This window comes from Ambystoma mexicanum, chromosome 10 (assembly GCF_040938575.1).
Source record: "Ambystoma mexicanum isolate Mex_15411 chromosome 10, UKY_AmexF1_1, whole genome shotgun sequence".
Lineage (NCBI taxonomy): Eukaryota > Metazoa > Chordata > Amphibia > Caudata > Ambystomatidae > Ambystoma > Ambystoma mexicanum.
In genome coordinates this window covers 1,660,793,647-1,660,865,735 of record NC_090932.1, presented here as the reverse complement: position 1 = coordinate 1,660,865,735, position 72,089 = coordinate 1,660,793,647, and positions in this window count along the sequence as shown.

Sequence of the window (72,089 nt, the reverse complement as noted above, 5' to 3'; positions counted from 1 at the left end):
CTACAGTGACAGGGAGTAAGATTGTAATTGCTCTATAGTGACAGGGAGTAAGATTGTAATTGTTCTACAGTGACAGGGAGTAAGATTGTAATTGTTCTACAGTGACAGGGAGTACAAGTATAATTGTTCTACAGTGACAGGGAGTAAGATTGTAATTGTTCTATAGTGGCAGGGAGTAAAAGTGTAATTGCTCTATAGTGGCAAATATAACACGCCTATACACAAGTGTTTCAAGGCGTGAAAAAGGGGCTTGCGGGTAGAGAGCTGCTCACAAAGCCGTAGGGAGAAAAGTACACAAGAAACAGGAGTGTAAGGAGTCCTGCCGACAAGAAAATATAGGCAACAAAGGCAGTGAGCAGAAAAAGGCAGGGAGTACAAGTACAAGTAAAACATACATGTTAAGATGCCTCTTGGGGTGTAGGCACAATGAGAGAAGAGTTTCCCACAGAACCAGGGAATCTCCAGCCTTCTGAGCAGGTTACTATAACTTGGCCCCACTCTTAAGGTTTATGGAAAGGAGCAGCAGCAGTAGGTGTCTGTATCTGGACCCTAATGCACGAACATGAAACAGTACTCATGAGACTGTTGCCTGTTTTGGTCCAGCAGGAACTGAACAATGACTAACTCCTGAAACAGGAACCAGCACAACGTTCACAATGACACAAGGCACAATACTGAAGCGCGACAGAGGAAAGGGACAGAGAATGCCTGCTGGAAAACCAGCAACCAAACTCTGACCAAAGGAATTACACAAGCACAAGTGAAGAGAAGAAATGTAACAGAAATATCCAGGGAAAAAACGAAGCCAACGTGAGCAAGGTTTAGGACAGAGAACTGGAAGAAAGAGCAAAAACAAGGAAACTAGAGTCCAGTGGTAAGGAGACTGGCAAGTGCAGACTGATAACAAGGAACAGTAACTCTGGAGTGGGATAACAAGGGCATGACTGAAGACAGATAACAAGGAATCTGTAGCTCCGACGTGGGATAACATTGGCTGCACTGAAGACTGATAACAAGGAAACTGTACCTCTGAAGTAGGATAACAAGGGCAGTTCTGAAGACAGATAACATGGGCAATGGGCTCAGAACAAGGAACTGCAGGTACGGAACATGACAATTAGTGTTAGAAAGCAATGGGCTGTAAACAGAGAACAGAGGACTGCACACAGGCGAGGAGGGCTGCAGTGTAAGAAGCACATAGATGCAGGGCACAAGGCAAGGGAGTGACGGCAGAGTAGCAGGGCTGCAAGGCAGGGAGCACAGGGCGCTGGAACAGGAGCAGGTTCTGGAAATAAGAGGAAATGGAAGAAATCCATGGATCAAAGCAACAAAGGGTGGGAATCAAGCTCAATGCAAGGGACTTGTGCTTGTGCAGGCAGCTGCTTAAATAAGCAGGCTAATTAGCATCACCTGGAGCAGCATACCCGAAGGTAATTGGCCTCCTCCTTCTCTGGTCCAGGGAAAGTGAAAGCAGCACTGATCTCTAAGGTTACTGGAGATCGTAGTTCTAAGACTGCTGCATAGGAATAGCCAGGGAATGGGAACTGCCACAAGGGGCATAATGGGACATGTAGTTTGTGAAATTAAAAAAGGAAGTTCCAATGTCTTGCAAACGGAAAGTAAAGACAAACATATGAATAGGTATTTTCCGGGAAGCATTATGGTGATGATTGAGTACCATATAGTCCACAATGGATGCCAATGTATGCTCCAGTGGCACAATCTTGACAACCACCTTGGAGGTGGCAATAGCCTCCTTGCAGTTGCCTCAACCACAATCGTGGTCCCTCTGAAAGCTGTTCAACCTGCTTCAGCACATGTCTTCATAGGACTGAAGAGATTCAACCGCATCACAACCCCAATCAAGGGTCTTCTCTGGATACCTCTCCAGGCATGCATCTCCTGAAAACAGCCAAAGTCCCCTGCAAAGGGTCAATCTCCAGACAGTGCCACACCTGACCATGAAACGTACTAATTTATGAGGCCAGCGCAACAGCAGGAGTCTAGATATATCCAGACTGGGGTCCGAGATGTGCAAGTAGGAAGGGGACTAAAAGGACTGCCACACTTTAGAACAACATATCCACCGATGTCAGGATGTCTCCTGGAAGGAACTGAAGACCCTGCTATAGACCAATGAAGACAAGATTCTGACAGAAAATTGATTAGAATGTATTCTTCCTTACCCCATCACTCTCACTGATATACCCCTTTGTCTACTAAAAAAAGCATTCCTCCACTTTTTATCTATTTGCATGTATCAATCGCCCATGTACACACATACATTGAGCTATGGTCCCCAACTCTCAAATGTATTTGAAGTGTCCTTTGTTCTGCATCCTGTTGAGCCGCGTACGCTGCCTCTCTCAGCGGGCTGGAGCCATACAAAACCTTTAACAAATACATTTTAACTAGCTGTACCGAGAGTGAATAGCGCTCTATCAGTGCTCTTTCTCTCTCTCTCTCTCTCGAACCCCTTTCTCTCTCTCCTCACTGTCTCTGTCACTTTCTCTCAATCTCAGACCCTGCCAGTTTCAATCTCTGCCTCTGTTATTGTCAGTCTCTCTCTGTCAGTCTCTCTCTGTCAGTGTTAGTCATTCTGCCTCTTTTATTATTAGCCTATCAAAGTCTGTCAGTGTCAGACTGTCAGTATTAGCATCTCCTTGCAGTGCCATATTATCCATTAAGCCAAGCAGGCACTAGCCTATGGGCCCCACTCCTTTTAGGGGCCCTGGGAAGAAAGAGGCCTTGATGCGCTGCTGCGCTGCTCAATGGCCTGTGTTGCGTTAGCATTCTAATAATTTGCGAGAGGGGCCCCACAATTTCGAGTCCCTAGGGCCCTTCAAAGGGTTATTCCGGCACAGTCTCCTTGTCAATCTGAGACTTTGTCAGTGTCATTACGGCAATGCTACTCTCTTTGTCAGTTCCTTTCAGTGTTAGTCCCTCTCGGCGTCATTGACAGTCTCTGACAGTGTGTCAGTGGCAGCCTCTGTCAGTGAGAGCAACCGTCATTGTCAAGGGAAGTCTCTCTGTGTCAGTCTCTGCCAATGTCAGTGTCTCTCAGTCTCACTGTCACTCAGTTTCACTGTCAGTCAGTGTTATTCTTTCTCTGTCCATGTCAGTCACCTCCGATTGCAGTCTCTGGCAGCGTGCATCAATGTGTGAGTCTCTGGCAGTCTTTCTATTACGCTCAATCAGGGTTTCGGTCTCTTCTGTTTGGGCTCTGTGTGCAGGACAGGCGGGAAGTAGCCTCAAGGTTCTGTTCCTGATGTGCAAGCTGTCGTTGCTTCCTGTACTGTTGTCATTGCCTTGTGAGGAAGGCTTGCGAGTTGCGCGACGGGGGCTGCGTGCGCCCGCATGCGCAGTCTGAACTGCACCAACCCTCTTTGTGTTATTATATATATATATATATATATATATATATATATATATATATATATATATATATATATATATATATATATATATATATATATAGAGTAACAATAATAAAGCCAGTTTGACAGAACATTGAGACCTACTGTTGGAAACAGTGCAACTTGTCACAAGCCTACCAGAAAAAGACTTCGACTCCTAAAAGAGCAGGGCAGAAGCGCGTGTCACAGCAAAACAAGATAACTATTTTGTATATTTCAGTGTATATTAAACTATCCAGATTTTCTTTACAACATCCTACTAAAATGGAATGAACACATCAGGTTCTCAGATAAAATGACAGCAGAACACATAAAAGCTAAACAGTGTTCCCATTAAGATTACAAAAGGGCTTTGTGCTGTAAAGCAAATATAGTGCGCTAATAACAAGGAGCAGCGTATAAAGAAGAGACTCATGGCAGCCCTGTTTCCATTAACTGGTTACACAAGATGCATTTCCACATACTGGCAACTGCTAAAATGTCTCCACCCGGACAGTAGCGGAGGAGGCAGCTTTTTCTGCTTGGGGCAGATAATAGGGCGCCAGCAGGAGGCTGGGGGTGCACTGGGCACCAGGGAGGAGACAGGGGGGTAGCTACCCCCCTTCCCTCCCTGTCTCTGTCATTGAACCCAGAGTCTTGAAACCTGTGGCGCCGCCCGATGACGGGCGCACGCGGCGGTGTGACGTATCACGCCGCCGCAGTTTGTATAAATAAAGGGGGCGTTCCCGGCCGCGGCAGAGCGACCGGGAAGCCCGAACTGGAAGGACTGGTGCCCGTGTGAGTCCTTGGGTGAAGGGGCTTACGGGACCGCGTGGGGGCTCTGACCCGCCCCCAACAGTGGCGACGAGTGATGAGGGAGACCCGGGCCCGGCGGTGAAATTGTTTATTCTGAATTTTTGAATGGAAGCGGAACGAAGCATCGCTTCGCTTCATGCCGGGTCGCGGGACGCACACGCGGCCGGCGGCTATTTTGTCTTGTAGGCCGTGAAACTTCGCAAGGCTCCGGTTTGGAGCGTGAGTACATCACGGGCCTAATTTTTGGAAAAATTGGAAGTGGGAGTTATGACCTGCATGCCCATGCTGGTTTTGTGCATTTTTACACAATTTTGGGACTCTTACGTCGTGTGAAAGCCAGGAGAAGGACCAACATCACAGGGCCTGTATAGGCCCATCCAGTGCCTAGGCTCAATTTTTGGAACCCCCAGGCCTATATGGACTTTGACAAGGGGAATTCACTGCTTTCTCTTTGTCTCCTTCATCATCAAAGCGCTGTGGTTTCTTCGCTGGCTCCTTCATCATCAGGTTTGGCTGCATGTTGTGCCTCCATTGGTGCCCTGCCTAGAAACCTCCCTCAAGTTGGGTGCCTGGAGAGGAAGAAGTTTGAGTTGCGGCCCTCAGGACAGTAGGTAGGGGGTGCATGTGCGCTCAAACCCATGGGTGACTCTGATGATTCGGACAGTGGTGGTGCAGCTGCGTCACATCCCCGCGATAGTGGCCAGGCTGCTGCTCAACAACAGGCTGTCCTTCCACCGGTGATCCAGGCCTCTGCAGGACTGCTGCCTGGACAACCGGGGCTTCCCATTATGGCCCAAGCACGCGCACCTGCGGCCCATGCCGCCCTGCAGCCCATTCCTGAGTTCGATGCATCGGGCCCACCCTCGAGCATGGGGCCCCGATGGAGAAGATGGGTGAGTCGCCTCGACATGTATTTCAGGGCTGCTCAGGTGACGGATGACGACAGCCGGATTGCCACCATGCTATACTCGGCCGGACCCGCAGTCCAGGAAATATTTGAATCACTTACTCCCATCAATAACTCCTACGATGCGGCCAAGGCGGCGCTCCTCGCGCATTTCCTCCCCCTTGCGAACGTGGACTATGAGAGGTTCGTTATGCTTTCGGCTAAGCAGAAGGAAGAGGAAACACTGGACACTTTCTACGGTCGCTTACGCCGCCTCTCCCTCGGATGTGCATGGGGAGACGCAGACGACATGATGCGCACGATGCTGATCCAGGCATGCTCCTCTGGCAAGCTCAGGAGGCAGGTCCTGAGAGAGCCAGGCATCACGCTGCCCCGCATACTGGAGCTGGGCAGATGCCATGAGGTAGCGGAGGCCCGAGCCAGCAAGATGGAAGCAGGGTCTCGGTCAGGCAGGCCTGAGGAAGTGTGTGTGGTGTGGCGAGGTGGCCGAGGTGTGAGACGCCCAGGTGGAGGACCCCGAGACAGGGCAGGAAGGAGTGGGGAGTCATGCCAGAAGTGCGGGTATGACCTCCCCCACATGACAGAGTGCCCTGCGGTCGGAAAAACCTGCGGGAGGTGTGGGCTGGCCGATCACTTCTCGCGGGTATGTCGTGCGGCCATGCCAGTGATGGTGCCGAGGGGTCAGGCACGGTTGTGGACTCCGCGCCAGAACCAACCGCCCAGTGTAGCCCAGGTGGAGCAGGGTGAGGTCGAGCCCCAGGCGGAAGGAGCTGAGGAGGAAGACGAAGAGAACGTTTTTTTTGTCTCCAGCGTAGAAACGCTCAAAAGGAAAAGCAGGAGACAGCCAAGATGTGTAGTGGAGATTAACCACTCCCCAGTCCCGGTGCTCGTGGACACTGGTGCTTCCGTCAATGTGATGGCCAGAGGACATTTTGACTCTCTCAAACCCCTCCCGGGTCTGGCCACACCGAGAGCCCGCATATTTGCATTTGGGGGCCAGGAACCGATACCGCTGGACGGTGCCTTCGTGGCTGACGTGGAACATGATGGCTCACACATTAAGGCTCGATTCGACGTGACCCCGGTGAGCAGTAATACCTTGCTCAGCTGTGCAGCTGCAGAGGCATTAGGGATCGTGAGCTTCGCCTACTCCGTCCACCTTGAGGATATACATGACCTCCTGGACAAGTACGCTCCCCTCTTCAGCGGCATCGGAAAGATGACGGGGGAACCCATTCGACTACACATCGATGAGTCGGTGCAACCCATCGCACTGAAACACCGGCGAGTACCCTTTCACTTAAGGGGGCTGGTGGATAAGGAGCTGGACAATCTGGTGAGCCTGGATATCATCGAGAAAGTGGAAGGCCCAACCCCTTGGGTGTCCCCGATCGTGGTGGCCAGAAAGCCCAAGCAACCTGACTCAGTGCGCATATGCGTGGACATGAGGCTCCCGAACAAAGCGATCAGAAGGGAGCGGCATCTTACACCGACGATTGATGACATCATTGCGGATGTTCAAGGGGCTCGATTTTTCTCCAAGCTGGACCTCCGAGCTGGCTATCACCAGGTCGTCCTTCATCCTGACTCCCGGTACATAACGACTTTCACCACCCACCGGGGTCTGTACCGATACAAGCGGTTGAGCTTCGGGGTGTCGTCTGCCGCTGAAGTGTTCCAAAATATCATCAGGGGCGCCCTAGCAGATCTGGAGGGCGTCCTTAACATTAGCGACAACATCCTGGTGTTCGCCAAAACTGAAGTGGATCACATGAGGAGGCTGGGAAAGACCTTAGAACGACTCCAATCTCTGGGCCTCACCCTTCACCGGGAAAAATGTGAATTCATGCGCTCCTCCATCGAGTTTTTCGGATTCATCTTCAAGGAGGGGGGGTGTCGCCAGACCCGAAAAAGGTCCAGGACATCAAGGCGGCGAAAGCCCCCGAGTCGGTGACCGACGTGAGGAGTTTCCTGGGGTTGGTAACTTACTGTGGGCGGTTCATCCAGAACTTGGCGTCGAGATCTGAGCCACTCCGGGCGCTGACCAAGAAAGAATCACCATGGCAGTGGGGCCCCCTTGAACAAGCCGCTTTCGAGGACATTAAGGGTGCCCTCACAGCGGAGGACACGATGGCATTCTTCGACCCTGCACTAGAATCTGAAATCGTGGTCGATGCAAGTCCCTTTGGGTTGGGAGCAGTGCTGACGCAGGTGGACCGCAACGGGAGTGTTCGACCTATAGCATATGCTAGCAAGGCCCTCACTGAGACTGAACAGAGGTACTCCCAGATCGAGCGGGAGGCCTTGGCGGTGCTGTGGGGCTGCAGGCACTTCCGGCTCTACGTCCTGGGACGCCCGGTGACGGTGGTTACTGACCACAAACCACTGCTTCCGATCCTGGTGGGCTCCTCTTCGAAACCACCGGCGAGAATCGAGAGGTGGATGCTCGCCCTCCTGGAATATTCTGTTACCCTGGTGTACAGGCCCGGGGCCAATAATGCCGCGGACTATCTGTCTCGTCACCCGGGAGTGTGCGGGGGAGAGGGATATGACACCTGCGGAGAGGAAGCGGACAGTCATGTTCGCATGGTGGTGGAAGCGGCAACACCAAACGCGATGTCCCTAGAGGAGTTGGAGGCTGCGGCAGCTGAGGACGAGTGCTTTCGAATTCTAAAAGACTCAATGCACAGTGGGTCGTGGAAGTCCATCCTCGAAGCAGGGGCCGGACGCACGCAAGAAGCCAAAACAGTATTGGAGCAGCTGTGGAAGGTAAAGGAGGAGCTGTCGTTCTCGGACTCTGGGCTGCTGCTCCGGGGTGACAGGATTGTTGTCCCACAGGCAAAGGTGGCGGAGGTGATCCATCTCGCCCACCATGGACATCAGGCCGCCGCCAAGACCAAGGCGCGGCTCCGCTCAAAGGTCTGGTTTCCAGAGTTAGAGAAAAGGGTGGATGACTTTGTGGCGGCCTGCGTATGGTGTCAGGCGGCCTCCCCTCTGCAACGTGAACCCGCCATTGAGGCCATGCCCCGAGGCACGAGGCCGTGGGAGATCATCCACGCCGACTTTGGCTCAACATCAGTGGGTACCCATTTCCTGGTGCTAGTCGATGAATACTCAAGATAACCCGAAGTGGAGTTTGTTGACTCAGTGGCCTTTGAGCATGTGGTGGTAGCGATGGAGAAAATGTTTGCGGCCCATGGTTTTCCCCACACCCTATGCTCCGACAATGGATCGCCCTTCCAAAGTGAGCGATTCTCCGAGCTGCTGGAGAGCTGCGGAATACAACACCGGAAGATATCCCCCTGGTGGCCTCGAGCGAACGGGGATGCAGAGAGACTGATGCGGACCCTAAACAAAGCCTTCCGGATTGCTCAAGGGCAGGGCCAATCTTTACAACGGGCCCTCTATCAGTTCCTTCGGGTGTACCGCACCACCCCACATGCAGCCACGGGAGTGGCTCCGGCAGAGGTGTTATTCAAGAGATGCCCCCGGGGGCTGCTGCCGGAAGTTGGGGAGAAAGAACCGGGGGTCATCGATAATGAGCGGGTAGAGGCTCAAAGGCGAGTCCGAATTGAACAAGAAAACCTGCGCCGGGGTCTCCGCCCTCAGAGACTTGAACTAGGGGATGAGGTCCTCATCCGTAATCGACACCCCCACGGGAAGCTATCACTCCCCTATGAACCGGAGCCCCTGGATGTAGTGGCGGTGAAGGGGTCCATGGTGACGGCCTCGGATGGACGATCAGCTGTCACCCGAAACGTGAGCTTCTTCAAGAAGCTGGGTGATCCACGAACTGACACCCAACCTGAACCGGATCCACCAGACACGCCGGCGGATGGAGGCTTCTATGAAGCGGCGCCCGAATCCCCCGTCCGGGGAGAGGCGGCGGAAGGACGTCACGTGCCGGAGGTAGGCAGGAGGTACCCCCAGAGGGCTGGGCGAGGGAAACCTGCCTACCTCAGCGAATATGTCGTGGGACAAATGGCTAGTGAACTGGGGTGAGCAGATCGGGGTGGATGACATTAAAGGGGTTTTTTTCTTTGGGTGTGCAGTAGCGTTTAAAGTAGATGTGTGATTTTCTGGTTAATAAAGTTAATGTTATTGCGTTCTGTTGTTCCTCCCGGAAAAGGAGGAGTGTGGCGCCGCCCGATGACGGGCGCACGCGGCGGCGTGACGTATCACGCTGCCGCAGTTTGTATAAATAAAGGGGGCGTTCCCGGCCGCGGCAGAGCGACCGGGAAGCCCGAACTGGAAGGACTGGTGCCCGTGTGAGTCCTTGGGTGAAGGGGCTTACGGGACCGCGTGGGGGCTCTGACCCGCCCCCAACAGAACCCATCATCACTGAAGTTACAGTTTCATCTCAGCTAGCAATTTTGCCCTTTTCAGGGTGTAAGTAAAATAGCAGGTACTTGTGTCTGCCGCCGTATAAATAGGTTGACCATATTAAAAAATAAAAAGAAAAGAAAAACGGGACATGCAATAGACATAGAATTAGGACCACAATAAAAACAAACTGGCCTCAAATAAAACAGTAGTCCTACTTCTATGCCAGTGACCTGTTACGGGGGTGTGTTCACAGGCACAAAACTCTCATTGGAGAAGAGAGGCCAGAGAGGGAAAGGGGGAGGAAATGTGGGTGGGAAGAGCATTCACGGGAGCAGGAAGAGTGGCGGTGGGCCTGATTTCATGATTTTCAAATCCGTTCTCGGCAAAAAATGGTACCGTAGTCACCGGTCCCTCTCATCCCGGGATGGGGTTTTAAAACTCCAAAATCTCGCTGTGACACCAGGACCAAGAGGTAAATACCGGGACAGTGGTGGCAAACCCGGGATGTCTGATCACCCTACGTTTAAATGTTCATAGGCTAACACATATTATCACATGCAATGCAGGCATTTTTTTTTAGTTTTTCTCTGGTAAACGGAGAAGTATTTGTCCAGCTTCCAAGTATGGCACAACTGAGACATATCCTGGAGGCCCCTGGCAATCTGTACACATTTGCCAAGTATGCCAAGTCTTCCAGCCTGCCCTCAATGTGCAATATTTGTTTCACTTGATGCACCCCAATAAAGGCTTTGGACGGGATTTGCAAGATGGCTCTTCTAAACTCTGACATGTGAGTCATAGCTTGAAAGTCATGAGGGTGCCTTGGATGAATATGTGGCCCTTGGTCAATATTCCTAATAATGACATTAACTGTGTAACTTTTGTCTTCTCTAACCATAACACACAACACAAACCAATTAATATAGAAGTAAAGGGGACTGCTCCCACAGTTGCTATGCGTCAATCCCTGTAGCTGCTTACCCTGCTCCTACAGAGTGATACGCATCAATCCGCGTAGCTGCTTACCCTGCTCTGACAGGTTGCTACGTGTCAATCCCTGTAGCTGCTTACCCTGCTCCCAAGGGTTGCTACGCATCAATCTGCGTAGCTGCATACCCTCCTCCCACAGGTTGCTACGCGTCAATCCCTGTAGCTGCTTACCCTGCTCCCACAGGTTGCTACACGTCAATCCCTGTAGCTGATTACCCTGCTCCCAAGGGTTGGTACGCATCAATCTGCGTAGCTGCTTACTCTGCTCCCACAGGTTGCTACGTGCAATCCCTGTAGTTGCTTACCCTGCTCCCACAGTTTGCTACACGTCAATGCCTGTAGCTGCTTACTCTGCTCCCACAGGTTGATACGCGCAATCCCTGTAGTTGCTTACCCTGCTCCCACAGTTTGCTACGTGTCAATCCCTGTAGCTGCTTACCCTGCTCCCACAGGTTGCTACACGCCAATCCCTGTAGCTGATTACCCTGCTCCCAAGGGTTGCTACGCATCAATCTGCGTAGCTGCTTACTCTGCTCCCACAGGTTGCTACGCACAATCCCTGTTGTTGCTTACCCTGCTCCCACAGTTTGCTACGTGTCAATGCCTGGAGCTGCTTACCCTGCTCCTACAGGTTGCTACACGTCAATCCCTGTAGCTGATTACCCTGCTCCCAAGGGTTGCTACGCATCAATCTGCGTAGCTGCTTACTCTGCTCCCACAGGTTGCTACGTGTCAATGCCTGTAGCTGCTTACCCTGCTCCAACAGGTTGCTACACGTCAATCCCTGTAGCTGATTACCCTGCTCCCAAGGGTTGCTACGCATCAATCTGCGTAGCTGCATACCCTGCTCCCACAGGTTGCTACGCGCAATCCCTGTAGTTGCTTACCCTGCTCCCACAGTTTGCTACGTGTCAATGCCTGGAGCTGCTTACCCTGCTCCCACAGGTTGCTACACGTCAATCCCTGTAGCTGATTACCCTGCTCCTAAGGGTTGCTACGCATCATCTGCGTAGCTGCTTACTCTGCTCCCACAGGTTGCTACGTGTCAATGCCTGTAGCTGCTTACCCTGCTCCCACAGGTTGCTACACGTCAATCCCTGTAGCTGATTACCCTGCTCCCACGGGTTGCTAAGCATCAATCTGCGTAGCTGCTTACTCTGCTCCCACAGGTTGCTACACGCAATCCCTGTTGTTGCTTACCCTGCTCCCACAGTTTGCTACGTGTCAATGCCTGGAGCTGCTTACCCCGCTCCCACAGTTTGCTACGTGTCAATGCCTGGAGCTGCTTACCCCGCTCCCACAGTTTGCTACGTGTCAATGCCTGGAGCTGCTTACCCTGCTCCCACAGGTTGCTATTGCTTCCCATTGAACATATGCATCATGGTTTTCATCTGGATTCTGGGAGGACTCAGGGAAAACCTGTGCTAAAGTGTTGGGCTGCTCCAGCTTAACCTTCCTGCACAACACTGGCAGGCTTGAAACAGCTTACACTTCAACACCTACTCTGCTGTTTCAAAATGTTTCTGCTGTTGCAGTCACCATTGTATGTCGCATTACAAGTGCGGCCAAGCGATTAAAACATGGTGATAATTCCAATAGTGCTACTTATTTGGCGGTCACAAATTAGTGACATGTTTCTCACAGCACTGAATTATAGGTTTGGCTTTGAAGTGGAGGATATACGTCCAGCAAAATGAATTCAACCTGAGTGAAGCCATACCTCAGGCCCAAGTATTACTATTAGGTGACCTGAATCTGGGCTTTAATGACCTCTTGGATCAGCCCTTCCCTTGCAACAGCGAATATTCTATTAGGCCTAGGCTTCACCCAGAGAAGCACAGCTCCCACCAACAACAAAGGTAGAATACTAGATTGGGTGGCAGACCACAATTGCCATGCCAACATCCTTTCCATTTCACCACTAGCCTGGACAGACCAGTACCTACTCTCATTTACGCTCTCCACCAATAGACCTTGCCTACACCTGCCCCCATGGCTCCACCTACACTAACCAGAAATAAAAAGAGTATCACAGTGGATAGGCTTATCCCAGCCTTACTTCCTACCCTTAACTCATTTCCTGACAGCACTGACCCAGAGAGCTTGGTTGAGGAGTATAACAAAATTATGGCCTTCTCCTTGGACCAGATCGCCCCCCCTTAAACTTAGACCGAGTAAGCCAAAAAAGCATCTGAACAAATGGTTGACACCTTTCCTAAAAAACCTAAAACAACACAAAAGAAATTGCGTGGCTACCTGGAAAATACTACCCTCGGAAGCCAACAAATGAAAGCTCACCAAACTCTCATCCCTCTATAAAAAAGAAATCTGTCTAGCTAAACGGGCATCCTATGACACTTGTATCTCCCAAGCTAATTCCAATATAAAAGAATGTATTTACTATTCTCAAAGAATTAGAGACTCCCATCGCTATACCAGACACTTGTAATAAAGATAAAAAATGGTGCTCAGGCATCCAACATGCACTTGCTAATAAAATATCTACCTTCCAAAATGAAACAACCCAAAAAAAAGATTCTTTAAAGAACCCACCATCACCCAAATTAACTAGGAACACAGCCGAAGCCCAACCTACCTGATTCAACTTCTTCAAAGTATCTATCCTTGAGGTGGAAAGAATGATTCTGTCCCTCAAACCATCCACTTGTCAGGGTGATATCTGCCCTGCACAAATCATTAAGGATGCATCTCGAGACCTATCACCCTTCATATCAAATCTTATCAATGCTTCTTTTGCCACCGGCACCATTCCAACTAACCTCAAACAATCATGGGTACTCCCACTCTTAAAAATACTGACTTTAGATCCCTCAACACCTACCAACTATAGGCCAATCACAACAGTCCCTTTTCTTCTTAAAATATGAGACAAGGTTGCCTACACACAAATGCAAAAATATTTGGAATTACACCACCTGCTAGGAGCTAGACAATCAGGCTTCCACCCACAACATGGAACAGAGACTGTGCTCATTGATCTCAAGACCCAAGTCGATGAGCTTAGAGACAGTGGCAAACCAGCTTTGCTCCTCCTACTGGACCTCTGAGCTGCATTCGATTTGGTGGATCATACAATTTTATATAACCATCTCGACACAGCAGCACACTTCTCTAAGGACGCCATAACTTTGATTAGATCCTTCTTAAGTGGCAGCGCTATGAGGGTCTTCTCACCCTCTGCAGCGGCAGACCCCATACCCATCATGTGTGGCGTACCACAGGGGTCCTGCGTTTCACCCACACTGTACAATATCTTCACCACGCCCCTTTTCGATGATCTGGATTATGTTGGTATCACCTACTCTAATTATGCAGATGATACCCAGATCCTCCTCGCACCTTCAGGGGATTATGACAAGGATTTAGCCTTGGTGAACAGAATGTACATCATTATCCAGGCATGGATGGCCATGCACGGTCTATGCCTGAATGATGATGAAACAGAACTCATCATCCTGGGTACCCTTACTAACTTAAAAAAACTGGGACCTGGCTACTCCTCATTTATGATAAATGGCAACCTCATCAAGGTAGCACAGGAGGTAAAAACATTAGGTTTTTATCTCAACTCTACACTCTCATTCTCCAAACTGGTCAACACTTTAGCATCCTCCATGGCCTATATGTGCAAACTTTTCAGAACAGGTAAGCCATTTCTCTCTAATAACAACTTTACCATCCTGGCCAGAGCCCTCATCCTGTCCTGCTTAGATTATTGCCACAACCTGTACATAGTCTCCAATAAATACATCATTAGAAGAATCCAAACCTTACAAAACAATACCCTTAGAGCGGCATTATGTATCACCAAAAGAAACCACATCTCTGAGAGCTGACAACAGAATAACTGGCTCCGAACCAATGACAAAATCCTCCTAAAAACGTTGTCACTTACCCATGCATCTCTTAATAACGCCGCCCCTATCTACCTCTCTGAGAGATTCCACAAACAGACATCCCTAAGACCCACCAGATCAGCAAACAGGGATCGCTTATCCATCCCTAGATTTAAACTATCCACGATTGGAGGTAACAGTTTCCTCATTAAAGCGGCTAAACTATGGAACTCCTTGCCTCCTACACTGAGAATAGACCAGTCCTATCTTAATTTTAGAACCAACACTATCCTGAGGCTGAAATCCAATGACCTTTAATTCGTATGATGTATAACCCTCTGCCTGCGCAACCGAATTGTAATTAATAACGCCCACCGGCTAGCCCATGTTTGCAACCTCTACTTGGTGTACTTTGTCCATAACATCTGTAAATATGTTTATATTCTGCAATTCTAAGACTTGTATTTCACTCATTATTCACCATATGTTTCCCTGTGGAGGCAACTATAACTTTGTACATAATGCCTTGTAATATTTGTAAATAGTGGTATACCCTTTGTAACTAAGCTTCGCACTGTCTTGTAACTGCTGCGCCCTGATACCCTTGGGCCTAGCGCGCATTATAAATAATAAAAAACAAACAAACAAACTGGCAGACATAGTGTTCCACATTAGACCTACGGAACCAACACACACCCTGCCCCACATCCATCTACATTCTTGTTTCCTGTGTAGTTGACGGACTGTTCATCCTCATTACACATCTACTCTAAGGTGTGTAGCCCTTTGCAGACCAAAAGGGACTTGTGGAACAACCACTGGGTGTTTCCCTCTCGTTAGTACTTTAACCGATGTTCTAGCATGCATTACGCGCGACGCACGCCAGATGTGAGAATAAGAAATAACATCAGGGATTAGTCCCTTTTGATCAATTGCTGCACAATGTGCTGTCACTTTTGCTATGCAATTTTGTGTGCAGATAAGGGGCTTCAAAGTGTGCATGGTCTGCATAGGGAAAGCTGGAAACAGAAAAAGGCTCCCAATGACCATCCCATGTGTTAAGGCACAACACATGACAATCTCTGAAAGTATTGTGAACAAAAAGCACACATGTATATTTATCGTTGAACATGGTTTCCAGAGACTGACACAAGTTTTGTGCCTAAAAACACAGAAAGGCTTGTGTAAGTTGTGAAGAGGAAGAAGGTTTGAGGACGACATCTGAGGTCAGAGGAGGCAGAATAATAACTAAAGAAGAGCAGCATTGACTGATGCATGAGTAGTGAAGAGGCACATTCAGTTATAAGGTGTGAGGCCAACAACTAATGATTGAGGAGAGGGCATGAGGACTAAATGATGATGTGTGAGAAGGACACATCAGAAGGTCTGAAACGATACGGCATGGGATGAGTGAGGAGGAGGAATGGGGAGGATGGATGATGATGAAGAATGTCTTAGGGTCTATTTGAACTAAACATTTGATTGAATTTATTTGACCAATTTATTCTGTCTAAAATGCTGGGGGAGAACCCCTGCAAACCCCCCATTTCCCCTCATCCTCATCTATACCCGTGCCCACCCCTATATATATATATATATATATATATATATATATATATATATATATATATATATTACATGGATGCGGTAGCATCCATGTAGTTATGGTTAAGTTGGTGTTTGCATAGGAAGAGCATTTTTTGGGTGGATTATAACTTCGCTCGATCTGGACGAATCCTCACCAAACTTTGCAAAACAAAGTATATGGCCCACTCTGAATTGTTTTGCAAAGTCTGGAGAGGTTTGGTCCAGGGGGGGCAAAGTTATAGGGGGGTCCCAAAACTTTTGTTTTTTCCCATAGACATAATGGGAATAAACTTTGCGCACACCTACAGCCCAAACCGCTAGACGGATTTACACCAAATTTGCGGCAGGAGTGGGGGCTTGGTCCCGAAAGCGTGCTTTTGCAAATTTGGTGTAAATCCATCCAGTAGTGTTTTTTAAAATGACCAAAATGTAAGGCAAAAAAATTAGTGATATCTCCGTTCGCTCCGCGGACGGGCTTCCCTGTTCGCTCCGCAGACAGTGCCCCGATTGTCCAAGCGGCTTGCGTGATGTCGGCGGACATGCGACGTGTACACTGATTGGACGGCGTGGTGCGTGAAGCGCGTCAGATTTTTTGTGGCGCCCGCCATCTTGCATTCGCCCACGACCGCGGACAGCGCGGTGGTACTTGGATTAAAAATTGTATTTAGTGGAGTGTGTTGGTGTGTACGAGTGTTTGGGGAGGGTGGGGGAGTATGAGATAGGTTCAATGTTCTGTTTTTTTTATGTGCTAGACGCTTTTGTTGTGTTCGATTTGTCTGCGGACAACACGGCTGGTCTGAAATTTTCTATATAGACTTAATGGTGGGGTGTTCCAAGGACGGAGTATGTGTCTGTTTTGTTCGTAAGCAAGCTAAAATTGAGCTAAGAACACTGAGGACGCTGTCCGTATTGTACTCTGGCAAGTTGAATGTGTTCTAAGAACACTCGTGGGGCTGAAATGTTTGCAATTAAACAAAATGGGGGTGTTCTGAGAACGCTGTTCGTATTGTTTCGTTGTCAGGTTGAAAGTGTTCTAAGAACCCTCCTTATGTCCGCTGACATTACAATTTCCTATGGGCCTTACCCGACTTCCGCTAGACGGATTTACACCAAATTTGCGGCAGGAGTGGGGGCTTGGTCCCGAAAGCGTGCTTTTGCAAATTTGGTGTAAATCCATCCAGTAGTGTTTTTTAAAATGACCAAAATGTAAGGCAAAAAAATTAGTGATATCTCCGTTCGCTCCGCGGACGGGCTTCCCTGTTCGCTCCGCAGACAGTGCCCCGATTGTCCAAGCGGCTTGCGTGATGTCGGCGGACATGCGACGTGTACACTGATTGGACGGCGTGGTGCGTGAAGCGCGTCAGATTTTTTGTGGCGCCCGCCATCTTGCATTCGCCCACGACCGCGGACAGCGCGGTGGTACTTGGATTAAAAATTGTATTTAGTGGAGTGTGTTGGTGTGTACGAGTGTTTGGGGAGGGTGGGGGAATATGAGATAGGTTCAATGTTCTGTTTTTTTTATGTGCTAGACGCTTTTGTTGTGTTCGATTTGTCTGCGGACAACACGGCTGGTCTGAAATCTTCTATATAGACTTAATGGTGGGGTGTTCCAAGGACGGAGTATGTGTCTGTTTTGTTCGTAAGCAAGCTAAAATTGAGCAAAGAACACTGAGGACGCTGTCCGTATTGTACTCTGGCAAGTTGAATGTGTTCTAAGAACACTCGTGGGGCTGAAATGTTTGCAATTAAACAAAATGGGGGTGTTCTGAGAACGCTGTTCGTATTGTTTCGTTGTCAGGTTGAAAGTGTTCTAAGAACCCTCCTTATGTCCGCTGACATTACAATTTCCTATGGGCCTTACCCGACTTTTTGTCCACTAAACAAACGATAAATCAGGCTGCTGTGCGCCGACATTATGTGATAATCCTATCACTTGCCCCATCGACCTGGCTGACCTGTTTTTGCAACACTAAATCATATCTCCCGCCCCTAAGCCTGACATTATCAAAGCATTCATATTCCCCGCCTCTCTCCATGACGTTAAAGGGTGCGTAGCCAAATGCGCCCAGTCGTCTCCACTCCTACGCGACTTTACACAGAACCCAGAAAACAACACACATCATCTCACAACACAGCGTGCCACAATTCGGAATATGAAACTGTCATTTAAAAGCAAACAGCAAGATTGTACATTTCGTAAAGTACATTTATTTGACATCAAATGTTTAGAGAATATTCAGCGATTTACATTTGTCTTTGCTGTCGATCCGCAAAAGTTCATCTTGACTCACACGCTGTTCCTTTGCGGTACACAGGGTGTTGGTTTATGATAAAAGAAGCACTATGGTCGCACTGATAATCGGAAGGCTGTACCAACAACGAGGCATTATGGATTATAAAATGCTAGCATATTAAAAATGGCAGTACACGTTTAAGAAGCGACAACAGAACAACCTAATCATTGTGGGGTTTATTTAAATACTAGTGCATTTGCATGTGAATGTATGCATATGGATGTAATGAGTTTGCATGTGTGCATTCGCGACTTTCATTACAAAAAAGGGGTGAGTTCAATGAGAGGCTATAACAACCATGCCCTCGGCAATCACCCATCATGCACCTGGTGAATTATGCAAATTAGGTTATGACGTCATTTAGCTACTTCTAGCTACTTTTATGACGCCCAATAGCTACTTTTCTTACTACGGAGTTGCCAACACTGCTCCTACGCGACTTCATACAGAATCCGGAAAACAACACAGATCATCTCACAACACAGCGCGCCACAATTCGGAATATGAAACTGTGATTTAAAAGCAAACAGCAAGATTGTACATTTCGTAAAGTACATTTATTTGACATCAAATGTTTAGAGAATATTCAGCGATTTGCATTTGTCTTTGCTGTTAATCTGCGAAAGCTCATCTTGAGTCACGTACTGTTCCTTTGCGTTACACAGGGTGTTGGTTTATGATAAAAGAAGGACTGTGGTCGCACTGATAATCGTAAGGCTGTTCCAACAACGAGGCATTAGACCACCATAACGGTTGGTATGTTGCTTCTAGCCGCTATTACCGCGTAAGGGCATATTGGTCCTTGGCGATTGTCCCATAAAATGGTGAGGATCATGAAGTTGTTTACTAGGAGCTGCACCTGGCAGTTAAAAAATGCGTCGGCCGGGGTCTGAAAATCGTGGCATTGACAGTAGGGAAGGATGTACCTGTTTTAAAAACATAAATTAGTCTCACGAGCCGATCTTCATTAAAAATATTCATTTTATTTATTAGGGCGTGAAACTATTTGCTAGCAAGGATAGTGGAACGGAGTATGTTAACTTATTCCCACTAACCCACCCTCTCTCCTGTGCCTTTTTCAGAGCCATCTGAGTGCCAGCGGACCACTTCGGCGGTGATAGTGCGCGGTACAAAACAATATGCCACATTGAACGAACAAGTACAACTTAACCAGGCTTTAACGCCACGCTATTGTTATTATATTCCGGTATAAAATAATTTAAAGGGTTACTCACATTATATTGGCATTTTCCATTGTCTACGCGTAATGCAGTCCCTAAATACGACGCTGACTGTGGCAACGATCTTTCTTATAGTGATATAATATATAAAAGCGGTTTTGTTTCAGAAATTTCATCCTTATCGTCTCTTACGTTTTTGCACCCCTCCTTCAAAAGAAGTCTTTTGGCACGATCCCTGTCTGTCAAGGTAAAAAAACAATAGAACCTTATAGTGCGAGTCGTGGGCCACTCCGGCCCGCGAGCAAAAAATGGAAGCAGCTGACCTTCACTGTGAATGAGCATAAATTCTTACTTTGCAACATTCTGTGTAAAGCCGTCCCTGAGAAATTGCTTTTTACACTCCATCTTTGTATATTGTCTGCGTGCTAATGAAAAAAGTTTGTTAAAGGGAGTTTATGGTTAACTTGCGCTACTAAAAACCTATGAAATTCAGTAAAACAACTTTGTTAACGGGACGTTATGTTAAGTTGCGCTAATAAAAACCTATGAAATTCAGTAAAAATCTTTGTTAAAGGGACGTTATGGTTAAGTTTAAATTCAATGAAAAAACTTTGTTAAAAGGGACGTTATGGATAAGTTGTGCTACTAAAAACCTATCAAATTCAGTAAAAAAACTTTGTTAAAGGGACGTTATGGTTCAAAGTAAAATCGAAAAACCCCTGAAATTCGGCAGTTATGGTAAGATAAGCAACCATAACTCTGAAACAATAACCTAAGAAAAAGGATGCTAAGAGGACAAGGGTAAAGACGGGAGCTGAGCATCTGTTTGCCAAGATTCTATCAGTGAAATGGGCAGGAAGGCAGTCTTATATGTAGCCCAAATCTATGTTGATGTACATTTTTGCAGTCTCTGACCTGTTGAACCTAGAAGTGTGCCTAGAGGCGTGACACCCCCGATCCTAGGACTACAATCAGGAAACCCTCCTAAATCAACCTTAAAAGTCTGCACCAATCATGAGTGCACCCACCCCACCAGAGTCTCTCAGAAACGAGCCCCGTGGACCACCCCCACTCTCCGACCTGCCTTCGCTCCCGCCCACTTGGTCCCATATCACCCCACCCTCGTCCACACTCGCTTCCACTCCCCTCTGCAAACACCAAGCCAGAGGAGCACGATGGCGAGCCACTCACCCTAAGACCATTCATTCCCTGAACCCCACCACCGACCCGCCAGCATTGCCCATACCTCCTCCCCTCACTATCAGACCTGGCACACCCCACCCCGAAATCACCCACCAACAGCCTTGCCCTCATACGCCCACCACCTTCCCCCGCCGACCGCATTCCTTCCCCTCCCTAAAAACTGCACGCCTAGTCCTAGCACGAACCGAAGCCACTTCCCTCTCCCCCTCTGAACCCCTACCCTCTCACACACACCAGTCGCAGCAAAGAAACTAAAGAGGAAATCCTCCTGGTCCCCCTCAATCTCTCAGCACTCCTCGCCTCCCCTGTCTCGACCCACCACCTCTCTCCCGCAATCTCCGCCTTCCCCCATGGCCTCCCCCTTCCTGAAACCCCTCTCCCTCGATTTCTCATCAACTGCAATTGAAACTCCCAACCGCCCACACCTCTCCCTCAAATCCCCCAACCCAAACCCGGTCATCCTATCACACCCAACCACCCAGCCCCGCACGAAACCTGCCAATTTTACGGCCCACCCACTATTCCCTTCTAGCATCACCCACTTTACACCCCCGCTTCACTCTCTCCACCACCGCCCCATCCCGCTCCAGCACCGAGACCTACCTTACCTGCCAATGTGAACTGTATCCTATTTAACGCCCGTTTCGTAGCAAAAAACAGACATTGCATCTATGACCTCCTGGCCTCTGTCAAACCTGACCTAGTGTTCAACACTGAAACCGGTTCTCCGATGACTTTGGCCCAATCGCTAGTGAAGCCTTTCCCCCTGACTACTCCCTCATCCCTCTGAACCGCCCGTCCAGAGGAGGTGGAGTAGCATTCGTATTCAAATCTCTCTTCCGCGCCTCAATCATAGATAACCAACCCTCCATCCCATACTGCAAATCTCTCCTCGTTAAACTTTCCCTTTCCCCATCACTCTCACATAGCTTCCTAATAATCTACAGGCCCTCTGGCTACGATAGACAATTCGCAAACAACCTTTGCGATTCCATCGCCACCTTCCAACTAAACCATCCCAACCTCACCCTCCTTGGTGACTTCAACATATGGCTCGACAACCCCACCAACCCTATGACAACCCTACGACACACTCCCGGTTTAGATGCAATTAATCTCCAACCCCACATACACGGCCCGACCCACTACAAAGGACACACTCTAGATGCCATCTTTAACTCCAACACCCTGATTCATTTAAAACCCCCCACCACAATCATCTGGTCCGATCACTTCATGCTCTCGTTCACCATCCACTCACCCGACCCCCTTCCCGTACTCGCATCCGAACCTCCGAATTTACGCAAATGCTGGAAAAAACTAATGATCACCCCGGACCTAGCCGAGGCACTCCTCCATTCTCCACCACCCACCTGCCGTCTCAATAACCAACTAACACCTGAGGCCTTTGACTCATGGCTCAACGCATCTCTCCTGCGACTCACCCCCCTGTGTAAACCATCAACCCGCCGTGGCCCTTTCCCCAGATGGTTCACCCCTGAGCTGAAGACCACTAAACGAATTTACAAATAACTAGAACGCAAATGGCAGAAAGAGAAAACCCACGAGAGCAGGACCACCTTGGCCCGACACCTATATCAGTACAAAGCCGAAATTCGGAAAACAAAAAAAGCCCACTACAACTCCCGAATCCTAAACTGCAAAAACCCAAGCAAAGAACTACACAAAATCATCTCAGAATTCACCAATCAATTCACTATCCCTCCAATTTAACAACACGTCTATCGAAAGAACAAAAACTCTAAATACCAAACTGGCTCTACTACAGCCTCCGGGCAACCCTCTGCCCATACCGGCCAGCCCTTCAGCCGTGACCTCTATGCAACCAACGTTTGAATCCTTTAGTCCAATATCACCAGAACAATTTCTCAAACTTCTATCTGCTCGCAAACCCTCTGGATCACCACTGGACCCTTGCCCTGCCACAACCCTTAAAGAAATGTTTGCTTCCACCTGCGCAGGCGAACACGCAAGATCTATCATAAATTCCTCCCTCTCCTCCGGTATCTTCCCCGACGCATTCAAAATAGTGCACGTCAAACCTCTATTAAAAAAACCTTCGCTCGACCCGCTCGAGCCCAAAAAGTACCGCCCAATCTCAAACACCAGGTTCCTTGCCAAACTCATTGACCGAACCGCCTACTCTCAACTAAATGCCTTTGTCGAAACCAACAACCTTCTAGACCCCGCCCAATCAGGTTTCAGATCACGTCACGGAACTGAAACCACCCTAACCTCGATCTGGCATGACCTTAAAATGACAGCAGACTCCGCGGGATGCGCCGCACTAATCCTCCTCGACCTATCGGCCGCCTTTGACACGATCAATCACTCAATCCTCTTAGACCGCCTCCACTCCCTAGGAATTCGTGGAACCGCCCTTAAATGGATAGCTTCATTACTCAAAGACAGGCACCAAATAACGACACTCTCCAGCTTTACCTCACAAGCCCGACCAGTCGACACGGGAGTCCCTCAAGGAGCATGTCTATCCGCCCTCCTGTTCAACCTCTACCTGATCACCCTCCCACCAATAATTCGTTCACACAATATCCTATGTTACAACTACGCCGACGACACTCAACTAATTCTAAAACTCCTGAACTCGAAACCCAACTCCCGACCTGACCTGGCATCCTGCCTCCTTGACATAGAACTCTGGATGACCCAAAGCCACCTCCTTTTAAACCCCTCCAAAACAGAAATCATGGTCTGCGGCAACTCCGACCTTCTTCCGCACCCACTACCCTGGCCACCCGCCATGGGCAAATCACTGACACCCTCCAACACAGTGAAAAATCTTGGATGCAACATGGACTCCGACCTAACACTCTCGCGCCAAGTCAACAATGTCTCAAAATCCTGCCACTACCACCTCAAACACCTTAGGCGCATCCTTCCATACCTCTCATTTCCCAACAGAGTCTCCGCGGTCCAATCAATCGTCATATTAAGACTCGACTATGGAAACCCCCTATACCTCGGAATTCATGCCTACCAACTAAATAAACTCCAAAGAGCACAAAACGGGGCAGCCAAAATGCTACTTGCGCTTGGTCCAAGAGACCACGTATCCCCTGCCCTTAAGACACTGCACTGGCTTCCAGTAGCCCGTAGGGTGGCTTTCAAAACATTATGCCTCTCCCATCGAGCACTACATAAAACTGGACCTCAATATCTTCAAGACAAGCTAATACCTTACCACCCCACTCGCACCCTAAGATCAAGCTCAGCCGGCCTCCTTGTAATTCCTAAGACAAACTCAGTCAGGTTAGGCGGATCATCATTCTCAGCCCTGGCCCCAACCCTATGGAACTAGCTCCCATCCCACATCCGCCTAACTGAAGATCTAACGGCCTTCCGCAAACTACTGAAAACCTGGCTCTTCCCCTAAGACTAATCGGTCCCAAATTAGCTTCTGCACAATAACTCCCACCCAGCAATCGACCCGAAGCAACAAATTTACAGCTAAATAAACTCGAATGTAAACTATAAAGACAAACAATACTAAATGAGCAATGTAATAATGAGCGCGGAGAGCGGATGAGCGCGGATGAGCGCGGAGAGCGGATGAGCGCGGAGAGCAGATGAGCGCTGAGAGCGGATGATTGCGAAGAGCGGATGTGTTTGGAAAACGGATGAGTGTGTAGAGCGGATGAGTGTGTAGAGCGGATGAGTGTGGAGAGCGGATGAGTGGGGACGTACGTAGAGGATTAATGCGGTTGGCGGATGAGTGTGGCGGGCCGATGAGTGTGGGAAGCGGATGAGTGTGGAGGGCGGATGAGTGTGGAGGGCGGATGAGTATGGAGAACGAATGAGTGTGGAGAGCAGATGAGTACGAAGAGCGGATGAGTCTGGAAAACGGATGACTGTATGGAGCAGATGAGTGTATAGAACGGAAGTGTGTGTAGAGTGGATGAATGTGGATGAGTGTAGAGGATTAATGCGGTTGGCCGTTGAGTGTGGAGGGCGGATGAGTGTGGAGGGCAAATGAGTGCGGAGGGCGGATGAGTTCAGAGAACGGATGAATCTGGAAAACGGATGAGTGCAATGAGCGGATGAGTGTGGAGAGCGGATGAGTGTGGAGAGTGGATGAGTGTGGAGAGCGGATGAGTGTGAAGGGGGGATGAGCGTGAAGAGGGGATGAGCGTGAAGAGGGGATGAGCGTGAAGAGGGGATGAGCGTGAAGTGGGGATGAGTGTGAAGAGGGGATGAAAGTGAAGTGGGGATGAGTGTGAAGTGCGTAGAGGATTAATGCGGTTGACGGATGAGTGTTGAGGGCCGATGAGTGTGGATGGCGATGAGTGTGGATGGCCGATGAGTTTAGAGGGCGGATGAATGTGGAGAGCGGATGAGTGTGGTGAGCGGATGAGTGTGGAGAGCGGATGAGTGTGGAGAGCGGATGAGAGCGGATGAGTGTGTAGAGTTGATGAGTATGTAGAGCCGATGAGTGTGTAGAGCGGATGAGTGTGTAGAGCGGATGAGTGGGGACAAATGTAGAGGATTAATGCGGTTGGCGGATGAGTGTGGAGGACCGATGAGTGTGAAGGACCGATGAGCGTGGAGGCCCGATGAGTGTGGAAAGCGGATGAGTGTGGAGGGCGGATGAGTATGGAGAGCGAATGAGTGTGGAGAGCAGATGAGTACGAAGAGCGGATGTGTGGGGAGGGCGGATGAGTATAGAGAGCGGTTGAATGCGGAGAGCGGTTGAGTATGGAGAGCAGAGGGGCGTGGGGAAAGGAGGAGCGAGGAGAACTGAAGAGAGTGGAGAATGGAGGAGCCTACAGAGCAGAGGAATGTGCAGAGTGGAGGAACGTGCAGAGCGGCAGAGCATGGAGTGCGGCCGAGCGTAGAGTACGGCTGAGCGTAGAGTGCGGCTGAGCGTCGAGTGCAGCTGAGTGTGGATAGCGGACGAGCGTGGACGAGTGTAGAGCACTAACGCGGTTGGCAGCTGAGTGTGAAGGGCCCATGAATGTGGAGGGCCAATGAGTATGGAGAGCGAATGAGTGTGGAGAGCGGATGAGTACGAAGAGCGGATGAGTCTGGAAATCGGATGAGTGTATAGAGCGGATAAATGTATATAAAGGATGAGTGTGTAGAGCAGATGAGTCTGAATAGCGAATGAGTGTGTATAGCGGATGAGTGTGTAGAACGGACGAGTGTGGACGAGTATAGAGGATTAATGCGGTTGGCGGATGAGTGTGTAGGACCAATGAGTGTAGAGGGCCGATGAATGTGGAGGGCTGATGAGTGTGGAGAACGGATGAGTATAGAGAGTGAATGTGTATGGAGAGCGGACGAGTGCGAAGTGCGGATGAGTACGAAGAGCAAATGAGTGTGAAGACCGGATGAGTGTGAAGATCGGAGGAGTGTGGAGAGCGGATGAGTGTGGAGAGCAGATGAGTACGAAGAGCGGATGTTTGGGGAGGGCGGATGAGTATAGAGAGCGGTTGAATGCGGAGAGCGGTTGAGTACGGAGAGCAGAGGGGCGTGGGGAAAGGAGGAGCGAGGAGAACTGAAGAGAGTGGAGAATGGAGGAGCCTACAGAGCAGAGGAATGTGCAGAGTGGAGGAACGTGCAGAGCGGCTGAGCATGGAGTGCGGCTGAGCATGGAGTGCGGCCGAGCGTAGAGTACGGCTGAGCGTAGAGTGCGGCTGAGCGTCGAGTGCGGCTGAGTGTGGAGAGCGGACGAGCGTGGACGAGTGTAAAGCACTAACGTGGTTGGCAGCTGAGTGTGAAGGGCCCATGAATGTGGAGGGCCAATGAGTATGGAGAGCGAATGAGTGTGGAGAGCGGATGAGTATGAAGAGCGGATGAGTCTGGAAATCGGATGAGTGTATAGAGCGGATAAATGTATATAAAGGATGAGTGTGTAGAGCAGATGAGTCTGTATAGCGAATGAGTGTGTATAGCGGATGAGTGTGTAGAGCAGACGAGTGTGGACGAGTGTAGAGAATTAATGCGGTTGGCGGATGAGTGTGTAGGACCAATGAGTGTAGAGGGCCGATGAATGTGGAGGGCTGATGAGTGTGGAGAACGGATGAGTATAGAGAGTGAATGTGTATGGAGAGCGGACGAGTGCCAAGTGCGGATGAGTACGAAGAGCAAATGAGTGTGAAGACCGGATGAGTGTGAAGATAGGAGGAGTGTGGAGAGCGGATGAGTGTGGAGAGCGGATGAGTGTGGAGAGCGGATGAGTGTGGAGAGCGAACGAGTGTGGAGAGCGGTCGAATTGCAGAATTGCATGACATCCGTATTATGCCTTGGAATGCATGGATCCTTTGAAAGAGCATACCTCATATCACACCCCACGCTTACTCTCTCCTTACACCACCACTCAACTAGAACACAGAGATACTATGACACCATTCGGTATAACTGTTCCCATATCAACATCTGCCGCTCACTCCCCATCACTCTAAGTAATCATTGCTGGTCTCGCACCCCCAGCCAGGCGTTCTCCTCAGGCCTAACGCTGCCACTCTCGGTCTGGATAATTCCGGCCAGATCGAACACATACTCCTGACCTCTCAGCCACCACACCTACCGCTAGGAAGCGGCTACCCCAGGAATTCCGCACCAGCTGCACACATACCGGATGCGCACACGCACCTTTGGACTCTCTCTACTCGCTCTACTGACCAGAACTTTGGTTCCCAAGGGCGTTCAACCTACCAGCGCCTTCAGCCCATACCAATGGTATATAAGGCGCTATATAAGTGCAAAATAACATAACATAACATAACATATAAATTAACCTAGTTTTAACAAGGTCAAATATGAGTAAGGCATATTTCCAGATCCCTGGGTTAACTCCTGATAAGAGATCTTTGTAAAGGCTCATAGCCAGGGAGGGTTTCTAAGGAACAAAAATCCATCGCCCTCACACGCCGAATCCCCCAGAGTTTATGCACCACCGTCTCCATCACACTCTCTATCTCGCGGCCAAACCTGATCACTATTTAATCGAGCCCCCATTTGTCTAGCTGGCTCTGCCACAAAACCATCAATGGCCCGATTAACATCAAGCGGCAGGCACACACCAGGAGTGCGTGATCAGTTTTATAAAAGTATGCCCATCCTCCACCTCTTTGACCTCATCACCTTGCATCACAGTTCATCACCACGCACCTTAGGGTGTATCACCCCGGAGTGCTGGAATAGTGGGGTAGCTGGTAATGGTGAGGTGTGAGGTACATCTGCCAAGGTCTGTGCTGGCTCTCAGTACTGGAATAGCAGGGTGGAGAAGATATAGGTGAGGTGTACGCCCCCCTCGGTGGTGGTGATTGCTATTCGCACCCAGCAGTTCATCCGACTTGCAAAGAGTTGTATTTATTTTTTCCTTGAGAAGATGTGCTTGATGTGTACTGTGCAACCCCAATCTCCTGTAAAAGTAATGATGTCCGCCACCATAGTAAATAGACAAGGGATGTTGTCCTTTTTCTATTTCTAAGGAGGCAGCCATGAGGACGGATTGCTGGGACTGGAGCACATAGCTCCGGTCAAGCAGGTAAGTAGGGAGCAAGAGTGAAGGCTGAGGGAAGGGTGCAGGATATGTCGGTAGGGTGGCTGCGTGAGCAGGCAACAGGGTTTCTCCCCATAATCTAGATGGTGGCACCTGGTGAGGCGCCTTGGGTGCCTGGAAAATGCAGGGGATACACAACATGTTCTCGCCCACATTTCCTGACACATGATTGTCCGAGTGCCCTTGCCCGGTAGCGATTTTACTGTTATAGATTTATTGATGTGGTGGGAGTTGGTGTCATTGCACAGCCCTCTGGGAATCTAAAGCCTCATATTGTTGTATACTGGCCGTCGTACAGCTTGATGGAGAAAGCTATCAAATCTTTCACAGGGATTCCTGTGGATATCATCAACACAGACACACACCCTACAGTTTGGAAATATGCTTGAGTTCTCAGGTCTAATGACATCTTGCTGTGTAGCCTAAAGCCATCCCTATAGAAATCACGGTTTCTGACATTCTGCAGAAGAGCGGTTACATGAAGAGTTAGCAAACTTGGATAGCTATATTAGAACACTAACATATGGACGGTGAAACACAACCTGACAAAGTCCAACTATAACCAAATACACAGTGGGATAGCTCTCACATACAAACCCTACACCATCCAATTATTTGAAACCATAAAACACATCTTTCAAAAAACAGCACTATTACCCTTGTAATCAAAAATCACCCCAGTATACAATACCTTTTTCACTTCTGAATGGTTCACTCTCAACACCAACCAACCTTACTGCCACATCCAAAAACCTGATTATCCTAGGTGACATCAACATTCAACTAGACAAACATAACAACACAATGCACAACACATTCACCAACAGACTAGCTACCCACTCTCTAACCACTCTCACAACCAAGCCCCACTCACCAGAAAAGGACACAATAGGCATCATCCTATCTTGGAACCCACTATCAACCCTCTTGCCCGGACAGACCATGCACTTGGCACAACCATTATTAGAAAAAACACCCACAACACAAAATCTCCAATCATCCCAACAAAAACAATCTAGAATAGCCATATGACCTCTCAAATATATCCCTTGACTCATTTGCCTCAAAACTCAACACCACCAGATCACTACAATCTCTCAAATCAATCACTTGGCCCACAGCATTTCTTCACAATACCATCTGAGAGATCACCACAACTCCGACAACCATTATCAAAAAAGCACCAAAATCCCCTAACAAAACACAAAACAAACGGTTCGGCCTCGACCTCAGATTAGCCAAAAGAACCCTCCATAAAGCGGAACACAAATGGAGATCCTCAAAATCAGACCGCGATGAATAACTTTCAAAATTCTGTATCGACAATACTGCCGAAGAATCCAAGAGAAAAAAACAGCATATTTCCATTCACGCATACACCTAGCAACTCAAACCCTGAAGTCATAAACAACCTCCTGATCCCTTCACAAACATGGACTGAAGAAATATCCACAGCCTTTCAAGTACAAATACAGAACATCCACACAAAAATAGACAATATCAAATCACAATACCGAGATCCAGCCAAACCCCTCAACAGTGACAACTTCCCCCCAAACTGAACCCCATGACCCTGACACACCTTCTCCCTGCTCCAATGCTTCAACAGCTTCAATCCCATCACAACGCAAGAATCCAAATCATCATTGCAACCATGAACGCATCATCTACCCACACGTTCCCTTGCTCCGCCACCGTTATCAAAGACAGCAGAACAAACCTCCCGTCTCTAACAAAACACCTATGTAACACTGGCTTCAACACTGGCACAATCCCTGATATCTTAATAAACTGTGTGCCCCCTCCTACAAAACCCAACTAGATAGCTCACAACCTGACAACTACAGGCATATCTCCAACCTTACCTTTGTGGCACAAATAACTTAAAAAGCAACCTGCATCCAACTAACCAAACACACCAAAACCCACACCCACAATCTACTTCATATCAACCAGTCTGGATTCCGACCCGGAAGAAGTACTGAAACCTCTCTTCTCTACATCAAGGACTACATCCTACTCTCCCAGGACAAAAACATGATTTAGTCTTTAGATCTTTCAATGGTGTTTGACACCATCACGCACGACATCCTCATCGCCCACTTTCAAAAACACTTATGCCTCCAAAACCTAACACTGAAATGGATAATATCATTCCTCAGTAACGGCACCACCATTGTAAAAAGGAACACATTTTAAGCTACCGCCAACCTCTATAAGTAGGAGTACCACAAGGTTCAGTCTTATCCCTATGGTTGTTTAACGCATACAGCAAACCCCTAGCTGACACTATTGAAACATTCACTGGCATTCTTCAAGGCTATGTTGACGACACTCAATTAATCTTCTAATTAACCCCTGAAACCAACATGAACTAGAATAGCACAAGCTGTCTACTCACCATACAAGAATGCATGGCTCAGAACAGCCTTTGCCTCTGCCACAGCAAAACCGAAATGTACTCTTCAACAAAGCCCCCATACACAACTTACTGTTCACCTGGTCAAAACTTCTAGACCACCCTCCACATAGCACGAGAAGCAAAAACCTAGGCATCCTAATTGACTCACAACTTAAACTCACCCCTCAAATCCCATCAATCTAAACAATTTCAGCGCACTCATCCACATTCTTAAAAAAAATCCTCCTATTCCTAAAAATGAACCAAAAATATTGACATCACTAGAGCCCTTCTGCTGTCTAGACTGAACTACTCCAACACAATCTACGTTGGCACCACAAGAGAGAACATTGACACTCTCCAAAGTGTCCAGGCAAAAACTAATATGCTCATAATGGGATTAAGTCCTTGGTACCACATATCAGAAAGCCTCAAAACCCTCAAAGCTAACCCAGTAGCCATTAAATACAAATCACAACCCTCATCATCATCCACTTGCTACTGCATAGCAATGAACCACACTGCTTAAAAAAAATGTATTCACAAAACTTCCACTCTCCGGGACCCCTCCAAACTCAAACTGCAAGCCGCAAATATGGCAGAAAATGTCAGGGAAGAAGAACCCTCTCCTCTATAGCCCCCTTCCTGGAGAATGCCACCCAGAAAGCCTAACACTGGAGCCTACATGTCACACCTTCAAAAAGCACCTAAACAATGGTAACTCAAGAAATGGGTACAAGATTAAAAAACCTCTCCTGAAATCCTTATCCTCACCCCTCCACTTTAATCCCCCCATACCCCTCTCCGCACATACCTACACACATACTCTCTCCCCACCCTAAATTATCCATTGACCCTTCTAGCACGTAACCCTCTTGTACACCCACTCTGTTTTCCCTCCTTCTATTGCTGTCCGTACCTATAAGCGTCTACCCTCTATCCCTTTTGCTTCTTTTCTGACTCCCTCCCTTACTCTTTCTCAACCTTTCTGACATATACCCTCTGATAACAAACTCATCTGCTTGTCACCCCTACCTGCCCTACCCCCTGAAATTACCTATCTGCCAAATCCTTTGTTGATGCACGAATCCCCTAATTGGCATTTTTCTCCATCATTTGAATTGTCATCTACATGACTGCACCTAGAGTCTGTAACCAGTGCTTTGAAGCCATTTGGCGTGTTAGCGCTTGTAAATAAAATACTACATACATACAAATAAATAAATACAATTAGAGTTTATATAAAAGCAACTCCATTACAACTATGGAGCAAGCCGGGATGGTTTTATGTGATGCCCAACCAAACTATGAATGGGATTTCTGCAATGTGAAACTAGCTGGTAAGCAACCAGCCACTTAAACAAAGGGTTGGAGGGTCACAGAGTTTTCAAGAAGAGGGAGTACAAGGTAATAAAGGGAGCAGGGATGGCCTTCAGCGAATCAGCGGTCTGTGTCCGACATGGTCTTCTTCAATGAGCAGGCTGTTAAGTTCCTCCCTGGAGTGTAGGTGAGAGAAGGCCGGCATGATTGATGGAGGTGATTTATCTCTGAGTCATGCTGCGTGCTAGGGGGGGAGGCCTATTTCCTCATGTTCCTTCTCTTGCGCCATATTGTGTTGGTTTCAAACCTGCTGATGTTGTTGATTCCAGCCGGGAATTGACCTCCCAAGAGAGAGATTTTAAGCTAGGGATGAAGGTGCCTGGGTTGATTTTATTTAGAGGGAAATTTGGGTTGATTTAAAAATGGTAACCACTGCAAGTCCCAGGAGGGGGAGTATTACATTTGACAATCGGCTGACCTGTAATCAGGCGGGCTGCTGTAACATGCTGGTGGGGGTGTGGGGGGGGGGGGGGGGGGTGGCCAAGCTGCAGGGTAGGAAAATTTAATGACTGCAATGCCCTCATCTGTACTTGTCATGAGATGGTCAACAATGTTCTATAGGAACGTTGTCAGTTTCCTGACTGATCAAAATATCACATAGGTATTACATAGGTATGCAGAGCATATGGGGAGGGTGACCTCGCTTGAAAAAGTTGTGGGCCTGCCTAAACAAAAGGGAGCCGACTCGCCTTGAAAGATTTGGACCATGTGCGCTCTGAGGCCTACGGGCATGTGGTGCTTTATTAAAAATAAAATAAATAAATACATTTGCAGATGAGGCTTGAAAAAAGTTAGATTTTGAATCGGATTGTAGCCGATTTTATAGATGCAATTATGTCATGTTTCGACTCAGCTTAAATGCAGTTCTTTGGTAATACTGAGATCCGGGCGACTGCCCCACTATCCTAGATTTCAGTATCACTGGTGTCTACAGAAATGATACAATCAGGGACATAAAAAGCAACGCGAACGAAAAAAGTGCAGAGGGTGCACTTTTTTCATATGTGTTAATTTTAGAAATGCGCAGATTATCTCATCCACAAAGGTGACCTGCGCATTTCAGGGGGGGGGTGGGAGGAGTGTAAACAAGCACTCGGCCAGCCCCATTGCCATAATTAGTATCAGGACAGCACTCCCGAAAATAATATACAATAGGCGCCCAGCTCCCACATGGGTGCTAGGAGCGCATTCCACAATGGTGGACGCTGAAGGGGTCCGTCAGTGTAAAAAAAAAAGAAAAAAGAAAAGGGTTTTGTCCATATTTGAGAAACAAAATGCAAGTGGGGCAGAAGTTTATACTGTTGCTCTTGTATTTAGAAGAAAATGCATGAGGGGTTTTGGCAATGACCCTTTTAGGTATTGTGCGTTCCATTGCCCTTATATGCACAGGTTTATGCAGCTATTGTTCAGGCATTTCAAATAGAATTCTGTTTCTGGATTCCAGATGGTCTTTGAAATGCACTGAAGCACCCCCTCACTGGTGTAAATGTGCAAAGGGGTTCACAGAGGACATCTGAATGAGTGCATCTGTGGTCACCAATAGTCTTTAGTCTCCATGATATGCAATGCAGACTGACTGAGAGGAGTGAGACACTCGTAACGCCTAATGGCACCTGAATGCAGACATAAAGCAATAAGCCCCTGCACAGGATTACATTTAAAACCCTCTGCATTGTCCACAAGGCTTTCTGGGGACTGGGTCCAATATACCTTCAACTATCCCTCCGTAAATACCTCCCCTCTCGAGCCCTTCGCTCCTCTACTTCTAACTCCCTCAGGGTTAGTCGTTTTGCAAAAATACAAGCTGGGGGTAGATCCCTGTCTTTCGGCTGGTGCCTCCCTTTGGAACAGCCTCCTGGCCACCTTGAAACTTGAGGAAAAACATCTTTGCTTCCGGAAACTTCTCAAGACCTTCCTCTTTGCCTCTGCCTTTGCCCCCCTTCTCCCCTGTTGATCTGTTTCTTCTCATGGCATTGTGCACCTGGCCACCCTCTGTTCTTTCGGGCCCAGGTATCTGCTCACCCTGCCACCCTCCTGCACTGCCTCCAGGCCACTATCTGCACTAGGGTTCTGTATCTGTACCCATACAGTCCCCCGCCGACGTTTCATCTGCACTTATCAGGCATACCTTTCTGACTAACTTTCACCTGCCACTTGCTGGCTGCACTACAATGGTTTAAAGCCCTTATTTATTATTTATTCTATTTAATATTTATTTGTTTTTCTCTCCTCTGCTTCACACTTTCCCCCTATTTTCCTTTCCCATGCACTTGCACTTTCTTAAATGTCACTGGGCCTAGTAAGATCGCTGTTTTTTCTGTTTTTTCTCTCGCTTGTTCCCCTCCCTTTTTGCCTGGTCGCGCTCTGAAACACTTGTGTACGAGCGCAATATAAATAAAATATCATTTAATTTCATATCCTCAATGCAAACCATAACTATATGTCCAATCCTTGGAAAGCCCATGCATTAATTCCTAATCACGTCACTGAGGCGCCCTGTTACAATACATCACATATAACTGTATAGAGAAACCATTGGGACTCACTCTCTTGGATTCCAAAATCTTCTTCAGTCATCTGTGAAGCAGTGGCGGCTGGTGAGTTTGAAAGCACCCCACCGAGATATGACAAAAAGCATTAGGTTTTACATACTAATGGTGGTTCACACTCCTTAAACACCACGCTGACATACGACAGATAATCACACCAACGATTTACATTAGCAGCCCGGAGCATGCATAAACCGCTGCTCCAGACAACTCACAAAATATCTAACACCTGCACAACACAGAGTGCCCTATCTGTTCAGCTCTGCACATGTCAACGTTGCAACAGCAACCTTGATCTTCTACATATGTTCCAATGTTAGTCGGTTACCCCGCCTCTTGCAGAGCCACAAGCTCCAAGAAACCGTATACCCAGCAGGAGTGCTTTTGAAGACTCAACAGCATAGCATGACATGGTACAGTGATTCCCTCATTATTCTGGGGGGCAGCACTCTGGGGGGTCCGAGCAACTTCTGTGACTGGCAGCAACAAGGGATGTGAATGTTGGTTCTGCTGCAGTCAGTCTGCGATACTAGCATCTGGGGTACACCGACTGGCGAGTCTGTATCTGCCTATCAAATCAAGTGATGTGGCACGGAGGGAGTGGCAGTGCCACAATAACGCAATTCTAAGCGGCGGTCTCAGAGACCATTTTGACCCTATGATATGATATGGCATTTATAACGCGCCTATACACAAGTGTTTCAAAGTGCGACGAGGCAAGGGGGGAACAGAGGGAAGACAGACAACGATCTTACTAGGCCAGGTGATATTAAGATTGCGCAAGTGCAGGGGAGGTGGGATAGGGAAAGTGCAGGGTGGTGGGATAGGGAGCAGTGCGATACATATAGGATCAACAGTAAAAAAATAAATAAAATAAAACAGTTGGTAAAAGTGGCAAGTGCAGGGGGGAGTGCAGACATCAGATGTCAAGAGCTGGTGGGGACTGTAGGGATACAGAAATAGACCCAAAGTGCTAATTACATCTGCCCTCTTTGTAAAGGGATACATTTTTTTTGAAAGCTGTGAAAAATGTGAAAACTTATAAGTGCCGTCACAGTGAGATAAAACAATTTATCCAGGATAACAAACTTTAGTCAAATGGTGAAGTGGTGTAATGGTTGGCTCAGCAATACACTCTGTTTCAAAGAGATGACTTGAAAAGTACACAAATCATAAACAAATTTGACAGATCTATAAGCCCTCGAAATAGAAATAGGTTGAGGAAACTGAGTATTATGGTAACTTCTCTCTCTCCCATCTTGCCTAAAAGAAAACTACCACAATCCAAAATCGTGTGTGTCGTGTAACCTGTGCATCACAGTAACATGAATCCGGACGTCACTAATCTTTGAGGGTAACTTAGGTCCAGGTGCTTGTACAGCATTGCATTTAAATGCACCGAATAACCCTGACACGTTATGCTCTGCTCTCCAGACTCTCTTGGAAGTTGTGTGGTAGCGAGGGTCAGGGTGAACGTGTCAACGTTAATAGAAAACTCATTTTATGGTAAAGTTCCAAATGAGCCCAGCAAGTTCAAGATCCAACGCTGCGCATACCCGCGAAGGTACCGGGTGGGATCCTGTTAAAGGGCTCAGTCATATTAGTACTTTTACGACAAACCTTTTTCCAGCCAAGCAAGGAGGCGACAGTATAACTGAAGGAGTGGGAGGGTAGACTGTCACTGTTTCACTTCGGTAAAGGGCACAGAGACCAGCAGCAGGAGGCGCTTTAACGCAAGTCCAGCAGCATGCCCGAAATCCTAACGCTCTCTCGCTACTCCCTAGGCTGGAAAAAACACAGAGAATCACCCTGCTGTCCTATCCCGGAGCGGAGATCAGGCAGGGGCTACATTCCATAATACAGTCCTCCCTGGATGTCTGGTGCTGTAATATAATGTGCCGTGCAGCGTTGTCCGACCTCCGAGTCCGGAGCTGCTGCTGCTTGCCAGATTTTGGTGCACACCTGGCCTGGGCCTTGCTTTATTACGGTCCATGGCCCAAGGCCCTTGGGCCATGGACCGTGTGTAAAGCAAGACCCAGGCGGCCCCCTCCGCTACCTTGGTCCACGTGTGTGTCCCCCAGGTAGTGGGACCGGGGAGTCCGGTCCCACTACCCCAAGTTGCCACTTCCCGAAGTTGCCTACACATGCATCTCTGCTGACTGTAGGGGCCGTGACCTTGTTACACGCCCCAGGCCCCAAACATTCACTCTCTACTTACCGCTTGCAAGCAGAAATCTGCAATGGCCCACGGGCCATCTCTGCTGGGCTGGTCTGGACAGGGTTGCAGCCTGCAGCAGGTCGTCTCGTCGAGTGCACATACCCTGCACCACCATAGATACAGTAATGTAATTGGCTGTTTGTCAGCCAATGCAAGGGTTGTCATTGGCTGGAAAACAGCCAATGACATTGTCAAACTGGATATTAAATTATGCCTCCAATTGTAAATGATTGTATGTATATTGGCCTACGCCAAGTTGCATAAAACTGTACGCGAATAACTCTCTACGGCAAGGTCTTGATCTTAGAAATTGATGTAAGCTGCCATCTTGAATCAAACCGCCATTTTAGGTTCTCTTGTTGTGTAAAAGTCACCCTGTACATCAAAATGGTGGACGATGCCATTCCGAACAGAACCTGGTCGACATGACCTCCGTACAGCTAATGTATAACTTGCCTGCAAGCCACTTGTTAGGGTCGTTAACCGAGACCTTGTCCTTCTGTTGATCTGCATGTAAATGGATTACCTGTTTCAACGGAACTGATCTATGCGCATACTGATGTATGTATTAGAAAGTTGACCTGGCAGAGACCCTAGACCAGTAATACATTCATGGAATGATTAACCCGCGAAGGGGTTGGACAACAGGCTGGAGAAATGTATAAAAGCCTGAATGTTCCAATGTACAGTCTCTCACTGAATACATTGAACCCCGTTGAAGTTTGTTGTGTTGTACTGAGGGCCGATAGCTATCTGACCTGTCATTGACTTTGTTATTGGTTGACCTTAAAATAAAGTATTTTGTATGTTCCTTTGTAACCAGTGTTTTGTGTGTTTCCTTTTGGTTTCCCGGCCTCATATCATCTTTCTCTTTTCACAGTTGGCGCCCGAATATGGACCCTCAAGATTGATGCCGGACCATTGAAGGTTGACGCATGCTATCGGACCGGGATCGGACGGTGTGACACTATGGGCCCGACTGAACGAGACGCAACACCTCTACAGCGCTGCACGATCCGATCCTTGGACGATAGCCGTGCGGTCTGAGACGGCATCTTGACGAGGGTCCTCTTTTGAGGTGGGCAGATTTGCCGAAATCAGCAAACAGAATGTAAAATTTGTTAGGTAAGTTCTTTGATAAACCGTACGGTCCTCCTTAGGTTTGGTCAGGTGAGTCGTGACCCGACTCTTAATTTAACCCTGACAATTTGAATTTGGCGCATTGTATCTGCAGACACAATTATTGACCAGGTAACACCAAGTTTTTGAGAAATGCCTGGGAAATTGTCAAGCTGCTTTATGGCATTATTCCGCAGCGATCGACAATCTTTGGAATTTAGCCGCCCGGCACCACATGAGGGGTCGCCGGCGTTTACTATGTATTGTAAACATGCATTGGAAGTGTAGTATTTAATGATATTTGGCACAGAAAAACCAGACATGCCTCCGAACTTCAGTGGTCAATCAATGGTAGTTTTGAGATCCCTCGTTTTGAATACTTAGAGTCGGTCTTGTTAAAGAAAAAGGCCAGACCCGCAGCATTTCATGTTCTACAGAATTGGAAAAAAGAAGCGTTGCAGCAGCTTAAGAGTAGGGAAAAAGATGCGTGCCGTCATAAAACGAATGCTGAAAAGGCGTTGTTATATGATCAGGACAAACAGTCTGGGTCAGTTAAGAATATGGATAGGGCTTTCTCACTCGGTATTCAGAAAATCTATCCTTCTAAAGACCTTCATGTTTCTGACGAGTTTCTCGATAAATTGTTAAATGAGCGAAGGCCTGGTGCCTCTGCATCACCTCCGTATGATCCTCTTCCTGTTGCTTTGCCTCTTCCTGCTGTTATTCCTGCTCTCCCTGCTCAACCTGTTGTTCCTATTATTCCGGCTGTTGTTCCTCCGCCTGCTCTACTACCTCTTCCCATTGCATCAGTAATAACACCTCCATTGAATCTGCCTGCACCTCCACTCCTGAGTGGTTCTGTACCGACTATAGTTGATCGGGGTGCGGGGTTGAAGGTTGTTACTCATAATACTGTCACTACAGATAAAAAGCGGTATTTGTTTGCATGGGCTAAGCATTGTATGGAGAGAGATGATCGAGCTGATGTTTTTGCCACACTGTCTAATATGGATAATTTTCCTGAGAAAAATGTTTTTATTGAAGGTTTAGGGATTCATTTATGCCTTAATGTGGGGTAAATTAAATAATGTGGATCTCCCACAAGGGCTGAGGGATCTGAATACTTTAGCACTATCAAGAGATACTGTGGAGAAAGTACATGAGCATGTCAAGAGGTTGTTTGAGTATAGGAGAGATTTTGAGAAGTTACGGAATGAGGATGACGAAGAGGAGAGTATGTATGTACAAAAACGATTTCTTCTGTGTCATAAATGGGCATCTGAGGAAGCACAAATTTGTACAAGAGATGCGATTAGATGGATTTCGGATTTATCGATAACTCCGGTTGAGGTATATGACACATATAGTCAATATACGCTAGAAATGCAGAGGAAGGTGATTCAGGTAATGGTAGAGTACCTGCAGGATGAATGTGTGAGGAAGAAGGTTAGTTGTCCCACAGAGTTACTGGGTATTTATAAGAGAGCTTTTTCACTTGACACTTCTTCGACTGCTTTAGCGCTCGACTTAGCTCTGTTGCTCAGTAAGCGTTCGGAGTTGCCTATATCTCAGTTGCCTATGAGAGAGGTACCTCTGACATTTTTCCCAAAGGTTGAGTGTCATGCCTGCTAGGCCCTCTCACGTCCGAGTTCAGCACCCTACATCTACAGCCCAGAGATCAGCCAGACCATTTTATACTCGGTGGCGACTCTGGGGAAAGATTCCTGGTAAACGCCTTCATTTCCGCTAAAACATGGCGAACTTCTTTGTCAAACACGCTGCACACATTATCAGTCCATTCGATAAGTATGCGTGAGTATCACATGACTGACGTCAACGCGCTACTCACGCATTTTACGTCAGCTGACTCTTATTTAAACGGAAGTCTCCCGCTATTCGGCGCTTCTGATCGTTGTTTCTTGGATCTCCGTTCCGGAGCCTGGTTCTACTTTGCTTCTAAGCAGCTTCCAATCTGCTTACCCTTTGCTAGCCGGATCCGCGCTGCTATTTCTGGTGGTTCCTAAACTGCCTCTCTTTTCTGCTAGCTGGATCCGCGCTGTTGTTCTTCTGGTCTCCAGTTTCATTCCAAAGGTCCCAGCCAGTCTCAGTCAATTGTGGACATTCATGTTCTAGGATTACCTCCTCTTCCAAATCCTCGAATTATTTCTACTTTCAAGAACTGTGCACTGAACTTTATGGACGCTATCCGGTGTGCACCGACCCGTCCCTAGTGCGGCCCTCGTTCCGTTCGGGTTAGTCTCCTTACTAACCTCCCCTTTTCCTTCGTTGGTTTTTATTTTGGATATTCTTCCTGGAACTCAATTTCATCCTCCAGTCCACACAACTACAGGTTAGTGCATATCCTTAATCTGACACATACATTGAATTAGGTTAAAATTGAATAGTGATTAAAACATATTATTCTTATCCTACATACTGGTGAATCCATCCAATATCTGGACCTTTCCACTAATTACTCTTTCAGGCTGTGTTTGTTAATTATAGTCTGAGAGTGGCATTGGTTGGAAGGTTTCAATCATCAAATTCTTCTCCTTAGAAGACACTCAGAATAGTCAATCGGGAGAAGCTCTACAGGAACTCAACTTGTATCCTTTACATCAGAGTATCCTTTTTTGGTGTCGTTCTAATTATATTCAGTAACCACAATAAATTCTGTAATCTGAATCTTAACAGAATCAGAAGCCTTAAAAGATTGAGGTTACCGATCCCTTACAAGTCCTCACACAACTCATAGCTGATTTAAGACATGAGATGATATCTGCTCACGATACCCTCCGTCATCGTATGGACGTTATGCAGGATGCCATACAACCTGCACCACAGGGAGCGACAGGTGGAGAACCAGTGGCTTCCAGTTCGGGCTTTCCTCCTCCCTCCAGGGAGTTACAGGTCTTGATGCCTACACAGTTTCCCTTGGCTCCGCCCGAGAGGTTTATGGGGGATCCTAAATGCTATCGTACCTTCATAAACCAATGTCGTCTGCACTTTCTCTGTAGACCCAGCTCCTTTCCGGATTTGACTACTAAAGCGGCTTTTGTGCTGTCTCATTTAGGTGGTTCTGCCGCAGCCTGGGCCAATCCGTTATTAGAGTCAAACAGTCCTTTACTTTATGACTGTGACGCACTACTATCTGCCATGAGTAAGGTATTCGATATGCGCTATGCTAACCAGGCGACAGATTTGGAGCTTTTAAATTTACAACAGGGTAACCAGACACTCTTGACCTATCTTGCTCGCTTCAATCAACTTGCGGCAGAGACCCAATGGCCTGAAGACAAGAAAATGGCAGTGTTTTACAAAGGACTAACAGAAGAACTAAAAGACGCTTTGTCAACAGTTCCTGTGGTTCCTGCTGGCTATTCAGAGTTTTTGGATTTAGTCCTCCAGATTGATGCACGACGATCTGCAAGAAAAGGGGAGAAAAAATCCTTTACGTCAACTTCTGGTCACCCTGGTGTGTCTCAAACTATTCCTAGTGAACCTGAACCCATGCAGATTGGCGTTATACGTGGACATTTGTCATCCGCGGAATGCGAGAATCGCCGTAAGAACAATCTATGTATGTATTGCGGTTCCGCTGAGCATCTATTGGCCTCTTGCCCTAAAAAACCATTCAAAAAAGCGGGAAACGCCAAAGCTCGGCACTAGCAGGGGTTCCTTTGCCGAGTACCAAACAGGACTCCGCTTTATATGTCGCCTCCTCTATAGAGATAGCAGTTTCTTTGGAATTCAACGGAACCATCGTTTGTTCAAAAGCAATGTTGGACTCCGGTGCTTCTAACAAGTACATAGACAACACGTTCGCTGCACAATCATGTATTCCCATTGTTACTAAAGCAGTACCCGAAGCTGTTAATACAGTTGATGGGTCAGCTTTGTCCTCTGGTTTGGTAACGGAAGAAACTATTCCTATTAAGGTAACTCTGCCTGATGGTCACACTGAATACCTGGTCTTCGACGTGATAGCTGCTCCTCAGTACCCATTGATTTTGGGTTTATCGTGGCTCAGATTGCATAACCCTCATGTTGATTGGGTAACCGGTCACATTCAATATCCATCGGCCTATTGCAATAAAAACTGTTTTTTGGAGTCGAATGTGGTGTCCACTCCTGTGTTGGCCTTCCTTGACAATTCTCCCAGTATTGGGGCACTCCGCTCTAACACCGTCCTAGTGCCTTCTGAATACAATGCGTATTCCGATGTTTTTGATAAGGGTAAAGCGGAGGTATTGCCACCACATCGACAATACGACTGTCCCATTGACTTAATGGAGGGTGCCAAGATACCAACTGGACGGGTTTATTCACTTACTCCAAAGGAAGATGCAGTCCTGAAAGAATACATTGACAATGCTCTCGCCAATGGTTTTATTCGCCCTTCTCAATCCCCGGCGGCATCTCCTTTATTCTTCGTTCCAAAAAAGGAGGGGGATCTCAGGCCTTGCATTGATTATAGGGCTCTCAATGCCATAACTATTAAGAACCAGTACCCATTGCCTCTAATCAACGTCCTTCTAGACCAATTGGGTGCTCCTGTCATCTTTACCAAGCTGGATTTGCGGGGAGCATACAATCTTGTGCGTATTCGACAAGGCGACGAATGGAAGACCGCCTTTAAGACCCGGTACGGTCTTTTCGAATACCTCGTTATGCCGTTTGGCCTGTGCAACGCCCCCGCAACCTTCCAATACTTTATGAATGATATTTTCAGTGATTACATCGATCAGTTTGTAGTTATTTATATTGACGACATACTGATATATTCAACCTCCATCCAGGATCACATTACACATGTCATCAAGGTTCTCCAAAGATTGAGAGAAAACCATCTATTTGTAAAAACAGAAAAATGCATTTTCCACACTTCTGAGGTCGAGTTCCTGGGTTACGATATCACCAGTCAGGGAGTTAGAATGAGCCAGTCCAAGGTCATGGCCATTCTAGACTGGCCTGTACCCGCCTCTGTCAAATCCTTACAGTCATTTCTTGGTTTTGCGAATTTTTATAGGCGGTTTATACATGACTTCTCTAAGACTGTAGCACCTCTCACAGCCTTAACAAGTTCCAAGGTTGAGTTTCTCTGGACGACAGAGGCTCAAAAGGCTTTCGATCTGCTAAAAGAATCCTTCACCACTGCACCGGTTCTACAGCATCCAGACCCTGGTTTGCCTTTTATAGTGGAGGCGGATGCCTCCAACATGGCAATTGGTGCTATTCTTTCTCAGGTCTGCAAATCCACTGGAGCAGAACATCCTGTGGCTTTCTTCTCCCGAAAACTGGCCCCTTATGAAAGAAACTATACAGTCACGGAGAAAGAACTTTTGGCCATCAAAGATGCCTTTCTGACATGGCGGCATCATCTACTCGGGGCCAAATATCCGGTTTGTGTTTATTCAGACCACAGGAACCTTCAAGCCATTAAAACGATGAAGTGTTTGACTGCACGGCAGGCCCGATGGCATTCATTCTTTGCCCAGTTTGATTTTCAGATCTCATATCGTCCTGCCAGAGAACACACCAAAGCCGATGCTTTATCCCGGCTCCATACGGTTGTTCCCGAAGATTCGTGCAAACCGACTTTATTGGCTGATAAAGTGATTTGCAGTTGCCTTGTTCAACCATCTTTGAAACAAGAAATTATAGATTGGGTATCTCAGAATCATCAAGATGTACAACGTCTGAATCTAGATATTCGTGGTGGTCTCCCATACTATAATGGTCTCTTGTATCTACCAACAGAAAACACCCGTGCCAAGGCATTAAACTGGGGTCATGATTCATTAGTCGCGGCCCATCCTGGTCAGAAGAAAACACTGGAATTAATCCGGAGGTGGGCCTGGTGGCCGGACATGTCCAAAAATGTGATAGACTACGTCAATACTTGCTCTGTTTGTATCCAAAGTAAGGGATCGCTCCCGAAACCAATGGGGCTCTTACATCCTTTGCCAGTACCCCATAAACCGTGGTTTATGATATCCATGGATTTCGTGGTGGAATTGCCTCCTATCCAAGGGTTCGACACGATATGGGTCGTGGTGGACTATTTTACGAAAATGGCCTTGTTTTTGCCTTGTCAGGGTATTCCTTCTGCGGCTTTTCTAGCTGATCTGTTTTTGAAACATGTGTTCCGGTTTTTTGGTTTACCCTCAGTGGTCATCACCGATAGAGGGTCACAGTTTTCGTCTCGTTTCTGGAAAGCATTATCAACAGCTCTCCTAATGGATGAACGCATGTCTAGTTCCTACCACCCTCAGACAGACGGACAGACGGAACGGGTTAATGGTACAATGGAACAATTCCTACGGTGTTTGACCTTACAGTACCAATCTACCTGGCTGGAAGTACTGCCCGCAGCCGAATTCGCATACAATAATTCGGTACATTCTTCAACAGGAACTTCTCCATTCTACGCCTTATACGGACAGCATCCAAGGTCCATTCCAGCGGACCTAGAGTCTTCCGGCCTTGTTCCTAGGGCTGACGATAAATTGAAGGAATTGTCATACTTGCATTCTTCTATTAAAAAGAATCTGGAGAAAGCACAGGCACGTTCCAAACAATACGCAGATCAAAACAGACGTCCGTCTCCACTTTATAAAGTGGGTATGTCGGTGTGGTTATCCACCAAGAACCTGAGAATGCCGGGGAAAAGAAAGCTGCTGCCACGTTTTGTTGGACCTTATGAGATAAACAAGGTGTTGAATCCGGTGGCTATACGTTTGAAGCTACCCTCGCATTGGAGAGTACATCCTGTGTTTCATGTGTCCTTAGTGAAACCGTTCGTGGCCGGAACTCGGCTGCCTGTTCGGCCTGTGGCTCTCTCTGTAAAGGGTTCCGAGGAGTATGAAGTACAGGCCATATTAGATATGAGAATGCGTGCAGGGGTTCCACATTACCTCATCGATTGGAAGGGCTACGGCCCGGAGGACCGCTCTTGGGAACCTCTCGCTAATATCCATGCACCCGCTCTCCTGCGCCGGTTCCACAATTCCAGGGGGGTGGCGCGCCCTTTGGGGGATGGCACTGTCATGCCTGCTAGGCCCTCTCACGTCCGAGTTCAGCACCCTACATCTACAGCCCAGAGATCAGCCAGACCATTTTATACTCGGTGGCGACTCTGTGGAAAGATTCCTGGTAAACGCCTTCATTTCCGCTAAAACATGGCGAACTTCTTTGTCAAACACGCTGCACACATTATCAGTCCATTCGATAAGTATGCGTGAGTATCACATGACTGACGTCAACGCGCTACTCACGCATTTTACGTCAGCTGACTCTTATTTAAACGGAAGTCTCCCGCTATTCGGCGCTTCTGATCGTTGTTTCTTGGATCTCCGTTCCGGAGCCTGGTTCTACTTTGCTTCTAAGCAGCTTCCAATCTGCTTACCCTTTGCTAGCCGGATCCGTGCTGCTATTTCTGGTGGTTCCTAAACTGCCTCTCTTTTCTGCTAGCTGGATCCGCGCTGTTGTTCTTCTGGTCTCCAGTTTCATTCCAAAGGTCCCAGCCAGTCTCAGTCAATTGTGGACATTCATGTTCTAGGATTACCTCCTCTTCCAAATCCTCGAATTATTTCTACTTTCAAGAACTGTGCACTGAACTTTATGGACGCTATCCGGTGTGCACCGACCCGTCCCTAGTGCGGCCCTCGTTCCGTTCGGGTTAGTCTCCTTACTAACCTCCCCTTTTCCTTCGTTGGTTTTTATTTTGGATATTCTTCCTGGAACTCAATTTCATCCTCCAGTCCACACAACTACAGGTTAGTGCATATCCTTAATCTGACACATACATTGAATTAGGTTAAAATTGAATAGTGATTAAAACATATTATTCTTATCCTACAGACTGGTGAATCCATCCAATATCTGGACCTTTCCACTAATTACTCTTTCAGGCTGTGTTTGTTAATTATAGTCTGAGAGTGGCACTGGTTGGAAGGTTTCAATCATCAAATTCTTCTCCTTAGAAGACACTCAGAATAGTCAATCGGGAGAAGCTCTACAGGAACTCAACTTGTATCCTTTACATCAGAGTATCCTTTTTTGGTGTCGTTCTAATTATATTCAGTAACCACAATAAATTCTGTAATCTGAATCTTAACATTGAGATTGCCGCTAATGCTGCAGCAGGTATAGCTGCTGTGGACATTCCTGCACATTATGTATCACAGTTTGTTCACGTCCCGTTTTCACGACAAGAAGTGAACACTATTAGGCAATCTATTCCCGACATTAGGAAAAATCCGACAGGATTCTATAAAGAGATAGAGTCCGTCTTGCAGTCCTCAGTGTTCACCCTAGGCGATATTGACTTGTTATTCCCTGTACTCCTGCCCGTAGATTTGTGGAAGCAGGTTAGAACAATAGATGATGCACCTGGGTTGGGAGATACGTGGGCTAATATAACTAGGCTTGACGGGGAAAGGCCAGCTGGTGAGAGACCGCCTCAGGTGATACTCACTTTGTCTGACAGAATCATTGCAAAATTAAAAACTATAATTCCGAAAAAAGAATTATTTGGGACAAGCTTACGGCCTGTGTCCAAGGAAAACCTGAGGGTGCCACCAAGTTCTTTAATCAGTTCGAACAAGTATTCTCGGACTTCAATTGACAGGATTTAGGCACAGAATCTGGGAAAAGGTTATTTGTGGACAAATTTGTGCGTGGACTGCTGCCTGACATTCAGTCACAGATTATGTCTTCCGAGAGCGCTTGACAGGCGAAATCCCAATCAGAAGTACTGCACATGGCCCAGTACTACGAGAACCGTGTCAATAACGAACAAGATAGAGTAGAAAAGAGAAAAGGAGACTTAAAGACTAAAGTATTGTTACAACAAATTGTTAAAGGCCCCAGAGGGGGTAGTTCGCAGATTAGAGGTCAGTATGTTCCACAAGGGAATGTGCCCTTGAGTCCTGTGAACATTAATCAGTGTGCCTATTGTCGCCAGGAGGGTCATTGGCGTGCACAATGCCCCGTCCTTCGACAGAGGTCGAATAACACCTTTAGGAGTATGGGTAGATGACCCAGAGGTCGCCCCGGGGTGGGGGGCCCTGGTAGGGGTCAGTTTTCGCAGGATCCTCAGCAACCTTTTTCACAGGACAATCAGACTTTGAGTGTGGACACTAGAAACATATTCAATCATCCTTCTGCTGCTTACCTCTCTGAGGAGCTTCCTTCTGATGATATTCTGTTTCGTTAGGATTGCCCGAAGCAGGGTTTGGAACCTACACCTATTCCCGTTAGTCAGAAAGGTCCCTATGTTGAAATGGTAGTGGGAAATAGGAAACATCAGTTCTTGATAGACACTGGAGCACAGAAGTGCTCCATTGATCATTCTCGGGTTCCAAACATTCCACTGTCAGGGCAAACCAATGTCTCCGTAGGGTTTTCTGGCACACCAGTCATTTGTCTGGTTTCTTTGCCGGTACCTATTTCTTTGGGTCCCTTTACGGACCATTGTCCCTTTCATTTGACTTAGAATTGTGGAGAGAATTTGTTGGGGTTGAATCTGTTGAAGGAATTAAATGCGGTAATTCATTCTTCATCTGATGGAGTGCGTTTGACGATTTCACCACAACAGTTTTCTGTTTCACAATTTTTGACTAGACCTTTGCCACCAGAATTCAGTAATGTCCCGGAGTGTTTGTGGGCGGCTGACGACAATGATGTCAGTGTTCTACAGATTGAGCCTGTTAGAATAGTCTTGAAACATGGTATTAAGCTGCCACGTATTACGCAGTATAAGATCTCGGTTGAAGGTGAGCGAGCTTTGAAGAGTATTGTTTCCGATTTTGTGCATCGTGGGGTGATTGAGGAAATTACAGGAAGTTTGTTGAATAGTCCGATCCTACCCATGTACAGAAAAGGCGACAATGCTATTCCATTTCATTTTATAATTGATTTGCGTGCCTTTAATAGAGTTGTCGCTCCACAATTTCCAATTGTGCCTGATGTGACCATGATATTAACTATGATTCCAGCTACGGCTACTTACTTTAGTGTTGTGGACCTGAAGAATGCTTTCTTCAGTATTCCTATCACAAGGACAGTAGATGTGTGTTCGCGTTCACCTTAGGGGGACGCTCGTTCACATTTACTTGTGCACCTCAAGGTTACACCGAGAGTCCTAGAATTTACAGTAGGGCCTTGAAAGAACAGCTTGATACTCTTGAATTACCCCCTACTTGTACGCTGCTTCAGTACGTTGACAACTTGCTTTTAGCAGCAGATTCTGAGAGCTCTTGTAAAAAAGGGCTCTGTATTTTTGCTCATCCATCTAGCTAAGCATGGTCACAAAGCTTTGCTTAAAAAGTTTCAATATTGTTGCCAGGAGGTCGCCTATTTAGGCTACCTCCTGTCAAAGGAGGGAAGAAGATTGACACCTGAAAGAATAAAAGACACTTCTGGCATGTCTGTCCCAAATACACAGAAGGAAGTCAGAGCCTTAATAGGTATGGCTTCTTACTGTAGGTTATGGATCCGGAACTTTTCACTAGTGATAAAACCGATGTTGGCTTTGACAAAGAAGAGCATTTCTTCGCCATTGCCATGGAAATCGGAACATCAACAATCATTTGAGATTCTCAAGACTGCATTATGCTCTGCACCGGTTTTGGGTACACCAAATTACAACAAGGCCTTTGTGTTGTTTGTGCATGAATGTGATGGATGTGCATTGGCTGTATTAAAGCAGGAACATGGAGGGAAGAATAGGCCGTGCTGTTACTACTCTTCCGCCCTTGATCCTGTTGCATGCGCTTTGCCAAAATGTTTACGAGCTGTCGCTGCTGATGCCGCGTCTGTAAAACAGAGTGAGGGAATGATCCTAGGCCATGATTTAACCCTGATGGTGCCTCACTCTCTAGATGTTCTATTGAACAAAACCCAAACGCAACACCTCACTTCTGCACGATTGACGAGATATGAATTAATTTTGTTTGCTCCCCACATACAAATTAGGAGGTGTTGTGTTCTTAATCCGGCTGAACTTCTACCTTTCCCGCAAAATACTGTTTGCGGTGATGATAAGTCACATGACTGCCTGTATGCTACTAAACTAGAAACGAAGGGCAGAATTGATCTTAAGGACACTTCTTTGGATAATGCGCAAAGGGATCTATTTTGTGATGGCTCCTGTTTCAAACTTCTGGATGGTACATCCACAGCTGCTTATGCAGTCACTACATTGAGCACGGTTGTAGAGACCAAGCAAATTACACATAACTCCGCGCAGGCCGCAGAGATTATAGCATTAACCCGAGCTTGTGAGCTTTCCGAAGGGCTAACAGTGAATATATATACTGACATTCAGTATGCTTTTGGGAAGGCTCACAACTTTGGGAGACTTTGGTCAGAAAGAGGGTTTCTAACTTCACATGGGACCAAGATTCAGCATGGCCCCCTAATAGTACAATTGCTCTCGGCACTCGCGCTCCCTAGTCAGTTAGCGATCATGAAATGCACAGTGCATCACAAGATCACAGACGATGTAGGAAAAGGGAATGCTTTCGCTGATCAGATAGCCAGACAAACTGCCACAGATCTTCGCACAGAAATGTATGCTCTAAGAGAAACTAGGGATGTCTATGTAATGGACGAGGATATTGGGTCTGTGTGGGATATCCAAGCTGATGCCACAATGGAAGAATCTAAGAAATGGGCTGAAGGCTTGGGGAAATTAGATGATGACGGGTGTTGGGTGGACACAGTTGAAGGGAAATCGTTACTTCCTAATGCCTACATAGTCATGATGGTTACTATGGCACACGGTCCCACACATGTGTGTGATTAACAGATTACGAAAATGTTAGAGAAAGTCTGGGTAAATGATAAGATTTCGAAAATTGCTCAGCATTTTGTCCAAAATTGCATGATTTGCCTACAGCACAATGTGGGGAAGGGGACGGTAACTCCTAGGGGTAGCTTTGGGCCTCCTTCTGTCCCGTTTGAACTGATTCATTTTGATTTTATTGAGATGGAGTGGTGCAATAGTTTAAAATATGTCCTTGTGGTCATTTGTGCCTTCAGTAAATGGGTTGAGGCTTTCCCTGTCAAAGATACAACAGCCATGACCACTGCAAAAATTATGATAAAGGAGTACTTACCGCGGTTTGGGTTGCCAAGAGTCATCTGGTCGGACAATGGTCCACATTTTGTTGCTGCTGTAATTTTACAGATATGTACGGCACTACATATTGATAAGCAATTTCATTCGGCTAGACATCCTCAAAGTGCCAGGTTGGTAGAGAGACATAACGGTATCCTAAAGAACAAACTCGCTAAAACCGGTAACAAACTAAAATGGCCAGACGCCTTAGCCATGCGCACTACCCCTCAAACTAAGACTGGGCTCTCTCCATTTGAGGTGGTGATGGGGAGGGCTGCCAATATTTGGGGTCTTCCGAAACCTAAAGCACTGAGAAATGTTGAGAATGTATTGCTTTCAGACTACTGTAACCAGTTGACTAAAATCTGTATTTCATTTATCATCAGGTACGATCAGCTTTACCTGTACGTTATGAGGGCCCATGACACAACATCCGGCCTTGAAGCTGGGTCCTGGTGAGAGCATACGAGCAGTCTTCTTGCCTCGCGCCTCGCTGGCAGGGACCATTCCAGGTCTTGTTGGTCACCCAAACGGCAGTGCGGGTGGCTGGAAAGAAGAACTGGATACATGCGACGCATGTCAAGAAACTTCCTCTCCCGACGCTGCACGTTACAGAAGAAACAGAACCCCTCGCTAACGCTGCAATCAATGATCCTGAAGCAGCAAATAGCACTGTGAGTGAGTCAGAGAATATCTCTGAGCCCGTGGGGTTTGGGGAACCATCCATTTTGTCTCCACACTCTTTGGAAAAGTCATTTCCGGAAACCATTGCTTCGAATTCTGCAACTTCCGTTGCCTCTGATTACGTTGCTTCCCTCGGGGAGTGACGTTACCTTATTTCCGGATCAAACAGTGCCGGGAACCACCAGATATAATCTTCGGCGAAGAAAATAGACCTACAGCACGGTTTGACTGTGCATTCAAAAGAAGGAAAGGATCATCAAGGGCTTGCTTTTGCCCAAATTTTAAGAAAGAGGGCTCTGTCGGCTAGGGTTGGGGAAGGACTAAGAAGCCGCACAACCGGGGGGTCGCCAGCAACAAACATTGGGGTTTCCATCCGAAGACTACGATGCCTGCCACCGCTACTGCCCGTATTGGACTTGTAAATAAGGGGGTGACCAACTTGGACAATGAACAATGTGCCTGGGCCCCGAAAACGTATTGCTGTGTTTTGATGATAATAATTGGGGTTTTTATAGTAACTGCTTTAGGATTCTGGTAAGTTGAGGAGATTTATCCTCTAGAGCCTCTTTTGCCAACTGAAATTGCACCTACTGTTTTTACTCCTTTTGTACACCTGCATACTCTGTCACCTATGATGCTGATTATGAATTCGACACATGCCATTTTTAACAAAACCAATTGCTGGGTCTGCTCGCATGTACCGCAACATGGGGATAATGGGCTAGGTTGGTATATTCATCCTTTACCTTTGACAACTGCTTTCTATGCTTCTCTTAGAGCACTGTTCTTTGGCCGATGGAATGATAGCATCTCAGGGAACTTTGATGGAACTAATTTGAATGATTTTGAGAAAACTGTTCTGACTCCCCTGGGATGCTCGCTTTTCGCAAATAGGAGCAAACTCAAAGTTGCTTCAATTAGGCCTTCTGATAGACTATCCCATCCTTTCCAATCTTTAGTTTCCTTTAAAAAGGCTCCCATAGGCAATAAGGATGCATTGCCTCCTTCTTACTCTGTTAACCATAGCCCCGATTCAGTTTCTTTCTGCATACAGAGGAATGGTACCCGGTCAATGGGAGATTTTAAAGGCTCTGCCAACGTTGCAAATTTGACTGGGGAAAACAGACCTTTGTATGTGGGCAAACCTGTCTATTTTGTTTGCGGTAATGTAGCATTTCCATGGTTGCCCAGGGATTTTCAGGGAACCTGTTATTTAGGGATCCTGTTACCTGGGGTATTCATAGCAAGCACTTTGGAAGTTTCAAAGGCTCGTCCACGGCGGGACGAGAATGGTGATACCCCCGCACAAGTGATGGGAGATATAGCTAAATCAGTTGTGCTATTTTGGGGGCAGATAGCAAATTCCGAAGACATCAGGAGACTAGCGAGAGTACTGGAGAGAACCATCAACTGGACCACAGATATACTCTATAACATGACATTAGAGCAGAAAGCGATAAGATTAGTAGCACTCCAGAACCGGATGCATTAGATGTCATTCTGGCTGAACGTGGTGGAGTATGTAAATTAGTGGGGTCCGCTTGCTGTGTTTTTGGACCAGACTCCTCCCCAACCATTTTCAAAGCAATTCAGAATCTGCACATCCTTAGTTCAGAAGTGCATGTTCCAGAGGGGAACTGGAATCTTAGTGCTTGGTTTTGGGATTTCTTGCTATCTTGGGGTTGGAAGGTACTTTCGGTTTTGTTGATCATTTTGGGAGTTCTGCTATTCCTTTGTTGTTGTATCCAATGTCTGCCTAGCATATGTTCGATGCTAGGGGGATGTTGTGCTCAGGCGACAGGTACGATAGGACACAAAGTATATGCCCCGGATAAAACTTCCAAGGAGTATCTGTTAAAAGAGATCTTAGTGAATGACCTGATGGCCATAGATATCTCTGACGGCGATTCAGGGTGTATGGACAATGATGTATGGAGTTACTTGCAAGGAAATCAGAAGTAGTCTTAGCACTTGGCATAGGCCAAAAGGAGGGTTTGTCAAACTGGATATTAAATTATGCCTCCTTTTGTAAATGATTATATGTATATTGGCCTACGCCAAGTTGCATAAAACTGTACGCGAATAACTCTCTATGGCAAGGTCTTGACCTTAGAAATTGATGTAAGCCGCCATCTTGAATCAAACTGCCATTTTAGGTTCTCTTGTTGTGTAAAAGTCACCCTGTACATCAAAATGGTGGACGATGCCATTCCAAACAGACCCTGGTTGACATGACCTCCGTACAGCTAATGTATAACTTGCCTGCATGCCACTTGTTAGGGTCGTGAACCGAGACCTTGTCCTTCTGTTGACCTGCATGTAAATGGATTACCTGTATCAACGGAACTGATCTATGCGCATACTGATGTATGTATTAGAAGATTGACCTGGCAGAGACCCTAGACCAGTAATACATTCATGGAATGGTTAACCCGCAAAGGGGTTGGACAACAGGCTGGAGAAATGTATAAAAGCCTGAATGTCCCAATGTACAGTCTCTCACTGAATACATCAAACCCCGTTGAAGTTCGTTGTGTTGTACTGAGGGCCAATAGCTATCTGACCTGTCATTGACTTTGTCATTGCTTGACCTTAAAATAAAGTACTTTGTATGTTCCTTTGTAACCAGTGTTTGGTGTGTTTCCTTTTGGTTTCCCGGCCTCATATTATCTTTCTCTTTTCACAACATTACTGTAGCTATGCAGGGAGGGCATCTTTGGTGCGCTGTTCGAGCACATTTCATACTGGTGGGGCCACCCGTCAAGCGCCCCGCCAGCCTACTAATTCAAAGGCTTACGTAGAGTGCGTGGAGCTCCGAGCTCCACACACTCTACCATAGTGTAAAGCAGAGTGAAACGGGACGCGCCCCGCTGGGGTAGCCAGCCTGACGCACCATATGTGGACATCTTTAACAACAATATACTGTTGCCACAGCGCCCCTGCGCTGTTGGCAAATGCAAAGCAGATTCAGAAGAGATTCTTCTGAATCTTTATACTGCTTCTGCTCTGCTTTTTTCTGGGGGGGCTTTTATGGGGGGGTGGCGCCCTGCCGCCCTATGAAAGCAGCCGCCACTGCTGTGAAGCTCTCAGCTCACCCATGTAAAATGCATTCATACCTCGTTTACTCTTTCCGCCGACAGATCACCAGAGCCAAGGACATGCATTACTGCCTTGCCTCATTGCTCTTCCTGCTAGTGCTCTAAAGACTGAAGTTTCAGTCAGGGAGGTCCCCTGACTGCCCTCCAAATTAAGAGCCACACTCCTATTCACATTGGGACACATTTTCAAAAGATATCACCAAGTGGTGTGGAGTGGTCTGTGGTGGTCGAGCACGGAGGATTTGGTGTCTCTTTACGAGCTCTATTGGAGGCGGGCTACTGCAGGAGTCAGAGCCAGTAAAACCTTTAAAAAACTCATATGCATGCGAAGCGCGGCGAGAGAGTGGTGTGGAATATTCTTTGTTGGTCTGTGGGGGTGCCATGGGGGAGCCAGTGAGCAGATGACTGGTAAGTGGAAAGCAGATTAGTTCAAACGCATATGTATAGGCTAAAAGACTGAAATGAAGCTTTCCGATTGAAATGCCTCACCCCTACCCCCCTCTGTTCCCTTCAGTAAACAGGCACATCAATATTTAGCACCAAACGTGCACTGTGCCCCGATTGTTTCTTTCCCGTATTGGCTCAGGTTTGTGGTATTCTATGATGGCATTGGTGTTTATTGAACCAACCAGTCTAGAGGTTGCAATATACACGTGAAGAAACACAAAACTGCTATGCCAGCTGCCCCTCTAGTGACCCCTGCGTGGGCTGGTGCATCTTCAAATCATCTGCTACCCCGAATGCACGTCTCGTGTAGCCAGGGAAAGCAACGGCCACATATACTTAGAAACAAGCAAGCAAAAATAGTAGCAGTCATGATCGAATCTCAGAGCAAGGCAAGGACATTATTGGCTACTAATCTACCGCCACGGGAATTGACAAAGATACATATACATGAAGCTTTACGAAGGGGGGGGGGGGCTTTAGACTGGAATGTTGAATAGCACGAATGGGACTCATTTTGAAAGGACCAACGCAGCAAAACGCAAACAAATTGGCAGTAAGTCCCTTGTACAAAGAGAAAGGATTACTCATTTTCTCCCGATAGTTACACTGGTACCACCTCCATGTTCAGCAATTTCACCTCTCTCGGTAGCAAACATAGACAATAACATTTCTTTATTAAACATGTGCCTGGATTTGCATAGAGCATCGATGGGAGGATTGGAGGCAAATTCTGCAATCACGACACAAATACAAATCTTTCCGCTACCCCTGACCTGGTAGCTGTTGCCTAAACTGTTTTGGAGGCATCAGTGTCTACGTCAGTGATACTTTAGAGGATTCTACGCATCAGCATCAAGCATGTTTCAACCCAAGTTTGAATACTGTGGTGGTAACAGTTGATGCAATATTTGGGCTGTGCTCGTCTATGGCAACTAAGCAACAGGCCATAAAACAGATATCGGCCAGAGTGGTCGACGCAATTCTGCCAGGGAGGTGTTATGATATGATAGGTTATTTATAACGCACTTAATACCCGGAGATTTCTAAGCGTGGACCCGGGGATCGAACCTGTGGTAAAGAGGGCTATCCCTGAAAGATGTCATCGCAATGTTACGGGGAACTTGGAACAGGAATCCAGTAAGCTAGATTGATATGATATATGATATGATATGGTATTTGTAACGCGCCTATACACAAGTGTTTCAAGGCGCGACGAGGCAGGGAGGGAGGGAAACAAGGGGAAGACAGACAAACGATCCTACTGGGCCAGGTGTCATTCAGATCGCGCAAGTGCAGAGGTAAGGGGAAAAAGGAGAAAGTGCAGGGGGAGGAGGTGGGGGGAAAGTGCAGTACAAGGTAAGTAGCGTAATAAAAAATAAATAATAAATGATAAATAAAAAGGGCCAGCTGGTGGCAAGTGCGAGGTAAGTGCAGAGCAAGTGCTGGGAAGTGCTGGGAAGGGGGCTGTAGGGATACAGTGACAGTCCCACAGTGCAGGGGGAGCCAGGGAGGCAGTGCAAGTGGAGAGTGGCTGGGCCCTGGACCGAGGTCGCTGAGAGTGGCCCAGATGCAGGTTTAGTGCAGAATTCAGTGGGGAGTTAAGAAGGTTTAGCAGGGGAGAGGGAGCGAGAAGGCAGAAGCGAAGAGGAAGGTTTTGAGGTGCTTCCGGAACCGGAGATGGTTCTCCTCAAGTTTCAGGGAGGCAGGAAGGCTGTTCCAGAGGGAGGCCCCTGCTGCGGAGAGAGATCTACCCCCAGCTCGTTGCTTAGAGAAGCGGCTGACCATGAGGGAGTTGGAGACGGATGAGAGAAGGGCTCGTGAAGGAAGATATTTAGGAAGAGAGAGTTGAAGGTATTTAGGCCCCAGGCCCCAGAAGGCCTTGTGGACAATGCAGAGGGTTTTGAACTTAATCCTCGCAGCCACTGGGAGCCAGTGAAGATATTTCAGTCCTGGAGAGATACGGTCCCTGGGCTTGAGGCCAAGGACAAGTCTCGCAGTTCTGTTCTGGATAAGTTGCAGAGGGCGGAGAGTGGAGGCAGGCAGATTAAGATAGAGGCTGTTGCAGTAGTCCAGCCTTGAGAGAACCAGGGCTCGGGAGACAGTGAGCTTCTGGGGGAAGGAGAGGAAGGGAAGAATACCTCTGAGGAGGTGCAGCTGGTAGTGTGACTTCTTAGAGACGTCAGATATATGAGGAGAGAAGGAGAGTGTGGAGTCGAAGATGACCCCGAGGTTTTTAGCCTTGCAGGTAGGGGCCGGAAGGGGGCCAAGGGAGGCCGGCCAGAGAGCTGCAGGGAAGGAGGGAGTGGGTGCGCCGATGAGTAGAATCTCAGTCTTACTGGCGTTAAGGCAGATGTCATTGGCGGCACACCATTCCTGGATAGCAGACAGACAGTCAGAGATGAGGGAAGGAGAGGAGGAGGCCGAGGGTAGCCTGAAAATGAGCTGGGTATCGTCCGCATAGCACTGGAAGTGGGGGCAGAGAGCGGCGATGCGGTGGGCAAGGAGTGCCAGATACTGGTTGAAAAGCCAGGGAGAGAGGTTGGATCCCTAGGGGACACCACAGGTGGAGAAAAAGATGTCAGAGAGGAAGGAGCCCATTTGGACCTGGGAGGGTCGACTGGAAAGGAAAGAGGTCAGCCATGCCAGAGCCTGACCAGTGATACCCAGGTTATCACGGAGACGGTTGAGCAGGATGGCATGGTTGACAGTGTCAAAGGCAGAGGAGAGATCGAGCAGAATGAGAACACAGGGAGTGTTGGAATCGAGGTTCAGGAGCAGGTCCTCACGGATGTTCAGGAGAGCAGTTTCCGTGCTTCTGGCCGCTCTGAAGCCGGATTGATGGTCATGAAGATTACCAACAGATTCAGCATGGAGGTTAAGCTGAGAGATGGCCAGTTTCTCCAGGAGCTTGCCCAGGAAGGGAGTAATGGAGATTGGGTGATAGTTGGCCGGGCAGGAGGGGTCGGAATAGGGTTTCTTGAGGAGGGGGTGCACAAGGGAGTGCTTGAGGGGGGATGGGAAGACTCCAGAGGCGAATGAGTGGTTGCAAAAGTCAGCCAGGGCAGGAGCCAGGGAGTCGATGTGGTCCTTGATGGTTTTGGAGGAACAGGGGTGAACCTGTTTAGACGAGGCTTTCATAGATCGGACTTGTCTGGAAACCTCATCAGCAGAAAAAGGTGGAAAAGCAGAGAAGGAGGGCGGAGGGGCGGCTGCAAGAGAGCAAGAGGAAGAGCCGGGAAGAGAGGGAGGGAGGAGAGAGGAGGAGAACGAGGACAGGATGTCCTGAGTTTTTGAGATGAAGTGCGAGGCCAGTGCAGTGCAGAGGGCCTGGGAGGGGACAGGAGAGGTAGAGACTGCAGCAGGGTTGGCCAGCTCCTTGCAGATTTTAAAGAGTTCGGCCGAGTTGTTAGATGCCTCAGAGATGCGGGCTTGGATAAGGGCTCTCTTCTTGGTGAGAACGGAGAGCCGGTATTGCCTTTGGAGCAGGCGGCAGGCCAGTTTGTCAGAGGATGAACATGAAGCACGCCATTTCCTCTCTGCCACCCTGCACTTGTGTTTTAGGGTGACGAGATCCGAGTCATACCAGGAGTTACATTTGGCTTTGGGCTTCAGGCGGATTCTCATGACGGGGGCAAGGATATCGAGAGTATCAGATATAGAGGAATAGAGCATGGAGAGGGCTGTGTCAGGGTGGGAGTCAGCCGAGGGGGGAGGAGGGGGCGAGAAGGTAGCAGCGAAAGCCTCAACTGACACGCGCTTCATGGGTCGGATGACCGAGAAGGTGGGTGGCAGTGAAGAGGGTGGCTTTGCCTGTGAGGTAGGGAGGGAGAGGTGGGAGGATAGGAGAAAGTGATCGCTCCAGGAGAGAGGAGTGGAGAGAGGGAGGGAGAGGGGAAGGTCAGAAGAGATCAGAGCATCAAGAGTGTGCCCTGCAGAGTGAGTAGGCCCAGACGGGAGAATAGAGAGTGAGAGAGAGTTGCAGAGTTCGCGAAAGAGACCAGTGCGGGGACAGGAGGCATCGAGGTGGATGTTGAAGTCACCGAGAAAGAGGAGTTGGGTGGTTGAGGACAGGAGTGAGGAGGAGAGGTCAGCCCACTCAGAGAGGAAGGAGGAAATTTGACCAGGTGGCCGATAGATAGTAGCCACGGTAAGGGAATGGCTAGGAGAGAGAGAGAGTCGGCAGACAAGACATTCAAAAGAGGAGTAGGTCTGCGTAGGAGTGACAGTGGCAGGAATCCACTCAGGGAAGATAAGGGCAACACCACCCCCTGAACGGTTGGGCCTGGGCACGGAGAGGATCTTGTAGCCGTCAGGTAGGAGTGTGTCGAAGCTGGTGGCAGAGCTGGCAGTGAACCAAGTCTCAGTGAGACCGAGGACGTCGAGGTCCAGTTCCTCAAGAAGGCGACAGATATCAGAGGAGTGCTTGATGGCAGAGCGAGAATTTAGAGTGGCAATGTGGAGAAGGTTGCCACCCTTGAAAAACTTCCGGGGAGGGGTACAGATCAGAGGTACGCCCTGCGGAGGTGTTAGAGAAGGAGTTGAAGAGGGAGCAAGAGAAGGGGCAGGGAGGGAGGGGAGAGGCAAGGTAGCCGAGGACAGAGGAGGGGGGACAGCGGGAGCGGAGAGGAAGTTGATGAGGCAGGGGAAGCGTCTATCAAAGAGGAGAAGGTTGGCCTGAGGGCCTTGGACCAAGACGGTCCCGTTAGCATAGACATTAATGATGGCCTTAGAGGAGTGGAAAGGGGCCAAGAGGACATCCCAACGGGTGCCACCATTAATGGGAGAGGTGGAGAAAGGAGAGAGCACAGCGACCATGTGAAGGGTCCATAGGTCAGGTGAAGGCACGAAAAAGAGAATGTCAGTGAGAGTTTCCTTGGAGCAGGCGCTCGTGTAGGTGTCAGCGATAGGGAGGCCTGGGTTGGAGACCAGGATGTCCTTTTTAAACTTTTTCCTACCGGATTTAGTGAGGAGAGCAGGATAGTCAATAGAGAAGCAGTTAGAGTAGATAGGCGAGATAGAGAGCACCATGGAGTAGGAGGGGAGGCGGACGACACGAGTATGCAGACAGGAAGTGAGTGGAGGGCACTAGTTTAACACAATGCAGAGCAAACAGTAATGCGTAGGTCAGGGCCACCTAAGTTTGAGAATCCTGCGAGGGGAGAAAAAGCACCCTAGTTTAACACAGTGCAGAGCAAACAGTAATGCGTAGGTCAGGGCCACCTAAGTTTGAGAATCCTGCGAGGGGAGAAAAAGCACCCTAGTTTAACACAGTGCAGAGCAAAACAGTAATGCGTAGGTCAGGGCCACCTAAGTTTGAGAATCCTGCGAGGGGAGAAAAGCACCCCAGTTTAACACAATGCAGAGCAAAAACAGTAATGCGTAGGTCAGGGCCACCTAAGTTTGAGAATCCTGCGAGGGGAGAAAAGCACCCTAGTTTAACACAGTGCAGAGCAAACAGTAATGCGTAGTAGGTCAGGGCCACCTAAGTTTGAGAATCCTGAGAGGGGAGAAAAGCACCCCAGTTTAACACAGTGCAGAGCAAACAGTAATGCGTAGTAGGTCAGGGCCACCTAAGTTTGAGAATCCTGAGAGGGGAGAAAAGCACCCTAGTTTAACACAGTGCAGAGCAAACAGTAATGCGTAGTAGGTCAGGGCCACCTAAGTTTGAGAATCCTGAGAGGGGAGAAAAGCACCCTAGTTTAACACAGTGCAGAGCAAACAGTAATGCGTAGTAGGTCAGGGCCACCTAAGTTTGAGAATCCTGAGAGGGGAGAAAAGCACCCTAGTTTAACACAGTGCAGAGCAAACAGTAATGCGTAGTAGGTCAGGGCCACCTAAGTTTGAGAATCCTGAGAGGGGAGAAAAGCACCCTAGTTTAACACAGTGCAGAGCAAACAGTAATGCGTAGTAGGTCAGGGCCACCTAAGTTTGAGAATCCTGAGAGGGGAGAAAAGCACCCTAGTTTAACACAGTGCAGAGCAAACAGTAATGCGTAGTAGGTCAGGGCCACCTAGGTTTGAGAATCCTGAGAGGGGAGAAAAGCACCCTAGTTTAACACAGTGCAGAGCAAACAGTAATGCGTAGTAGGTCAGGGCCACCTAAGTTTGAGAATCCTGAGAGGGGAGAAAAGCACCCTAGTTTAACACAGTGCAGAGCAAACAGTAATGCGTAGTAGGTCAGGGCCACCTAAGTTTGAGAATCCTGAGAGGGGAGAAAAGCACCCTAGTTTAACACAGTGCAGAGCAAACAGTAATGCGTAGTAGGTCAGGGCCACCTAAGTTTGAGAATCCTGAGAGGGGAGAAAAGCACCCTAGTTTAACACAGTGCAGAGCAAACAGTAATGCGTAGTAGGTCAGGGCCACCTAAGTTTGAGAATCCTGAGAGGGGAGAAAAGCACCCTAGTTTAACACAGTGCAGAGCAAACAGTAATGCGTAGTAGGTCAGGGCCACCTAAGTTTGAGAATCCTGAGAGGGGAGAAAAGCACCCTAGTTTAACACAGTGCAGAGCAAACAGTAATGCGTAGTAGGTCAGGGCCACCTAAGTTTGAGAATCCTGAGAGGGGAGAAAAGCACCCTAGTTTAACACAGTGCAGAGCAAACAGTAATGCGTAGTAGGTCAGGGCCACCTAAGTTTGAGAATCCTGAGAGGGGAGAAAAGCACCCTAGTTTAACACAGTGCAGAGCAAACAGTAATGCGTAGTAGGTCAGGGCCACCTAGGTTTGAGAATCCTGAGAGGGGAGAAAAGCACCCTAGTTTAACACAGTGCAGAGCAAACAGTAATGCGTAGTAGGTCAGGGCCACCTAAGTTTGAGAATCCTGAGAGGGGAGAAAAGCACCCTAGTTTAACACAGTGCAGAGCAAACAGTAATGCGTAGTAGGTCAGGGCCACCTAAGTTTGAGAATCCTGAGAGGGGAGAAAAGCACCCTAGTTTAACACAGTGCAGAGCAAACAGTAATGCGTAGTAGGTCAGGGCCACCTAAGTTTGAGAATCCTGAGAGGGGAGAAAAGCACCCTAGTTTAACACAGTGCAGAGCAAACAGTAATGCGTAGTAGGTCAGGGCCACCTAAGTTTGAGAATCCTGAGAGGGGAGAAAAGCACCCTAGTTTAACACAGTGCAGAGCAAACAGTAATGCGTAGTAGGTCAGGGCCACCTAAGTTTGAGAATCCTGCGAGGGGAGAAAAAACACCCTAGTTTACCAAAAAATTGGGATAGGGGGGCGAGGCATCATGCGGATGAGGTGATTCTTCTAGATTCTCTGCCTTCGGTAATGCCAGATGCCCCGCGGCCACGGCAGGAATCTGAGGGAATATCCTGAATTGGAATAATTCTGCATCTTCGGGTATATTACCAGCAAATCATAAAAGGAAAAACAAATACCAGGAAGATCACCAAAGCAGCAACTAAGAAGTTACCGGCAAAGCCTCTGGCAAATGCAGGATTACAGGAAATTACTACCTGCTGATTGCCATTTGGGAAGGTTAATCTAGAGCCCCAGGGACTGACTGTAAGCAACTATAAACAACAGATGGTATCTGGAACGTTAGATAAATGGCTCCAGTTTCCAGAAATGGATACAATGGCAAATGGAGGTGAGGATGTGAACAGGACAAAGGGTGGTGAAGAAGAGAGGGGATCAACATTCCTAACCAGAAAGGCCAGGTTACTGCTGGAACTAGACTACATTTTTTCCAGTAGACTGGATGTGCTCAAGTGCCCCCCCCCCACCCCCACATATCGAATATTTTCTATCAAAGAGTTCCAGGAACCGGAAATGAACTGTGGGACTATAATCCCCAGCCACAAATGTCTGCCTAACCAATGCCATTGGAAACTGATAAATAAGCGTACTGTGAGTACGGCCCTAAGTACTATCCCACTGATACACAGGAAATGGGACTCAATGTGACAAAGAGTATTTCACAGAGCATATATATTGAAGAAATTGACCCACAAGCAAAAGCCCTGTTTGAATAGAGATAATTGAATGCATCTCTTCAATTATCTGGGTGCCCTGAGACTCCTGGTGCTGCAGGACATTGTAATAGTGCAACTGCCCACACTATACAGTGAGACTATTTGGCCAGTAGTCAAGCTTGTAAGTCTGCTTGTAGTAGAAAAACTAATATTTTCGGTTGAGGAATAGCAAGCCGTGGGCTTTACCATAGAGGTACAACACGGTGAAGCAAATGAGAGTAGATTTAAGACACCAGTATACACAGTGGAAGACAAAAAAGGACGGTCCAAACAGGGGAATCCTTGGAGGCATAAAAAGCAAGTTATGAATTGGGAAAAGGCAACAATTTCCCCACAGATGCCAATTTAGATACCAGTGCTGGAAGAAGCTAGCAGTGGACTTCCTGGGGCTGACTTAAGGCTTCGGGTACTTACCTGGAATAGCCGGGGCTATAGATCTTTTACTGCCCATACTGAGGGCATAGATCTCCTGAACGCTGTCAAAATTGTTATGCTGCAGGAAACCTAGGCATTAACTACCATAGAGATGGACGGGTATCAGATATTTGTATTTCCAGCTACCCAATCTAACAAAGGGAGACCTAAGGGGACCTATTTATCGGGGCGAAAAATCATCTAAATGCCAAACAATATGATTTAGACATGTACTGTCCTGGCTGTCTGTATGTGGAGGCTTGTAGCACAGTGATTGGGAACAACATCATATTAATTATAAACATCTATGTTCCACCTGAAGGTGGTGGTACTAAGGATCTGAGCACATGTGTGGAAAGGTACCTGTCAGCTTGGAATGGAAAAAATCCAATGGCTGCAATCATGGTAGTGTGAGGAATTCAACCATCCACACAGTGGGTGTGCACTCACCTGGGCTTTTTTAAAATTTGATATCAAATTGCATGATGGAAGAACAACCGATGGAAAATGCATGTGGCTAATCCACACACATTTTCCTTTGCTCACCGCTTGACATACACATAGACCTGTGTACTGTTGGTGGAAAGAGACTACAGCCGCAGTCCCCCTTGTCCTATTTATTTGGGATCTGACAGGTGGAACACATAATCTATCTCAGAAGGGAGAGGGCCAAAACCTTCCTTCTGCCATGGCCACCTTAATTAACTAACAAAGGCTCCATGAATCTGCCCTTTCCTTTTTTAGCTGCTGGTGGCAGCCTTGCTACTTGCATACTAATCAGATTTCAATTCAAACAAGCCCATAGGAGGCCTGACTGCTAGAGGTTAACAAAAGACAGTCAAACCCCAACAACCTTTGATATGCACTGTGTCAACCTGAAGCCAGCTCCCGCCTCTCAGTATCAAGGGCACTGACCTGTCATGTCTGGAACTATGTATCTACAATAGTCATCCCCCAGGGTGACCCCATTCAGAAGGTACAAACATGCCTCAAAGAGACAGTATAAAGGGTAAACTGTCCACCTTAATATCACAAGCGAGGATCTTACAACATAAGTATGGAAAGTTCTCGTGCAAGCACATTCTTATCTTTTATCAGCAAAAGGTAATTCCCATTGTTACTTATGGGTCCGAGGCATGGTTACCCTTGGAGGCCTGTTATTGGAACAAATTAGAGGCAAGGTTTTGGAAGAAAGTCTTGAATCTTCCAAACTCTAGCCCAATGGCACTGCTTCGTTTTGAATTGGGAATTCTTTCAGTGAACATACAAGCATCTTGGAAGAGATGCTGCTTATTTCGGAAATGCGTCCTTGGCCTATATAGTAATAGTGTACTTAAGATTCTGGCAGACTATTTACTACGATCTGAACACTTATTTCCATCACATTGGAGAGAAGCTGTGATGTTAGATTTGACGGAAGCAAACATCTCTCTAGATCTTTTATTATCCAATCCTACCAAAGCCAAAACTAAACTATACCAATTGGATTAACATTTAACTGAACAGAACTGTCTGAAATTAAAGGACTTTGACAGAGCTCTGTTTGGGCATAAAAAATTTCGTCAAATGGCTGATTATTTATTAAAATGTCCCTCTCATAATCTCAGAAATCAAATATTGAGGTTTCGCCTAAATTTATGGCCAACAAAACAAATCTTGTTAAGGAGGGGTATTATTAAGCCAGATTCCTCATTATGTCGATTCTGCAATGATGGAACAGCTAAAGAAAATCTGAAACATTTATTAATAGAATGTGTTGCTTTACAAATGCAGAGAAAAGACATTATCAGCAAATTAACAAGGCACCATTGTATAAGACGCTCCAATGATGAGCTATGGTATGAGCTATTTGCGACATCAAAGATCACAGTAAGAATAGCCACTATCCAATTCTTAAACAAGATACTGTGTTCACTGTAATTCAGTAAGTAACTTGATGTCTGATGAACGGGAGAATGAGTGCAAACCATGGCTTTCTTAATACTGCTTAATACTTTGATACCTACCTGTATACAGTGTGTCCATATTTGTTTTTGATGTGTTGCCTTTGATTTTGATTTGGACGAGTAGTCATATTAATCATAAATTGGTATGGTATGATGTTTTTATCTGTTTTATTTAATATATTTAAGTCAAGTTGCTTAATTTTATTGCTAAAAATTATTTTCCTTGTATGTGTTTTGTAAAAAAAAATTTGTTTTGAAAGGTTAATCTAATTAGCCAACCAAAATGAAATAAATAAATATAGAAGGTACAAGTATGCGGTTTGGCGGAGACCAAAAGTCTGGTCCTGCCGCAGCTTCAAGGGAGACCTGCTGCTTTAATCAGGAACCACAGAAAGCTCTATTAACTAGAGAGACCATTGATCGACAACAGACAGAAAGATGGGTGGGACATAATATTACATGTTTTCACCCCTTTACCTTTTCTGTTGCAAATCACTCTCGTTATGACTGCACGCATACAGGAGTTTGTTGGTGGGGACCCAGAATTGGTTAATTATGGTAGGATTAGCCTACATCAATCACTGTGACCCATTTGGCTTTAATAGAGGGCTGGGTCAGGTGGCCCAGCGAAGGTGGACCAGGATTTGCAAGAGGGAAGCAAGGTCTCTCCCCTAAACATATCCCAGGGAACAGAGGGAAATACTGAATCCAGAGGACCCTCCACCAGCTCCAGAACCGGTACCCAGCCAGCACAAGGCACGCCCTGTAGGCTCTGCAGCAAGATTCCTAGGTGGCAAGAGCCAGAGTCTCTCTGAACCAAACTAAGGCCAAAGCAGCTGCCTGCAACACTCTCCCCAGCTTTTGCCCATGTGCTTTAAAGAGCGACACAAGCCCAGTGAAGAAGCTAGGAGGAGTGCATCGACAAGCATCTACTGATGTCCGCCTTAAAGGAAATTTTTGATCAGTCAAGCCTCTCGAGATGCAACCGACTACCCCTCTCACTGTTGTCATGCTAATGTCACCAGAGATGCCTCGATCAGTGCTTCAGACACACCAAGCAGCACCAAGACAATGATTCCTGACCCTGAGCCGCCATGTAGGCCAACCTTCAGCTGCCTGTCCAGCCTCACTCGCCGAACTGCCTGCCACTGGATACCAGCAGCTGTCTCCCGTCTTGAGCTCTGTCGCAGGAGCTGCAAAGTGCCTTTGAACTGACTCGACCCTGTCAAGCACCAAGAACTTCTACAAGTACATTGTGGTTCTGTCCCCCTGGCCCTTCTTCAAAGGCACCTAGTAACATTCTATGACCCATTGCTCCCTTTGTGCTGAAACCACACATACTTCAACTATTGCAATGAATTACTTTACTGACTACCCTCCTGTTAGTATCGAGAGTGCATCCCCTTTCCTTCTTGAAGCTGTCTGTCCTCTGTATTCCTTCACATGGTGGGCTGTATTTTGCAGTGCGCTAGAACTGTCTCTTGTGATAATAACAAAGTAGATATTTTTATACAACCTTGATGTGACATTCCCTTTTATCATAGGGTAATAATTGTATTTTCACTTGTTGCAACTAACCAACAATGCACGAGCTTGCAGAGATAAGCCTGCTGTTCCATCCACGTTAACAAAATTGGACAACAAGGTTTATAATTGACTTGTGTTTCTAATTTCTTTGGATCCCTTCCCGGTGCAAGTGTAAAGTTTGGACGGTATCAGCACTAAGGTAAAGTTTGCCCTATTTTTAAAAACACTGGGACATATTAAAAAAAACATTGCACCTCGACGAGTGCAGTTGCCATATTAAAAAAAGTAGGGGTAACATTTCCCTAGTGCTAAAAAGATATATTTTTGATGCATTTTTGCATCAGGGCAAAGTTTGCCCTAGTGCTAATAGCATTCCGTATTAGCACTAGGGCAAACTTTGCCCTGGTGAATAAAGGTTGTGAAAATGCATCTTTTTTGCACCAGGGCAATTTTTGCCCTGGTGCATTTAATATGCCAATCTGGACTTATCGAGGTGCAATGTTTTTTTAATGTATCCCAGTGTTTTTAAAAATAGGGCAAATTTTGCCCTAGTGCTAATACCGTGCACACTTTGCACTTGCACCCGTGAAAAATGTCTGTAATCTGGCACCTGGTGTACTAGAGGTGTGGCACTGATTGATGGTTACGAAACCGGTATTCATCCCTGGCCCACTGGTGCCCCGGAAGTTGATTTGTCCCAGGTAGCAGGTGACTTTAAATCCTGCTGCGTATCATTGGAAGATGTGTGGTGGATTGACGATGGTCTGGTGATGTGTGGAGGATCTATCCCTGTTTATCCAGTACACCACTATGAGTTACTGCAAAAGGAAAGCATATGGGCAGAACTACTTGGTAACTTTCAATTGGAGCCGCTCGTTCCGAGTATGAGAACCTACTGGAAGTAGTAACTTCACCCAGAGGAGGACATGCTTATTGTCTAGATTGTATATTTACTACTGCTATGCTGAGCAAATCTATGCTAAAATATGATTGTGCCAACCCTATTGAGCGACCATACTAAGTTGAATGTTACGTTTAATATTATGACTGTAAAAAGGAAACATTCTGCGCTGACTAAGCTATGGTTAGTTTACAAGGCCTTCAAGTTATATGGTCAGACCTGAACATAGAGGAAGTTATCTTACGTATAGTGCAGAGGTATCCATCTACAATAGAACTGTTAGAACAATGTGCAGGGGACATATGTAAACTATTACAAGATCTTTGGTCTTTGGCACAAAGGAAATATGTGATGGGTATTCAGGGGAAAGGGCAAATACCCCTGTTTGATGCCAATATACACAAGGAGAAACTAGTCCTTTGTATGAGAATCGCGGAAATGAAAAGAAATAGGCACTTGTAAATAACTGAAAAAAAACATCTTATTGGGGTGCTTGTGACCAATTAGAAGAACTGTTATGCTCACGTAAATAGAGTACCAACACAGTAAACTGAACAATAGTTTCTACCCTGATTAAGACTAACGATGCAAGGACATTTTGGTATTTGTACCGTACTTTTCATGCGACATCTGTCCGAAGAGAGACGTGTAGTGTTAGTGAATCATCCTGGCTCAAACTTGTGAGGAAGATATTGTGGAATGATATGGTATCAGTGATGGGCACTGGACTGATATTATCACAGTAAGAGGCTGATATGGTTCTGAAAAGTGAGGCGGAAATATTCAGCATACTCACAAAGTTGAAACCATCTCTTCCTCCAGGTCCAGACGGCATGGCAACTGTCATCCTGAGGGTTAACTATCGCTATTGAGCGATATTTCTAAATGCCATGTATGCCAAAATGATCACCTATGGGGTGCAAATTCAGCCCCAGATTTGACAGAGACTGATAGGCCAGAATGAAGCTGGCTGATGTTGAGACCCATTGGAAAGTGCAGGCCAGTTCAAAACATTGTTTTCCAACATAAGGCCTAGTGAATGAAGCAAAATGGCCTCTTTCAACTTTATCAAAAGGAACAGGTGCTCAAGTGAAGGAACATGTGCCTGAAAACTGCTGGATGTGCCCAATGCATTGCAAAAGACCTTTGTGGCTGATAACGCTGTTTTCATAAAATATGAAAAGCTACAATTTCACTTAAAGAGACAGCAACATGTTATATTGACTTCAATGCAGCACAAGTCTGTGATACAGAAATCTAAAATGAAGCCAATCACTTTGCATTTGTCACAAATAAAAACTCTTACTTTTCAACAATCAAAAGGAGAGGCCTACTTGTTGTAGAAGTGAACACTGGTTTGCAATGGCCTATGTGTGAATAGATATTGAAAGTGAGACTCATATCCTTTCAACTATTGTATTAAACAAACACTTTATTCAGGGACAGCAGGTTCAGATGCATCACAAAATGTCATGTGTAAAATACATCTTTTCTATTTAAAATGCTATTATTTTAAAATTATGAATGCGGCTTGTTTTTCCCCATTGTACTGAAGCCTGTGTCCTTGGAACTCTAACCCCAAAGACCTTTGACCGAGGGCCCACCAGGAAAAGCAGGTCTGTTTCATCAAAATCCAAAGAAATACAACAGTTTCAGATCAAAAGTTTGGAATGGTTGGATAAGCCAGTCAACAGAACGGACCTCTTGGACTGTCATGGCCCCAATAAAATGCCTCTCATAGAATGCAAATGGAACTTCAAAGACTGTTACACAAACAGGCAACAGGGAGCCAAGCAGATGTCCAATTCATGTGACTTTGGATAAAATTAAACTGCCTGCGATTTCAGAAATAGAAACTCAAGGATGGCCCATATTATGTCTTGCTGTTTGATTAACATTGGACTACTTTTTCCTTAATTAAAGGAGAACCGTGTGTCACAGTGAGCTCATCCAGGACTTATTTTGAAAGTCATGAGACTTATTTTGGACGTCATGAGAAGCCCGTCAATTCTATGTATTTTATGTGATGAATAGAATTTGAGTTAGGAAGAACAGCATGATCATGGTCTTCTCATAATTCAGAGGAACTTGCTAGTTTGTAAGTTGGTAAGCTGATAGAAAGAAAAATTAGTGTGTGTTTTGTGAAGTTTGATATTTACAACTATTTCAGCTCAGGAATATGATATGATCTGATAAGTCATTTATAACGTTCCGATGCAAGACAAGGGAGGTAAGAGAGAGGGAGAACAAGACAAATGATCTTACAAGGCCTTGTGTCATTCAGATTGTGCAATTGTGATAACAAGAAGCGCAAGGGGCAAAGGAAAGTGCAAGAGAGAGGGGAGGGGAAACAGGGCAGCAATGCTCTGAGTAAGTCCAGCGGGGGCAGCGCGGCTCTGGGTAGTTCAAGGAAGACAAGGGACAATAGGGTTACAGTTACTGCCCCTAAATGCATGGTAGGCCCGGAGGTAGTGCCAGGGTGACTGATCAAGAAAGTGCCTGGTACCCAGAGAGCCTCTGAGGGTAGCCAAGCAAGCAGTCGGTACAGCAGACAGGTGGGTCAGGTAGGTCAGTAGAGGAGAGAGAGAGAGAGAGAGCAGGGGAGAAGAGGAACGTTTTGAGTTGCTTGCGTAACATCAGGTGGTGCGGCTCAAGTTTGAGAGGGGCAGGAAGGCCATTCCAGAGGAATAAACCACGAAAAATGATAGCTCCTCCCAGGAAGGTCATGCCACAATAAAATGAGTACTCCCCTGTTCACCATAAAATGTAGAATTCAAAAATATATATGTTCATGCAGTTATCAGTGACATTCGGAGAAAACCAAACATGTGAAAAGAATTGTCTTTTTGAAATCATGCATTTCTCTCCTTCCATCATCATCCATAATCCAGACCTCCTAAACTTCTTGTCCTATTGGCTGGCAGTGGGTAGATTGCTATATAATATCAGTTTTCAATGTAAAAAGGGAGGGATAGAAAGACAAAAAGAAAAGAGTAGTCATATAAGTGAAACCTGACAACAATAGAGAGCTGACAAAAAGGAAGGCTAACACCCGGAAGAGCCGATAGACAAGAGACCCTGGGACACCTGCTGGGGACTTCTGTCTGGATTTGGGAGCCCTATCTCAGAGAGTACTGTGGCTGGAGGGACCTTGCTGAGAAAAGAGACCAAAGGTGTGAGCTTTCTACCTATTCCCAAAAGAGGGTCTGAAACCCGGCTGACCGCCTGAGCTGAGAATAGAGACCTCCTATGTAATCAGATATATCCCCAAAGCAATCCATTCTGTTGGGAACTGCCTGCCTTAATTCTTTCCATTTAATTGTGGGTGAGGGGTGAAACTGTGTAGACCCTTAGCACATTTAATTAAAGTTATTTCTATTAATTCACATATAGATGATTTTTGTTAAAATTCGAGCAAACTTTTTTTTTGCCAAGTTTGTTGCAGCCATTATAGTCAATAAAGCAATTGGATTACCCTATTTTCCTGTAACCCCTGACTTCCTTACAGAAGAGTGGTGTCCTTAATCCCAAAATAAGAATCCCTTAAACTCTGCCTTTCAAGTGAATGTGGTGTATGCAAAATGAAGTTTCCCTTTCATTCCAAACAAGAATCCCAAAGCCATGCTTTCATTTGAATGTGTGTTACAAAACACATTTTCCATTTCAATCCAAATCAGAATCCCAGAAGCCCGGCATTTCGTTTGAATGTGTGTTCCCCAAACGATTTTCCCATTGTATTAATTTCCCAAACCGTGCCTTTCAAATAAAAAGCCCAAATGAAATTCCCCTTATATTCCAACTCCCTGTACCTTGCCTTCAAAACAAGGAGTCATATTTAACTGATGGCTGGGGGTGGGCGATTGCTGGGAGAAAAAAGCATTGTGATAAACAAAGCAATCACGGTGTGTTTTGAATGTTTCCTCTCTGTTAATGTGCAAAGAAATCCTATGTGTGTTTTGACTTAAAATTCAACCTGTGTTTGTTGTAGTACCTGAAATCTATCAAGAAATACATGTGAGTCAATTGGTGCAAGCCATTTTCATTTGTGTTTATAGTTGTTTTATGTTATTGTGATTTGTTTATTATTCACTGTAGAAATTTAAATAAATATACACTAATATTTCTATAGACCGGTCTGGTTCCTAGCTTCTTGGTGATAAAGAGAGTATCTGCTGAATGGTGTTATACAGGTTGGAGACCTAACCAAATTTGAATCTGCTAAGCGCTTTGTTGTGCAACCCTTGATTTGGTGGGGCGGGATTCCCTGAGTTGAGAGTGAACATCCAATAAACTGTGACACACCAGTGGGAATAGAACTAGGGGTTGGTGTAATTCCACATTGATACTAGTCTATAAGAGTGGATATAGTGAGTTGGCAGACAATTATAGGCTGTTATCAATGTTGCAACAAGAAGTACGGGTTCTGCCACCCTGTTGCTGCAAAGGTTAAGTAGCTGGGCTGAGAAAAAAAGGTTACTGAGACCCCTGCAGCTTGGTTTTAGAAAGGACTGCTCTACCACTCAGGCTGTGTGGGCACTCCATCTGTTGGCAGCTGATGTATTGGGGGGTGGTCTGGACGGGGCACAGTACTTTTGTTGATTGTACAGCAGCCTTCAACTGTGTTGTAAAACCAATTTTGTTGACCAAACTTGAAGGCTGGGGTATAAACAAACCCTTGTATTTCATAAAAATACTTTACACTGATATCACATTTTGTGTCCGACTGTCCCAAGAAGGTGCAGTTACTGTGCCCTGGTCCAGAAACAGATGACTCAAGCAGGGGTGTGTTTTGGCACTCCTCTTGTTTAACCTCTATGTGGCGGACATGGGTGAGGCGTTGACTGGGTGTGGCAGCTTCCCTCCATGAATTGGTGCTTTGGCGGTGCCATGGATCGCTTACGCAGAGGACACAGTGCCGTTGGACCATACTTCGGTGGGGCTGCATTGATCCATCGATTCACTGGAACGATATGCGGAGGTGAATCAATTAAGGATCAATCAAAGTAAGACCAAGGTTTTCTAATTTCAGGGTAAATCACGTCACGCTTGTGGGTATAAATGTTAATGTTGAAGGTATTTGTACCGCATCCCGCCACTACCGGAGTGGTACCCAGGTGCGCCTGCAGATCTGAAAATGGGGCATACTGGGTTAGTAGTGCGTAGTGTTAATAGGGCAGTGAGAGTTGTGATGTCCTGTT